The sequence below is a fragment of the Corvus cornix genome, chromosome 1, assembly GCF_000738735.6.
Source record: "Corvus cornix cornix isolate S_Up_H32 chromosome 1, ASM73873v5, whole genome shotgun sequence".
In the NCBI taxonomy this organism is placed as follows: Eukaryota; Metazoa; Chordata; class Aves; order Passeriformes; family Corvidae; genus Corvus; species Corvus cornix.
In genome coordinates this window covers 100862588-100934369 of record NC_046332.1, presented here as the reverse complement: position 1 = coordinate 100934369, position 71782 = coordinate 100862588, and the positions used below count along the sequence as shown (strand labels likewise).

The window sequence follows — 71782 nt, the reverse complement described above, 5'->3', positions numbered from 1 at the left end:
ATGAAAGGACTTTTAGGACACAATTCATCTGCCCTACTAGAAACAGCTGCTTTAGCACAGGATGAATCATATTCTAGGGAAGCCTGTTTCTCCCCACTGAAGGAGTGGCCAGCTCCAGCCGAGCTGCAGATACCTGTGCCAGAAGCATCCTCATCCAGGAAGGTTAATACCTCCAGCTGTAGCTCCTGGTGCAGGACTTAGTAGGGAAGGGAATGCCACCCTTATAAGTTAAAGAAATGTGATGTCTTTCCTGCAATTGACTAAAGAACTAGAAACGGAAGGCATAGTTTGTAGCTGCTCCCTCTTTAACCCCATCACCAGTTATGGTTTGTGGGGGCAAGAACTGAATCACTGACAGCACCAATCCAACCTGAGTACTTTCCCTAGACATGCACCCACTGCATGGGCACCTGCACCAGCCTGGCAGAGCTGTGGTTTGGGCAGCTCTCCCCTCACACCCCTGGTCCCACGTTGTAGGGTTTCAACGTGAACCTGGTGACAACAGACCGTGTGTCAGCTCTCCACGAGGCCTGCCTGGGTGGCCACGTCGCCTGCGCCAAGGTGCTGCTGGAAAATGGTGCCCAGGTAAGTCCTGGGGATGCCACTGGGGACATGGGCACCTGGAGAATGGATGCTCCCTGCATCAATGGGGATGTTGGACAGGCTGTCCGTGTGGCAGGGCCAAGATGCAGGTGGACATCTCTGACAGAAATGTGGAAAAATATAAGTGTGCTGTTTCCCTGGGTGATAGATTTGTATCCCCCTTGTATCATCCCATTATTCTCTTCTGTTTTCCCTTTGTGTGTGAAACATAGTCACAGTTGACGGAAAAAGAATGAAAGATGCTAAGTGAACTAACCTTGAAGAAAGTAGCTTACGCCTTTATCCTCCCCCTACCCCCTCAGCAATGATCACTGGAATTACATCTGGTTTTCTATGGGATGGTTTGGGAGTCTCATGTAAGTAAAAATGGATGTGCTTGAAGCAATGAATCATTTTATCTGCTAATAAAATAACAATTCCCACAGCTGAACCTAAGGCAGAATACCTGTTCACAGTGGAGATTAAGGAATGGATGAAATATATAAGAATATTTTTATGTCAGCTGGGTTTTCAAGTAAAATTTATATGGCAAGAAACCAAGCTGCACCAAAACAGTCAACAGACCTCCAGTGCCTCCAGCAGCTCCAGCCACACCTGCCTGATGAGACTGGGAGGAGGTGAGGGCAGTGGAAATTGTACAAATTGGCACTTGCTTGCATAATCCATTGCTCTTCTCCAGTGTACCACAGAGTTAGAGACATGCAGATTTGCTTCATAAAGTGCCCCTGAGGGCTTGCTATGTAGTTAAACATAGCATAAACAGGGATATGGTGTGATTCTCAGGGTGTCCTGCTCAGGGCCAGGAGCTGGACTCCATGATCTCGATGGGTCCCTTCCAACTCAGGATATTTCTGATTCTGTGGTTCTGTGATCTACAGCTCTGCTGTCCCAATGGAGAATGGCAATAGTGGTTCTTGCCAGATCTTTACATCAGAAGTCAGGGAAGAAAATTTTCTGTCTTGCACAGACACGCCTGCATATCAACTTCTTCAAGCTCCTTTTCTGTTTGGGATTATAATTCTATGAAAATTTCTTTTGCTGGAAATGCGTTTTCAGGTGAAAGTATTAAACATAAAGTAAATGTTTCCATTTAAAAAGCAAAGCCATTTTCATTTGAGGGTGTTCCACCTTGAGGCTTATGCAAACTAAACAATCTTGAAGATACTCAACTTCTTCACATTAAAAAAAAAGAAAGAATAAAATATTGCATTTTTTAGCAGCTCCAGGAGGAGCATTCATAGCAGGCGGTGTCTCTGCCTTATGGCACTAACTATCTGGGAAAGAGGGCAGACATCAGAGGAGAACGTTATATATGTTATGTCACAACATATAACTCAGAAAGTTGTGAATAAAATAATTCCTGAGATTACACAAGACAGGAGTCTTGCTCTGGTGCGCTTCTGGTGGAGGCATGTTGCAGGGGCGTTCCTCTTATATCGGGTTATCCTGAGTGTGTCTTGCTGTTGCAGGTCAATGCAGTCACTATTGATGGGATCACTCCTCTGTTCAATGCCTGCTGCAGTGGCAGTGCAGCCTGTGTCAACATGCTGCTGGAATTCGGAGCCAAGGCGCAGCTGGGGAACCACCTGCCTTCGCCCATCCACGAAGCGGTCAAGAGAGGTAACGTTCAGGGTGTGAGCGGAGCCAGAATAGCTACGTGACAAATGTGCCTTTTGTTGTTGACAAAGCATTAACAAAAAAATCCGTATCAGTACAGATAAATGGGCTTGGCTTTCTCACAGCTCTTGTGCCCTCACAGGTATATCTGGGTGTGTTCTGCTCTGCAGCAATTCAGTGACAGCTCTGCCTCCACAGGTCACAGGGAGTGCATGGAAACCCTTCTGGCCCACGAGGTGGACATTGACCAAGAAGACCAGCAGCATGGGACCCCTCTCTACGTGGCCTGCACGTACCAGAGGACAGACTGCGTCAGGAAGCTTTTGGAGCTAGGTACACCTGGAAGAGGGGCCAGGGGAGAGCTATGGTGGTGTGAGTCAATGCCACTGCTCTCTCTGAGCTGCCTCTCCACTTAAAACACTGTGGGTTATTTCCATAAGAGTCGTTTGGGCAGTGAGTCTGTGAGACTCATTTGAGGCCATTAAAAATTTCCCCTGTGTTGATGAAGACATTATGATTTCCTAAGTAAAAAGCCCTCTATTACAGACAGCTCCCTGAGGGTATCTGAATGTGAAAACAGAATTATTTTTGTTTTCTAGCATAGTAACATGAAGCACAGAAAATGCTGGCTAATATTACTGATCAAAATCAACTCTTGCTTAACATAGCAGTTTATACGAACCATTAACTCCACCTACTCCTCAGTGGATGATGAGGGCAGCAGTAAAACTGCTTGGAAAAATAATCGCTGCAGGTCCAGGCACAGGTTATGAACTAGCGTAAATTTTTGCTGTCAGTGTGCATTAGCTGACTTACACCTGCTCAAAGTGTGGCCCTGCTGTGCCCAGCCAGCCTGGGGCAAGCATTTTGCTTGCTGTGCTTCCAGAGTTATTATGATGAGATATCTAAAGGTTTGGGGTTTTTTTCCCCTGGGAATTAAATTAACATAATCCATGTTAGATTTTATGCTATTAACAATTTTAAAGAACATATGGTAGGTAGGCTTTGAACATGTATTGGGGCTGAAGGTTGAGCTGCTTAGTTCTGAGCATTGCAGACAGGGTTTGGTGGCCCAGAGGACTCTTACAGAGCAGGTATTTGACCTGATGAGCTTTGCACAGCTTCTACTGAGATATGGGGGGAGTCCTGTGTGCCATCCATCCCCTTCATTTATTGTGGCTATGGTGGAAGCCTGTGTGATGCAGGTTTGGACAGTCCCAGCTGCCTTTCAGATCTAACCATGTGCTCTTGTTCACCCAAGGAGCCAATGTGAACATGGGGAAGCGATTAGACACCCCCTTGCACGTGGCAGTGAGGAAATCCAGTGTGGAGATAGTTGTCTTGCTGACAGACTATGGTGCTAACCCAAAATGCAGAAATGCTGACCTCAAATGTGCCCTGGATCTTGCCACGCCCAACAGTAAAGTGGAGCAGGCACTTCTGCTTCGGGAAGGTAATGGTTTCCTTTTTTCTTCTCATTTTTAAAGTAAAGCTGTATTTATATCCTTTACCTAAGTAGATTTTCTTAAATGCTTTTACAAGTAATGCTCTATATAAGTTCTCTTACCTTCTCTGCTGCCTTCAAACCTGCAACACGACACAGAAATCTGTTTTGTTGCTAGATTTGCCACCTGGTGCTACCGTTTTAGTGGTAAATCAGTCAGTTATTCTGTGCTATCTTTTCCTGTCTACTGAAGGAAAATCATACATATTTACCTGGTGGGACTCCTAGGGTTAAAAACTGCCAGGAAAGATTCTTAATAGATAATATTTTAATACCACCATCCAGTGTTCAGCCTTGCACCATGGCTCAACAAGTCAGTGTGTCTTTGGTTGCCAGGAGAAAGCAGAGCTCTTTGCCAGGTGACTCTTCAGCTTCACAGCTCTTCCATGTGGTTTATGGAGCTGCAATCCCAGCACAGACCAGCACTTTGCTGTTTACCTCCAGGCTTCCTGCAATTAATTATCTTTCCTGTTTACTGGAAGAAACCTCTGAGCAGAAATGAATCAGGATCCTCTTGTGCCATTTTCACCTGCACAACATTTGGCCAGAACTTGATGCATCCAATAGCAATATCCCTGTGCTCTGGGCTTGCTGAATTAGTTCTCCCCTCCTCTACTCTCCGTGCTTCCCAGCTCACTCACTGGTACCCTGTTAGCCACTCTGTGCCTCCCTGAGGCTTTGAGAAGGTGGAGGATGAATGTTGCTCCACCCTTGCAATACAGCCTCCCACCTTCCTGAGCCTGCTCACAACCCACCAAGGACCAAATGTGCAGCAGGAGCCCACTACCAAACAGCTCTGGCATGGCAAATTAATAAACATCCGTGTTGCACATAGGCTTTGTGCCGACCCTCTGAACACAGGTGTGCTTTATGGAGAAAATGAAACATTGGCTTAATATCCTTCTGTCCTGTTCCCTTTCTCCATGACTTTTCATGCAGAGCTCTAATTTGTCATGTCTAAAACCTTCTGGGAGGACTTTGTTTGAATGCTTCTCACCTTGTGTGACTGCTGTCCCCATACCTAAGTTGCTCAGGGCTCAGTGGCAGACTGTGTGAGTAAAGGCAGGGCTGCCAAGTGTCCAGCTACCGTAGCCCTGTGTAAATCAGAGTTTGTGTAGATAAAGAAATATACTAGTATTAATAATTTTCTCTTCCTGAACTTTTCTTTTGATTTCCACTCTCATCTTGTCACTCTCTTCTCCCTTGCAGTCAGAGAGGCTCTAGAGGCATTTCAATTCCTGCTGACTCTCTGTTTTTCGGGCATGAAGTTTCCTCAGTTTCCTCACCTTCAGTTCCACTTTTAGATATTTTGCTGTGCTTAGCTACCCTTTCCCCCTACTTCTGTGTTTTCTGAGGTCCTTCTGTTTGAAATAAGTACCCCAGGCTAAAGAGTTTTTCTGCCCCCAACTTCTCCACTGTGGTAACTTAGGTGGGTCCCTTTAATTGCTCCTCTCACTAGCTATTAAATGGTGTGAAATATACAATTTGTCTGTTTTACTAAGTGCTTTAGGAGATGCTGGTTTCTGTCTTCACTTCCAGTGACAGTTGTACAAATGCTCTTTTTTATATATCCCATATTTTTCCATTAATTTCTTCTCAGATGGGATAGTATCAGCCTGTTTAAGCTCCTAAATTTTCCTGTAGTAAAAGCACAGGTTATGAAGCTTACCCAAAAGATCTAAGGACAGGCCTTTAGGCCCACATCTCTGCCCATTACTTGTCAAACTCTGCCATGATTGCTACTGTTTGGACAGAAACTGGAGTGGAAGGGCAAGAGAGGGTTAAAAACCTGAGCAGCTCTGGGCAGGTGTAAAGGTTCCACCTGGAGCAGCTCTGGCAAGAGGAAAGCAAAGGGGAGGCAGGGACACATTCCCTAGCAAGGTGCATTTGCACGTGCAGTTGCAGAACCAATGGAGCCTCATATCCAGTGGGTTTGTGCCTGGCATGCTCCTCACCTAACCCGTGGTGTGGTGGGGACAGCTCCGGGGAAAACACTGGGGCAGCACCACTGTGGGCAGTACTGTGCCAACCACGGCCCAGGATGAGTCCTCTGACACCTTTTCTACCACTTGACTCCCTGATGTTTAACAAGGGTTTTCACATGCAGCAAGGGAAGAGCAAAAAGACTTGGAATTTTGTCCTTGTGTCTTCCTTTTTTTTTTTTTTTTACCCTCAATGTCTTTTTGAACAAAACTTTTGAAGACTTTCTATCTTTGAGACCTTTCTTCAAAAGTTTTCCCTTCAGTCAGACTTAGTTAAAATTAGATGACACAGTAAGAAAATGTTTTCAGGAGCACTGATGGACTGCCTGACAAACACAAATATTCTGAGACTGGTCATGTAAAAAGCCTAAGTTACTACTTGTGCAGATACCTGCTGAGACACCAGTGGTTGGAAAAAGCACATTCTATATATATGAAGAATTAACTGTACTTATCCTTTATCCTCACAGAACTGCTGGGGGTTGTCTTATATCCTGAGCAAGGGCTATGCATCCTGGAGCTCTCTCTCCAGTGCAGACAATTTATGGTATTTTAAGTATTTGCTCAAGAAAAGATGCCAAACAGCCTAGCTGTGCATACAGAAAAAGGGGTTTAGTACTCACAGTTTTGAAATTGCTGAAGCAACTTTGACAACACAAATTAAATATGAACAATAATGCATCTAACTCTCCCTGACTTCAGCAAGTCATTATGTAGTGCTTGATCTGACTTGCAAATCCTGCTGGTGTTTGTTGCTTTGACTCATACCAGTGGTGGGGCTGAGGGTGCTTATTCTTGCCTTTTATCCTTCCCCCCCAGGTCCTGCCAGCCTTGCCCAGCTGTGCCGGTTGTGTATCAGAAAGCGTCTGGGCCGGTCCTGCCTATACACCGTCCACAAGCTGCACCTGCCTGAGCCACTTGAGAACTTCCTCCTTTATCGATAAGTCTGTGACTGTCCTTAGACTGGAAAAGAAAGAGGAACAAATGCTGTTTGCTCCAAGATTATTATCTCAAAGAAAAAAAATCAAAGGCATCATTTACTGTCTTCTGTGATTACCAAACATAAGCTGCCATGTGACAGTGAAATTTGAAAACACCTTTTCAGGGGCAGTGAATGGTATTGATGCCTTTTCCTGGTCTTAAAATCAAGAGTCAAACACGGTTAGAAGGGAAAAAGGGATTTTACCTTGGTATTTATTTTAAGGATCCTTAGGTGCACTATGTCCAGGTCGAATGCACCTCAATGCACACTGCAATGCACACCTCCAAAAGATCTGGTATAGCATTATAGGTTTTATTAATTAGCATATCTATCAAAAATTCCCCAATGAGAGGCTCGAATTAGCCCCCCTCCCCAGGGAACCTTCCCCTGGATGGTTCTATCTTAGTTTAAAGAATGTGTTCTGGAGAGGACCTTGGTGTCTGGGGCACACTATCCTCTACCTACGAAACTTCTAAAATGTTTAGTCTCTTAGCTTTACAAACAAGTCCAAGAATGTAGGCAAAAAGCACTAAGAATACAGAAGTTGTAAAAAGGTATAATAGGGGTATAAAAGAAAAGGCAAAAAATCATCATAGCATCAGTATTACAGATACAGTTCCCTCACAATCTATTGCCACATCGACTCACACCAGCCTGAGAAGTTCTAGTACATAAACAGCTCACTTGACACATTTGTAGATGCATACGCACACGTCCACCCACCCACATACACACAGAGATTTCCCCTGCATTTAGGACTGTATTTTTTTGTGCAGTATCTGTGCAGCTTCTTCCCTTTGTCTATCCAATCTCAATGTCAAAATCCAGGTAGTGGATGTTATTCTTCCATTAGTACGTGAAAATGAAAGCTTTCAGTGATGAACATCAGATGTATACAATATACTGCACATCTTTTGTCAGCTTTGATTTTGCATCCTTTCAACTCCTTCCTATTGTCTACTGGAGTCCTATCAATTTCCTGCAGGCTCTGGCTGTCCAGCCACTGTACATCCCTGAGCCCTGAGCACAGCTATCCCTAATGCTGACACATCTTGTCCTTGGAAGTACAAGTGACATTGTGAAAGCAAGTGCAGGGGTTTGGAGTAAACCCACAAAAATGTATGAACATCTTAAAAAACCCTTTCATCTCTTCTAAAACAAAATCCCTCCAAAGCAGTATCACCTGAGAACTGGCTGTGTTTATTACATGAAGAATTTTTTTTTTAGCTTAGTTCCAGGACAGAACTGCAAATTTTTTCATAGGGGGCACAGTAGGTGATATTTTGATGTCCATCCTTTGCAAGGTTTAAAGAAAAGCAAAGGGAAGAGTGCTGCTTTTTTTTGGCTTTGCATGCTTTGACATTTCTCAAGGTAAGTCCTTGGACTGTGGAGCTGGAGAGAAGCAGGGCCACTAAAGATGATTGTGCATCACCTAAATGTTCTCCTCTCTGGATTTTCCTCACCAGGAGAGGTTTGCAGGCTTGTCTGCTCCCTCACCCCTTATTCTAGAGGCTTTAATTACCCTCCTAGGAGAAAGGATTTTTAGAGTGTTCTAACCTTGTCCATTGTGGCATTATTTTAAATAATGCAAGGATTAGTAGCTTGGAAACAGCAGGGCTGAAAGCATGCACCTCTTTTGAGTTGAGAAATGTGGGATCCAGTGACAGTTGCAGTGCCTGTTTGACTTCGTAAAGGTTTGTTTATTTTTCCTGGGGACGTTATTCCAGGGGATGCAACGTTTCTTCAGAGCCAAATTTTGGTAAACTTCTGACATGAGACAGGCAATGGTGTTTCACTAGCTGTAGTAAAATTGGAAGCGGAATTAAAAGGAGCCTGTCTCCATTTTTCTCAACTTCTCAGGTCCAAGAGGTTGCTGACACATTTTCAGGCTGTGAAATGTAGTGGTTTCTTTATGAGTTTGGCATACTGGTACCAATTTTCACTGCCCATATATCGTAAGTCAGAGGGAATTGGCCTGCTGGAGCCTGGATATGGGACTGGCTTCCAGCAGCATTTAAGCTCCTGTCCCTGCTCCAGCAGCAACAGTCTCTGGTTCAATGCTAGTCCCTTAATGTCACTGTGACAGTTTCTCTGAGACAAAGGTCTAATGTTTCCCATACTTCTTTATGATTAATTCAGCACAAGTAAGATAAATTGAGCTGTCAGCAGCTCATGAGACTGGACCTTTGACATTACAGTCAAAAATGGATGCAGTTTTCAGCCTGTGTTTGCACATACTGAATATTATCTGATGGCAAGAGCTATTGCCCATAAAGTTGTCAGTGACATCAATGACCTTGTATGGTATAATACATCATGAATCGCAGAGATTTGAACACTAAATTCTCAAGTGCCTTTGAAAATCAAATATTATCAAGAAAGAAATGTCTATATTAATCTGATGTCAGCAGATCTCTCTGAATTCTATCTTTACTGCAAACTCACCTGCTCTGCTTATAAGGTGGCAATGAGAATACCATCTGCTCTCTAGACAGAGTCTCAGTTGTGTGAGTTGTCAGACTTGCACTGCAATCAAGGGACTAAGGCAATTTATGGGATCTATTTCAGAATGTGTGATGCTGAATTGATTTCCTGCTGCGATCATCAATGAAAGCAGTATTTCACTCTCACAGGATTTTAAATTGAAAAAATGTATCTCCATCAAGAAAATGCAAAGTCTATTCAGCCTCTCAGAAAGGTTTATCTCAAGAAGCAGGAGAAGGTGCCCTATATTTATCCCCAATATTAGCTTCCCATCAAAAAATCACCTTACCTTTCATTCTTCCTGGAGACATCCTTCTCCCTGAAATTCTGTATATCAGAGAGTCTGACAGGAACATAGCCTTAATAAATCAGAAGAGAAGCTCAGAAGTCCTGAGATTAAGAAATTTCATTAGAAACTTTACCTAGACTTTCTTGCTCTTATCTCAAAATATTAAGTTACCCATTTAATTCTCATTGACTGTACTTTGTGTTATGACAATGCATGGAAATACTGAGGAAACAGCTGGCGGAGGTATTTAACTTTTTTTGCAAACATGCCATCTCATATGAGGATAGGGAAAGACTGGGACAATTTTCTATGAGACTATTGAGTCTTGGTGATTTTTCAGAATGAGTTTGGAAAACATCTGTCAGTTGCTTATCTGCAAGTAGGAGAAGGGAAGCTAATCTCACAAGGTCTCTTTTCTTTAAAACAAGTGGTGTCTTCTCTGTCATTCTATGATCATTGACAAAAACCAGTTATTTGGGTAAGGTATGGTTTTCCTGGGGACGCAGACATTTTTATGTGCTGCAATCTCCACTGCTATACAGTGCTTTCTCAGTCTCTTGCCCAAAACCTGGCTCCACAGATTTCCCTGTAGCTTGAGATTAATTTTCCCCAGAGTTTTCTCTGCAAGCATTCTGGCCAATGAGCCACATCCTTGGGGACATACAACAGTGAATATAAATAGGCCAACATACTTTGGGAGGATTTAATAAACAATATTAAGGTAGCTAGGAAGAGAAGTTTCATTCTGATTTGGCCCCAGAAAGATCTCTGTTTTGATCTCCTGACCAGCCTCTTGGGTTCAAGGTGACCTCTGTCTCCTACAGTGCAACTCTGCTGTTGACATTTAACAATCCTCCATCCCCTCTAGAACTCAACTTTTCACAGCAGATCTGCCAGTCCCTGAATTTCTGTCTATGCTAGACTGGTGAAACTTCTTGTTATACTGTAGGACCTGAAATTCCCCTCATCTGCCTTGAGGTGCCAACATCCCACCTTCCCAGGCAGATGCAGGCTGTGAGGGAGGCTGTCTGTCCATCCACCTGTGTGCTCTTTCCTCTCATGATGGGCCTCACCTGTGCTGCTTTGGATAGTGGGACAGGAGGATCATCTCCTCCTGACTCTGTCTTCCCCCAGGCAACTTGAGCCTGGCCAACATCCTCCTCAAGGCATTTAGATTTCTTCTCTCCGCACACTCTAGAGTTAAATGTGCTGCCCCTGTGCAAACCCCTGCAAACGGGGTCAGTGTCCCCTCAGTGCTGCTCTCTGCCCTCCACTTGCTGCCTGCTCTGCGGGACAGGAGGCACAGGGGCTGCCCAGCACCCTTCTGTCCCAAACCTGACCTTCTCCTGCAGCACAACTCTAGTGTTGGCATTTAACCCCCCCCAGTCTCTACTTCATTGAAAATACTGGTGCTGTGTCCCAGCAGGGCATTAGGGCAAGTCAGATAAGAATGAAAATTACATACATTCACTGGCTCTTAGTTGAAAAATCTGTCTGACCTGTATCCTGGGGTGATTGTTCCTGATGCCTTTGTGTAATTTTTTATTTCAGAAATTAGCATTTCCCACATGCCAATTGCTCCTCACTGTAATTTTTTTAAAGTTCTGCATAAGATGTATATTATTGTCAAATATAGATTATTCCACATAGACCTTCTACCTAATTTGATTTTTATTTCCTGAAAATTCCTTTATTCTTAAATTTCACACTATTTGTAGAAACTCACAATGCATGTTGCAAGGAAATGGAAAACTGTCAGGTTTAGAATTGAAAAATCTTCAATAAAGGGTATCAGGAGTTGCAGAATAAAGCCTAATCTACATATTCAGTTGAGAACAGCATCTGGAAGGGGGGAGGCAGATGAATCAGCAGAACATGTTATTCAAGCATTTTGTTCAACAAGCCAGTCAAAGCAACAGTCAGCAAGCCTGCATTGCAACTAATATATATATACTTTCTAGCAATGGGCAAAGTTTCTCACATGAAAGATTTTGAAGTTATTTTTCAGTGAATTAAACTTACATATTCAGAACTTTCATTCACAGCAATCGCAGAATAGAGTAAATAGTACAAAATAGCTGTAAATGCCAAAAGCCAGGACATAGTCAATATACTGATTTTTGTTGTACTTACTCTGTGGTATTATCTTTTACACGTTTGAGTTACCAGAATCACGACTGCTAACTTGGCTTGCTTTCATTCAAGTGCAAAACTGAGGTCTGAAAAATATTATTATGTTCCAGCTATCTGTAAAAATAATGACTTTGGTAATTACTATAATGACATATTTAATGTTTTTAACTACAAGATGGCACAAACTCTGTGTTGGCTAGGAACAGGGGAGAAGATGAGACTCCCAAACCACTCTTGGCAGGGAAGGGAGGATTTGTGTTGAAACCCATGGGCTTTCTAGTTTTGGCCTTTCTTCCAGATGTAAAGATTCAGTGGAAAAGATCTGAAGAGGATCAGAAGAAATACCTTTCCCTTAGCAGCCTTTCAGGCCTCGAGGCTATGGCTTTTTTTGTCTGATTTCCTACACAGCACAAGCCACAGGACCTCAACCAGGATCGGCACTAACCAGGATCAGGCACTGGACTACAGCATCTTTTAAAAAACATGGAAGTCATACAGGGTGCCCTGTCCAGACAGCCTACATGGGAGCTGCTCTGCAGGTGTTTTCACCCCAGCCCTTGAGCAGTGATAGGATGAGGGTTTGTTTTCTTCTTTATGTACTCCTGCTCTTGCCCAGAGCCAGGAGCCACTGCCACTGCCAGCGAGATGGTTCACTGTGCCAGTGGTGCTGCCTGGGCAAAGCCTGCTGGATTAGTGCCTGGAATTCTGGTATCCCAAACTTGTAGAAAATAAGATGAAAATTAAAGTAATTAAGGACTAAAATTGATATATTGACTATGTGCTGGGTTTTCTGGCATTTGGCAGGTGAATTGCTAGGCACTGGTTACAGAGCCAGGAGCAGCCTGAGGAGTATCAAGAAGGATAAATAGAGCCCTGGGAGTGGCAGGGTTTGAAAGGGCCAGATGAATATAGTGAAACGACACATGGTTACCGGGCTGGTGCCACAGCCAGGGGTTTGGCTGGTTAGGATGTGGAATTTGCTTTAAGAAACCTGATCTATTGGAAGGGATTCTCTCAGGGAAAGGGGAGGAACATCTTCAGTCACAAGGTTGCCAAGCTGTGGAACACTCTTTAAACTACAGCTGCAGGAGGAAAGGAATCTCAATCCATCCCACTCCTGGCAGTTTGATGTCAGGGCCAATAAGAGATGCACAGAGCCTGGAGAGGGATGACAGGTCAGCAGAGAGCATGAAGTGCAGCACAAAGGAATTCCCCCCTCTCCAGCCAGTAAGTCAGCTTTATCCAGCACCCAGTGCTGGGGGTGGGATTTAACACACTTAAATGCCTCTGTGCAAACACACACATCATTGGGAATAAACAAGGTGAGTTACAGATGTGTGCAGACCTGCAGGGCTCTGATCTCACTGGCGTCATGGAGATGTGGTGGAATGGCTCCTGTGGCTGCAATGTTGGAATGGAAGGATACAGGCTCTTTAGAAATGGCAGGCAGAGGAGATGTGGAGGAGGTGTCTCCCTCTCTGTCAATGACCAGCCGGAGTGCATGGATCTCTGCCTGGGTATGGATGAGGAGCTGACTGAGATCTTTGGGGTCAGGATTAAAGGTAGGGTAGGGACATTAGAGTGGGGGTCTGTTACAGGCCACTTGACCAGGAAGACTGAATGGGTGAGGCCCCTACAGACAAACAGTGGGAGCCTCACATTCACAAGCTCTGGTCCTCGTGGGGAATTTCTACTAAGCCGGTATCTGTTGGATGGACATGACAGTAGGGCATAGGCAAACCAGGCAGTTCCTGGAATGCATTGATAAGAACTTCCTTCTCCAGGTGATAAAGGTGCCAATGAGGAGAGGTGCTGTGCTGTACTTTGTTCTCACCAACAAGGAGATGCTGGTGGGGAATGTGAAACTCAAAGTGAAGCCTTGGCTGCAGTGACCATGGAATGGTAGAGTTCCTTAGGGCACCTGGAAATGTTCAAGGCCAGGCTAGATGGAGCTCTGAGCAACCTGGTCTGGTGGAAGATGCCCCTGCCTATGGCAGGGAATTTGGACCTAGATGATTTTTAAGGTGTCTTGCAACCCAAACCATTCTGTGATTCTGTGAATTTTGCAGCATCCTGCCATTTTTTTAGCTGTTTGTTACTTGCTAGCAGTATACTTTTGTGGTGAAAGGTTCATTTTTTGCCAGGTCTACCTGCTGGCTATAGAGGTTAGCATGCCCTAATGGTATAGAAATTAGACAGCATGGGAAGGGAGGGAGATGTAGAGATTTCCAGAAAAAACTTGTTCCAACTTTTATTTTTTGTCCTAGGAATGTGAGGGAAATGTGGGAGTTTTTGTTTTAGGAAGAGAACAATTAAAGACTCCACAGGCTTTATGACTTACTCACTTTTTGTTGCCCATATAATTCCCCAGCAGCTTCACAAACATGATTCCAAATTATCTTTTTTTTGGTGGGAGGAGGGGGTATTGTTCTCTGCACTTTTCTTGCACTAGATGCTGACTTAATACCTATTTTACTCTGGTCACAATGAACAAATTGTTATAGGCAGTGACAGTGACCCTGAATTTCTTTGAAGCCTGCTTTACCAATCCCCATGAGGGTGATAGGGTTTACTAACAGTGGAAACAAGGCATATTTTTTTCATGTTTTATGCATTAAAACCAAAAAATATATACTCCTCAAACTATGTAAAAACTAGTGCTCCCTTTTCATTCTATCTCCATCACAATGTAAGTAAGCTGAAATACTTTTAAGGACATTGACCCAGAGGTTCATCCTTTGCATATTATTAGTATTTCATTATCCTACAGGGAGATGTTTGCTCTTAACTGCTTCAGAGCGTGAGTACCTGCTGCCTGGAGCCTGATGTGTATAAAAATACTTTTTGTCCCAGCAGCTTTGTGCCTTTCATTACTGAGTACCTGTTGAAGACCACTTATCCCCAAACATCCCAGAGCAGCTCCTAATTAATGAATGTCATAATTTTTCTTTGCTACTTGTGCTTTCAGGGTCACGACAGATTTACAGTGCGGCATAGATATGAAACACAGTATCCTGAATAACTACACTGACTGAGGAACACATTTTTTGGGTTGGGAATTTCCAAGACTTCAATGAGAACTTTCCTCTAAAACAATGCCAACAAGTAAAAATAATGCCAGCTTGTTTCCACAGGCAGGTTTCCACAGGCTGTTGGTGTAGAGAAGGCAAGACATTTCCCCCTGAGCTGACACAGCTCTTTTTCTCAAAGTGCTTTCCAGCTTTACCCCCAAAATGCTCCCCTCCCACTCACTGTGGACAGCCATTGTTGCAGGACACCACAGCTACTCTGCTGGGTGTCTGGCAGGATGGCACCTCATTTGATATTTATGAAAGCCTTTGAGCTGAAATTATTTACTGTGCAGAAAATGTCCCCGTCCACTATTCATCCATTGTAAGGGGCTGAGAAATACCTGGGTTTTTCATGCTTGCAGCAGCTTGGGAAAATATATGGTTTTGCCATTGACCATTAAATTACTCATTAGGGATGTTTTTTTCTTTCTTTCCTTTTTTTTTCTTTCTTTTTTCTTTTATATTTTGGATATGTCTCAAGCATGTGACCAAAAAGATTCATCCTTGGTACACTTTAACAGATAATTCTCTTTGCTGGTACAAATATCTAGCAAACTTTGTCATCAGAAGAAATGGTAATTTGAGTGAGGGGCATGTTTCAGATCTTCAGCTGCCTGCCCCAATGCTGTCACAAGAAGAGGTGATGAGAAAATAATAACCACCTTTTCAAGCTGGAGATGAGTTAGAAAACTCTTGTTTTGTGGTCTGCATGTGCAGACAGCTCCCAGATCTGCTCTGAAGAGGGCAGGTGTGTGGAGAACTGGCCCCTCTAAGCAGTCTGAGAGGTATGAGGGGTGTGAGGGGTGTGTGGGCTCTGAGGGTGCAGGAGCATACGTGTCTGGCCCTCACTGCCTCCCTGCAGCCCTGCCAGGGCAAGAGCTGGCTGCAGACCTTTCCCTGCCTACCACCCACTGAAGGGCTGTTGGGGTCCTAGGGAGGTTCTTGGGACATGGAGATGATCCTGGGATGTGATGTGGAGTGGCCCACACCAGGTTAGGTGCAGCCTTGGGAAAGGTCGTTTGGAGTCTGCTGTGCACCACGGATGTCCCACAGCTGGAGGGTCAGGCAGCCCTGCCACACATTTCCATCTTTATGCCTCAGGTAAGCCCTGCACTCTGTACATCAGTCCCCAGAGGTGGCTTCCCTTCTGCAGCACCATCAGATATCCAGATGAGTGGCCAAGCTGGATATTGTACTGAGAAAAAACATGTATACTTGTCACTGTGCTCAGCTCATAATCCTTTAGGAAGGGGAACTCTTATTTTTACAATATTAGCATAGTGCATCAGCATCCGTTGGCTGTTTCAGAGGATTTCCAGCCTCATGCAAAACAAAAGCTGAGCTGTGCTCAGGGACAGCAAAGGAAACTTCTACCAAAGCACACTAGTGCTGCAGATGGCTGCTTACTGCAGTCCCAACTTTGCATTTTCAACACAAAAAATATGGATAGCTTCTGATCCAAGCAGCTTATCTGTCCAACAACAGGTGAGTGGATTTCTTAGAACTGAAGATAATGTTGGGAACAGTTCAGATCCTATGGGCTTGACTATTCTACACACCCTCTTCTCCACTGCACCAAATGCCATCTTCCAGAAGCAGGACAGGGAGATAAGTATGTTGTTCACGGGAGTTTAGTAAGTTCACACACCTTAGTAATATGCTAACAATCTTTACCAAAAGAAAATGGGAGCACCTGCTATGCCTGGGATGCTGGAGGGAACAGACCCAGATGCAGGGTCTTGGGACATTTTCTTTGGCTGCCATTATTGCTCAAGCAGTTGAGCTGTCAGTGTTGCTTTCTGAAGCCCCTTTTTGGAAGCCAACAGAAGTTCCAGTTCTGGACAAGGGTTTAGGAGACCATGGGCTAACTTTAGTGTAAGTCCACAAATTACATTTTGTAGAAGTGATAAGGTGTTGGCAGGTTTCCCTGTGGGGAGTTCCTTTGAGGTGATGGTTGTGAGAACAGCTGGAATGTGCTGGCTGTTCCCATCATACCCAGAAGTGTGAAAAGATGTGCCACATGAGGGACATTTCTAGATGTGAGTTCCAAGGTCTGGAAAGCAGGCTATGAGCGTGGGTGGAAGAGCTTATTGAAATGTAATGTGCTTGATAAGCAGTGAACATCTAACCCCAGTGAAACTGGGGAAGAGAGGCACCAGGGCAGAGGAAACACCTAATTAGATACCTCCATCCCATAAGCCTTTTTCACCTTTCCATCCATCTTTCCAATACTCCTTAGCTGTTAGTGCTGTTGCCTTCTGGTACTGATAAGCAGTGGGAAGAGACAGAAACTAGGGGAAGGCATGGAAAGTTGCTTTTTTGGGAAGACCCACCACACAGTGACCTGCCACATAGGTGCTGCTTAGCAGGGCCAACACAGCTGACCTCTGTGGCTCTGAGCTTGCTTGTGCTACATTTGGGTTTTCTCCACATTGGTCTAACCAGTGGGATTAGTGGAAAATTCTATTTTTTTTTTTTTTAATGCGAAGTTTCTGACAGAATTAATGTCTTTGAGTGAGTCATTTTGCTTTCATCAGAAATGGCTATTTTACGCTGGAAAATTTGGGAACCAAAAAGATTTGCAAGCAAACCAAAGAATTCACACTGTTTTTCAAAATTAATAATGAAAAGTTACAGAAGAGGAAGAAAGACAAATTGAAATCTGCTCTATGCCTATGTCCTGGGTTGCAGTGTATTCTATTACCATCCTCAGGAGCTGTTGAAATCAGGTGGGGCAGTGTTTCCCTGCCTCCTCCCCCCAGACTATCTTTCTGTTAATTGCCCATCATTGTCCTGCTGCCTGACTCAGAGATAACTCCCTCCGGACTATCTTCTGTTAATGAGCCTAATCAACACTTTGCCTCATGACTCATTACCCCATTGTGAGGTGCTCCACCCAGAGGGAGGAACCAAGCATCCCATCGTGGATATAAGCTGAGGCTGAACACCAGAGACAAGGCCTTTCCACTGGATTTCCAGAGGACAGGAGCTACACAGCCACCACTGGACCTTCTGAGGAACAGCAGACCCTTTTTTCTACAGGATCACCACTTCAGAGGACTGCAGCCACCATTCTACCAGACTGCTACCACCACCCTGCCTAACAGGGACTCAGGTTGTATCTTGACTCTGTCAGTTTGAAACAGTGTTTTCTTTTAGTTTTTTTTTCTTTCCTTTTCTTTAACTTCCCCATTAAATTGTTATTCTGACTTGGTGCCTCCCACTGGTTTGTTTTCAAACTGGTACAGCCTAGATTTGGGTTTCACTGAAAGTTAGTATTGGACAAGACTACCTTACAGTTTGCCAGATACTGGCGCACTGTGCTGAAAAACCACCACAGCTCTCAAATACTGAGTTGACACTTTTGCTGTTGTTGCACCTACTGTCTGCTTGCTGGTGAGCACTTGTCACATGAGATGTTTCACTACATTATTCACCTGGCAGTGTAGGCAAACCATGATTGCAGCCCACGAGACAGGACAAAAAACATCCCAAGAATGATAGAAATCACAATTATTTGGAAAAAAACCCCAAAATCCAAACCAAAATTAAACCCACCATCTTCCAGGGTTTGGATTATTTTTGCCTGAGCAGGAGTGTATACGTTCTAAATCCAGTTCAGAAAGCAATGTCAAGATATATTTTGTAACATATGAATATGATTACACAGATGTTCACTGAGAGACAACTGGCACCAGAGGTGAAAAATGGATTGTTGTTGATTTTCTCTCTGTGGGGAGAATGCCCCTAACCCCCTCTTTGCCACAATGAAAATACAATAACCTTGTTTGCAAGCTCTCATGCAAAGTCTTTCCTGCTCCTTGGAAATCTTAGTGCTTCTGCACATCTGCAATGAATTAAAGCACAGATCCAGGTGCTACTGATGTAACCAAGATGCAACCAAGATGTGTTTGATGCTTTCTTCAGGGCTGGCTTGTTTGTTTTGATTTAGAGTCCCTTTTGCTAAGTAAATTTGCCATCCTGCAGAAGGGAACAGTTCCTTGCAGAGGTCTGTCTGGTCCCCAGCCAGGCTGATGGGATGTTTGCAAAGGCAAGTTTCTGTGAGGATGAGAGGAAGGAAAAAGAAAACATTTCATGTCAGAAAAGCTATAAAAGAAGGAAAGTCACCGGAGGAGAGACTTGATTTGAGGAAAGGAAAATAGAGAAGCAAGAACTGGACAGTATTATTAATTTCTCCAAGGGAGAACTTCTCCACTTCGTGTCAGCTCAAGGATTTCACAGCAGCTTTCCAAAGAACCCAGGTACCTCTGGAAACAACGTCAGTGGTTTAGAACTCCTGTGGGCAAGCTCTGATAGATTTAACTGCTGTGATTTAAAACATGGCTGCCCCAGATGTTTGCTTTGCTCACTGGCTGGAAATTATTCTCTTAGATGAGGATGTGGCGTGTTCTAGTGTCTCAAGCCTCAAGTTTACAGGCTGAAGAAGAAAACTGCTTTTACAGGTTTTTGAGCTGACACAATGGACCATGTGCTGAGACAGCTGTGGCACCAGTTTGTGGCCAGTGCTGCCATCCCTTGTATTGGTAACCTCTGCTGAGAGTCGGCAGCCAGGCAGGGAGAAACAGCTTGGATCAATGCAGATAAATCTGTCTGAACTGTCTGTCAAAACCCTGCCCTCTGAGGTATAGGTACTCCAGAGTTGAGGTTCTGTGGTTCAGGCATTGGGCAATGCTGGCCTTTGTCTGGACGGAAGATGTTTCACCCTGAGCTGCAGCACCCAGAGGCTGTGCAGGACAAGGCACATGACAGAGCTCAGGGGTGGCAGAGCTGGGACACTTGGCTGTGAATTCAGCCCTATTTTAAAGTAGGTTTCAGCTGTTTGCATGTACACACCTAATTCTGTGCTCATGATTTAGGGATCCCTTTTACAGTCAGAGAAGACTGACTCTAGTTCCAATATGTGTTCCCCCAGAGCAGACATCTAAAATAGCTGAGACAAATCATGGTTTGAAAATGCCTATATTTCTTCATTAGCACTAAAGAAAATCTAGAATTTCTGTCCCTGATTCTGAAGGTAAATTGAACAAATCCTGTATTTTGTGTCCAATTTTCCAAACATTTTCTGTAATTCTGTGGTTTGCATCCTCAGAAATCAATGTTTAAATTTCATGCCAAGACAGATTTATCAGCAGAGCATTTTCACTTTTGTAGCAATATTTCTACTACTACTACTACTAAAATTGTTATAAAATTTATCTGAACAACTTAAAAACCTGATTATCGAGTGGAAGGAAAAAAAGAACCAAGATAGTAGAAAATTCCATTGAATTACTTACAAAAAAATTACATTTTTGAAGGACGAAAAAAAAATGATTTCTTCCATAAAATATGCTGTCAACAGAAAAAAAGTAATATTAAGTGTTGTAGATTCCACTTTACTGTGCACTTTTGTCCACCAAGGATGGCTGCACTTGGATAATGGTAAAGTAATTTCTGTAGCTAGGCCTTCTCAGGTAGAAGTTAGAGATGTATTTGCTACTTAAATGGAAAATAGTACTGTATTGCTTAAAAGCTCTGGTGTGTCTCTGTTGTGTAAGCTGTGTAAGTTTCTGATCTGTATTTGAAGTTCTGTGTTGTTTAACTCGAGATCCAGGTCAATGTTAAAACATGTTCCCTTTTTACTGGAGAATTTTCTGCTTGCTTCTGAAAAAGAACAGCAACAAAGGAGATTAAATGAATCAAAGCCTTCTTGCATATTCCAGCTTTCAGCAAGGCTGAGAACACCCTATAGGAATCCCCTGGTTTTGGGATGAGTTATTTGGAGAGTTTAATTTAGCATGATGATGCCATTCACATCAAAATGACGCTTAAGAAGCAAGTGGCTCCAGATGGTAAAACAATATTTTGGTGAACACCAGGCCAAAGCCACACACTGCCTTTGCAGGTATGTCTGAATTGCTAGCTGAAGCAAGAGCTCAAGACATAATTTATGTCCATCAAACTCTTGACCCATGTGTTTTCTAGCTATTCTCTGCTGTAATCTGGCTGCATATCAGCATAAGGGCATCTCAAATGTAACTCAGAGGAGCAGAGCTGTCATCACAGACTGGATTGGGTAGGAAGAGACCTAAACTTCGTCTAGTTCCAAGCCCCTGCCATGGGCAGGGATGCCACTCTCTAGATCAGATTGTTCAGGGTACCATCTCACCTGGCCTTGAACACTTCCAGGGATGGGGAATCCACAGCCTCCCAGGGCAACATTTCCAGTGCCTTACCAGTCTCTGAGTAAAGAATTTCATCCTAACGTCTAATCTAAACCTGCCCTCTTTCAATTTAAAATCATTGTCCCTTGTCCTGTCACTATCTGCCCATATAAAAAGTCCCTCTCCCCCTTTTTTATAAGCACCTTAAGGCACTAGAAGGTCACAATAAGGCCTCCCCAGAGCCTCCTCTTCTCCAGGCTGACCAACTCCAGCTCTCTCAGCCCATCTTCATAGGAGAGGTGCTCCAGCTCTCTGACCATCTTTGTGGTCCTGCTTCGGACCTGCTCTAACAAGTCCATGTTTTTCTGGGGCTGAGGATCCCAGAGCTGGATGCAGCACTCCTGGTGGGGTCTCATGAGGGCAAAGTAGAAGGGCAGAATCCCCTCCCTTGACCTGCTGGCTACGCTGCTTTTGATGCAGCCCAGGGTGCCATGGGCCTTCTGGTGTGCAAGCACACTGTTGGCTCATGTCCAGCATCCATAAGAACCCCCAAGTCCTTCTCTTGAAGGCAGCTCTCCGTGATTTCTTCCCCCAGTCTGTGCTCATGTCTGGGATTGCCCTGACTCAGGTGCAGCACCTTGCACTTGGACTTGTTGAACTTCATGAGGTTCCTGCAGGCCCTCTCCTCAAGTTTTTCCAGGTCCCCAGTAATTGCATCCTGTCCTTCAGGAGCATCAGCTGCATCATTCAACTTCATGTAATCTGCACACTTCCTTTCTCTTCTTGGTCATCGAGAGGATGACAACACAGCTCTGAGCATGCACATTTGGATGCATATGCTGATTCCTTTTGGTGGTGGAATTGTTGACATGGTTGTTAATACTAGATCTGCTAGACATATGATCATACACAAGCTGTGGCAACCTAACCTCTAAACTCAAGCAACACTAAGAGAGAAAAATTGTTTTTCCATTCCTTTTACATGTTAATCCTCAAAAACAATACCTACACCACTTTTTATGTTTACACATTTTTCCCACAACAGTTTTAGTGTGGAAACAGCTAAGACACAAATGTAATTTCCAGGCAGATCAAAGTGTCAGCTTGCATCCAGCATGGGAGGCCAAACCCAGGAGCCAAGATGCATCCAGCAGGGAGAGCCATGGAAAGGGCTGGCCCTGTCCTCACCTGTGCCCAGGCTGCTGTCACAGATTCCATGCTGGGCAAGGTTTGTGGATGATGTTCAGCTGCTGTTTGCCTCTTCTAATAGAAATGATTCTTTTCAAAGATATGGACAAAGAAACCCTAAATATGATTCCATATCTCTTACATGTGTTACAGAGAGAAATAACATTGAAACCAAGTTTCTTAGGCTCAGCTGAATTAGGGTCAGAATCAGACTAGCATTACCAATTTTGAATCCCCAAATACACAAACACAAATTTTGCTCTAGTAGCCCTACAGGAAAAAAAAAAAAGAAAAAACCCCCACATGGTTTAGAATTTGCATGGAAGTTCTGCCTACTTGCACTTGTACACAAATGGGCAAATATTCAGTGACAGAAAAAGGATTTTGTGCTTGTAAATTATACTAAGTTGGGAAGAAAAATAGTGCAAATAGAGATGATCTGTGAGAATAAAACTTTTGCAAACAGACCCAGAGAAAGGAGGCAGAGGTCCTCCTGAAAAAATTGTGCTTTTTTTGCTTTTAGGTTTGTGATGGTTTGTTTAGGCTGAGAAATTGTTCAAAAATAAAAGAACACTGTTCTGGTACAAAACTTCTGGTGTGATTGTGACTCAGTGAAATCAGCTGAACAGGGTAAAGGGACACGAGTCCGCGCGGGCTGCAATTTCCACTCCAGGCAGAGAGCACGGGCCCCGGAGGGAAGCGCAGCTCCGCAGGGATGCGGGGCAGCGTGTGCGGGACAGGCAGCGCTCAGAGCCGAGCAGCAGCACATCAGCTCTGCCGTTCTGTCCCCGCCGGGCTCGGCACATCAGCGCGGTGCCTTCGCACGGGGCGCAGCCAAGCTGCCTGCAAAGCCCTGGCTGGGGAGCGGAGCAGGGCTGTGCTAGCGGCTCTGCGGGTTCTCTCTGAGCATCCCCTGCAGGCAGAGTTTGCTCAACTAGTTGAACTGGCTCTTTCTGTCTTGTTTTTTTGGCAAACGAAGAATTTCCTTCCTGATAAAAACGAACGGCGGGCGCCCCGATTGGGCGTCGTGATGGAGAGGATGTGACATCAGGCACATCTCTCGCTTCGCTGGATCGCTGGCTGCCGACCAGGGCAGCCCGGGAGCTGTTTTGTTAAATCCCAACCCAGGTACTCGAGTTTCTGCTCAGAGAGCCGCCGGCACCACGTCCCGGGCTGCTGCAAGGGCTGCTCGACTCATGCGTGCAGAGTCTGCTCCAGAGATCAGTCCGGCCGCTGGGGGCTCACCGGGGACGATGGAATTTGAACTCTGGAAACCAACCACAAAGTGAAAAAACAGCAGTTGGGCAGCCAGGGCTGAGATGGATGATGAGAGAACAAATCAAAATGCCAGGAAATCGCAAGGAGCTGGAGGCCAGGCATCTGCAGCGTCTCCATCGAGCCCGCTGATGAGGGGTAAGTGACACTCCTGCCCCGCCGCAAGGCTCAGCTCTGCCGGAGGCACCGAAGGCTAAGGGCAGGCTCGGTGGCTGCTGCTCCCTATGTCCTGCTTCCAGGACAGGTCCACAGTCAGTCCCACAAAATACCCCCATGCCTTTGTACTTCTGGGGGGATTTTAAAAACCTATTTCTGTTTGATACTGAAATTTTGGTTGTTTTTCTTGTGTATCATAGAAGATTGTTTGATTTTGTACTGCAGTATGTGCAAGCAGAAACAAATGCAGCACTTGGACTGCAGCACACTGCAAAATCAGTTGCAATGTGGCATGTTTGACTTAAATTAGTGCCAGCAGGAATCTCAGCACTGGCTTAACTCCTCTTTTTTTTTTCTTTTTTCTTTTTCTTTTTCTTTTTCTTTTTCTTTTTCTTTTTCTTTTCTTTTTCTTTTTCTTTTCTTTTTCTTTCTTTTTCTTTTTCCTTTTTCTTTTTCTTTCTCCTTTTTCTTTTTCTTCTTTTTCTCTTTTTCTTTTTCTTTTTCTTTTTATTTTTTCTTTTTCTTTTTTCTTTTTCTCTTTTGCTTTTGCTTTCTTTTCATTCCCTTCCTCCTTATTTTCCTTCTGCTTTTTCTCCTTTCTGTTGATTATTTTAATTGTTGCTTTTATTTTTTGTCTTCTCTTTCTTCTTCTTTTTCTTTTTTCCTTTTTTCCTTTATCTTTTATCATTTCCCCTTGTCTTGAGGATGAGCAGACCTAAGTAGTGTTGTTTGGGCTGAGCCACCAACCCTACTGGATTCTTCTGCAATGGCATTGTTGTGACCAATGCTGTTGTGGGCACATAACAGTGAAAAGCTACTCAGACAAATGGCCTCACTCTGGTCGTTTATCTCTGTCTGGCCCAGAGCCACTGAAAATATGACATAGCAAAAAAAAAAAGTAATTTAACTTCACATCCTTAGCTGGATGTGCTCCATGTAGCTCTGTTTCTATGAAGTTACTCCTTCATCTAATGGTGAGTGCAGAGGGAACGAGGTAAATTCAGAAAATGCGACTTTATGCTGTCCTCACTCCTTTTCTGGGCTGTTCAGAATGTTTCCATCAATACCAAATAGAAAATTAAGGCCACAAAACCACCATGCAAGGCTGATCAGTCTATATGCAGTGTAGCCTGCCTGTCCTCATGTGTGTCACATATGTACAGCCTGAGGCTGGGGTGAGAGGGAAGGCACAGAGATATTACTAACAGTAGGAATAGAACCAGTGCACACTGGAGATGAGGTCCAGCAAAATGGAGGGTGGAAGGAGAGAATCCCACATGGCACACTACTGGACACAGATCATTTGGTCCTTTTAAAATCAGAGTTCAGTCCATTCCTTTTGTGTCTGCCTGTTCCTTAGTGGAGTCAATAAACTCTGCTGGTAATTTCCAGCAGGAATGTATTTGGCTCAGGCTATGTATATCACAAACTTTAAGGGAGGCCTTTTCCTATGAAAAACACCATTTATAATACTGTTCTGTATAGAGCCTTAGGCATTTGTGTCTGCAAATATGAATGCAAGAGCATACCTTCACTGGAGGGACTTCAGAGCCCCTTTCAAGCTGCACTGTGCGTGAGAGGCATGGAAGGAAACCAGCCTAGGGACAGGCATGGAGGGTGCAATGCCCTCACGTGGTCAGAGGTTGGAAAAAGTTGCTTCAGCCATCACCACAAAAACCAGTGCTCTAGAAAGGTCCTGTGAAAGCTCTGTTGTGCACAGGGAGCAGCCAGAATTTGCGTGCATGGTTATTACTATAAGGCTCCCTCTGCATACACCACCCTGCCAGTCATGTGCCCAAGTGATGGCAAAGCAATCAAATATAACCAGAGGTTTAATGTAACCCCTGGGCTGGCTGGAGTTTTCTGCAGTGGAAGGGGAGCTAGGTGACCCAATGCCACTGAAAGCCAGTGGGATTTGGATGTCTAGATGCTGAACAGCTGGGGTCTGACTCAGCCTCCTTGTGGACTAAGGTGTGGGTAAATTTCAAATTTGGACAAATGATCTTGTTTCTCTGTGAAAGAGCAGTTGTAGATATTTTTGACAATCAGGAATCCTTGTTGCAGCGGTGGTACATACAATGAACACAGCTGTGTCCCCCACATACACCAGCCGTGCTACTTCACACGCAGCTCTGGTGGGCAGTATTTTGAGCACGTTCGTGAAAGTCACTAGTTCAGGATTTTGAAAGCCCATGGTCAGCTGGAACTGGCATTTGCTTAGGCCCTAATAAAATATAAATACAGATCTTTTATATTCTGACAGTGTGCCTCCTGTGAAGTGTAAAAGAGGGCAGTGAGACATGGAAATCCACTGCACCTCCCTCTTCTTCCAGGCAAGAAACATGAGTTCCAGCCTGCAGCGGGCAGAAAATAGAAATATTGTCATTTGCCAGGAGGTGATGCCCTGGGTCAAGAAACTGGGGAAATCTGCCTTCTATTCCAGGGGGCTTGCCTCCCTGGCATTGCTTCAGGGTAGAGGTGTTTGCTGCAGATGGAGGTAGGGCAGGAGAGACATCAGCCTGGGGCTGTGCAGTTCATGGCAGCAGATCTGGAATTATGCCATTGCAGTTAGTCATCAGTCAGGCTTTTAATACCCCTCTTCCCAAGTCATCCAAGACTGGTGTGATGGACTCCACAGGACTCCACTTCCACCTAGGATGAAACACTCAGTTTCTCTCTGTTACAGAACTCCCAGCTAGATTACATGTTAGCACATACCTCTTTTATTTTTCACTGACATTTATCTTTGATGCTTATATGGCCAATCTTTTAATTCATTGTTAAGACTTGAAAAATAGCAAGCTAATGGCCAGTCCACAGAGGGCTGGTCTGTCTCTTTTTAGAGTTTCAGTAGAAACCTGTCTTTTCTCAAGCAAGGACTGAATGGATCAAATCCACACATGGATATGTCCCTCTTAGTAACCAGAATTCTGACATGATGATATCACAAGTTGGTAGATTGCACAAATGCCTGCCTATATTTGTGTAGTCAAAAAAAGTTCAAGTTGCAGCTCAAAAAACTTGTTCTTCAATCTAGATTTTTAAAATTTCTATAAATATACTTCCCTTATAACTCATGCAATTTAGGCAGTGGCATTAGTTTCTAAATGAGGAAAAGCTTTTTACATACCCTGGAAACACAACCACCAGTAACAGGCAGGATCAGCAAGAACAACAGCACAGTCAGAAAAGCATCAATTTGACACACATCACTTAGAGCAAAGCTATTTTAATCAGTTAATAGTACTGTGCTTTGATAATTGTAGCCCTAGTTTGACTGTCCTTATGAACCAGAATCACAGCTTCCAGAACTGGCTGTCCATTTGCTAAAGCCAAAGGATGTTTGTGAACTTAATGATTAACTGTGTAACTGTTGTGGGATGCAGCCATGGAACATAGAAGGAGGCATGCAGAGCTCAAATAATGCTAATAACAAAGAATACAAATTTCTTTAAAAGCTAATTCATAGACTCATAGCCTAGTTTGGATTGGAAGGGACCTCTAAAGGCTGTCTAGTCCAACACCCCTGCAATGAATAGGAAGACCTTCCACTAGACTAGCTTGCTCAGAGCCCCATCCAACTTGACCTTGAATCTTTCCAGGAATGGGACATCTACCACCTCTCTAGGCAACCTGTTCCATTATTTCACCATCTCATTTTTATATCTAGTTTAAATACACATTCTTCATATTTAAAACCTCTATGATCATCAGCTTATATGTAAACATTATTTTAAAGAATTATAGTGGCTTATTAAGGTTTTTGCTGAAGGCAGACTTCTCGCTGTTAAGGATTCCATTCCAGGCACATGCTCTGTGATAGTCCCTGAGAACCTCAGCAACTCAGCCAGCAACTTGGTCACTGGAGTTTTCTCAGTAGTTAGTGGAAGGAGAGTGGGACATCTCCAGAGAGCAGCAAAATGTCTTTCCACAGGAAGCTGTGTGAAGTGCCCCCTGTAAAGGCTTCCCTTCCGTCCCAGGGGGAACCTGGGACATTGACATAGAGCAGACACTATGTTTTGAATGCTGGGATGTAAATATCTCCCAGAGGGATTATTGCTGTCAGCTGGCTCTGAACCATAAAATCTGTAATACTGGAGATCTCCCTCTATTAATATTGCACGGTATATATGTGCTGTACCTCACTTTGTGGTTTCAGCAATGCAGAGAACACACCTATTACTTAAAACGCACCACTCATGCCAGACACTGAAAACTGAAAGACAAAATCAACAGGTAGCACAATTTGTCTCCTTGTACTTTGGTCCCTTCTCTTGCCAAGTGTTGTTGACTCTAGTCCAGCTCTGAGCAGGGGTAAATGACTGATTAGCCAAACGCTCTTCAAAACATATTCCTTTTGAGATAATTGCTAAAATGTAATAAGCTTTGTGAAAACAAAGGCACTGGAAATAATTCAAGGAGAGGGACAAGCTCAGCCAGAGCCAGGTGATGTTCTGCAAATCCCTTTCCTGTCTTCTGAAGGGGAGTGCAGCTGCACAGTGCAAACATGGGATGAGTTAAAAACACACCCACAGAGAAACCATCTTCTTGTCTGTCTCCCTCACAGCATCTGCTCCAAAGAAATCTTGGCAGCTCAAATAAAGTAGAAGAGAGGTCACACAGCTGAAGTAAAGTATGCTAGTGAAATAGAGTTTTTAGCCTTTTTCCTGTCTTTGTTTTCATACAGACTTTGTTTCAGACTGGTCTCCTTTACATGAAGCCTCTATCCATGGGCGTCTGCTTTCTCTGAAGAAACTCATTGAACAGGTACCTCTCCGCTGGGTTCATGTGGTCTCTTCAGGGTTTGTTCAGTGGATGAATGTGGCCCTTGCTTTACTGTGAAACTTCCAGCATGAGAAAATCGTGTTAACCAGGCCACAGTGAAATCTGCATGCAACAGGCTTTTTGTTTCTACAATCAGTTCCTTGCCCAGCACAAGCTTTGTACACTAATTTGATGATGTACTGAACTATCCTGGGTGATACTTCAACTCTGGTACAGGCAATGGGACCCTGATCACTGGGATCTCTGCATGGCTGCGGGCAGCTCCTCTGCAGCTCCTGTGCGTGCCTGTGAGCAGTTTTTGGTGACCAAGCTGAGGGCCAGCTCTGGACCCAGGCATGGGTCTGGCTGAGGCTTCAATTCAGTCACCCAGACATTTGTTTCTGAAGTGCCTGAGCGTATCCAAAGGCTGTGGTCCCACTCCAGAAGGTCAGGGATAGGTAGAAGTGATTTCTGAACCTCACTGCTCTGTTTCTTCAAAATCTTTGGGTTAGTTGTGAAGCTGGTGGAAAGGGAAGGGGCATTGGAGACTCTTCCAGCTTAGTCTTCTGGAGCACCAAGATTGCTAGAAAAAAAAGATCTTGTAGAATCAAACCAATGTTTCCAATGCATTTCTTTCCATCAGTGGGTGCCTTGAGGCAAAGAGCAGAAAACACTTCAAGAGCATTTCAGGATTCAGCCCAGTCAAACAACCACAGACTCAGTGGGCAGGAAGTCAGAAGACTTGAGCGGTGATAGAAAAAGGCAGCAGTCACTACCCTGACAAGAACTCCAGTAGCAACTTTTCATCATTTTCTTTTATTACAGACTTTGCTATCCACCGTGTAGTAAAATCATGCTGAGGTCCTAACAGGATGTATTGTCCCACTGGACAATCCACTAAGTTTTCTGTGCTGTTATCAGTGTGTAGAAGGCATGACCTCGGGTGCCAGTATCCACTCTGGCCAAAACATCACAGCCCCTTCATCCCCTTCATCTGCTTACTTTTTGAGCTGAATAGCTCTAGGCAGTTGAGGAAGGTCTGATTACATAAAGCTTTAAAGACAGAAGGGATTTTTTTTATTGTTGGTTTTTGTATGGTGGTTTTAGTAGTTGGTTGTAATGATGTTTTCCATTATCTTATCAGGGGAGTGATGTCAATCTTGTTACAGCAGACCAGGTGTCTCCTCTCCATGAAGCCTGCCTAGGGGGTCATGCTGCCTGTGCCAGTGTCCTGTTAAAACATGGTGCTCAGGTGAGTATGTGATGGACAGACCACTGTCTCTAGTGTTAGTATGGTGTATTACCACACTTTAATGCTAAGTGATGTCATGGCAGAATGTCTCTGTGATTTACACTCTGTACTTAGCTCTGCTTAAGGTACTTATGAAATGCACTTCCTAATAAAGCAATCCAAAAAGCACAGATAGGGGCAGCAGTTATTACTGTTCTTTAGATGAGGATGAGGTTTTACAAGAACATGGGGAAGTTCATCTTGCAAAGGATTTATAATCCTGCAGCAGTTAAGGGTGTGTTTTATTTTATGCATGCATGAATCTTATCAGTATTAATATGCAGAGTCTTAAGTAGAGGCATAGGAATGTTAGGATCAACTGACAATAAAATGGGAAGAAAATGGAAACAAGCTGCAAGTAAGATGGTGAAATGGTATCTCATGGCCACTGCTTTTCAAGCTAACATCAAAATTATAACAAATAAGAAAATTAATTCATACATATGTTACCTTACCATACATTACCTTTCAGTTTAAAATTAAAAAAAAAAAAATTAAAATAAGGAAGGGCTGCACACTTTCAGCCAAAAATGGACTGTTTCACGAGCGGGCTAGGGGCAGGTGTGTTTCAGCTAAGATAACTGAAAAATGGGCATACATTTAGCTTGGTAACTCCTGAGAGACCCTGGAGTGGCACTGATCAATTTTTTTTTTTTTTTTTTTTCAGTAAGAGAGACTTGCGGGCAATTTACAAAAAATGCTTTTTTAATGATCACTTTAATGAAAATTTGTAGTCTTCAGAAGCAGTGGGGAGTTCTGGCATGGAATTAAATTAAAAATTATTGAGAACCCTATTTTCTGCTGAGAAACTGGTTAATTGTCATTAATTCTGAAATAATGAGAAGACTAAAACAATTGCCTGATTATTTTCCACCAGGTGAATGGAGTGACTGTTGACTGGCACACACCATTGTTCAACACTTGTGTCAGTGGCAGTGTGGCTTGCTTGAATTTACTGGTGGAGCATGGAGCCAGCCTACAACCACCCTGTGACCTGGCATCCCCCATCCATGAAGCTGCTAAGAGAGGTAACCCCACAGGCATCAGCCCTCCTCCTTTCCATGTTGCTAGCAGCATGTTGAAGTGGAAGAGAGAGATAAAGAAGATAATTTTCTTGTCTTGGGTAGTGTAAGATGCCTTGCTAATTGGTCTCATCGTGAGGGGCGCAGTTCTTCCCACCTCTATTGCTCATCAAGGGCAGGTCAGCTCAGCTATCAGATCCTCTGAGTTCACACGGTGACACCTGGAAGGGGAGGCATTGTCCAAGTCAGCTGCCTACAATGTGGACATTTGAGGGAGAAATCTGGCTGATCTTCAAAAGGAGTGGAGAGAAGCACTGAGTGATTCATCTCACCTTCAATAGACATCTGAAATGAGTCAGATAAAATGTGAGGGCTTTAGCCCGTGAGGCTTTAGCCTGTTTTGCTGAACGCGGCTTTGCAGCTCCTCTTTTGCTGGCTGGATCCACTGGAGTGGATGAAAGTTATTACACTACCATCTCTTGACAAAACATTGAATCTTTGCCAGACTACACTGCTGCAACAGAGAATTTGCTGGAAAAAAAAGCCTGATTTCTGTGAGTTGACTCTTCCTTTATCCCTTTTAAGGTCATGTGCAATGTGTCGAACTCCTCGCATCCCATGGGGTAAATATAGATCACAACATCAAGCACCTGGGTACTCCTCTTTATGTAGCGTGTGAGAACCAGCAACTGAACTGTGCCAAGAAGCTGCTTGAGTCAGGTAAAAACAAAAATAAAGAATGGGGTACTTTCATTTCCTGCAACATCTATCTTTGGATTATCTTTGCATCAAAGATTTAGAGGAGCTCCTGCTTTGGGACCTGGAGATGTTTCACTCATAATAGCAGCCCTGGGTTAAATGTGGTAGCAGGGTGATCATGGTCTTCCTGACCCAGGAATTCAGCTTTATAGCTCCCAACAAAATGATGTGTGATCCTGGATTTCACATGGCTGATTGTGCCTGGAACAGACTATTCTTTCCAGTGTACATGCATATGATGCTGCAGTTATTTGAAGTGGACAGGAAGAAATTGAATTTTTTTATTTTACTCCCTCTTTACCCAAAACAATTGGCTCAGCCACTTATACATAGTATTTCTGCAAACACGTTTTACATTCCAATGAGTTCATAAAAAGTTCAAGACACTTCCAACACAGAAGAAGGTTCAGTACTATATGCTTTGCATCACACAAACCTAGCTGTAAGTCTAAACACTTGGATAATTACACAAAACTGTTTCTTCTTATCTACAACAGTACAGTTCTTCTAGCCAAATGGGCCATGTAGCCTAAAGTAGCCACATAACTGGTACAAAAATGATGGATCAACAAAGCTACTTTAGAAAAAACAAGCAAAACCCATATATATCACCTTTTAGGTAGGTCACTGTTTAGTACGATGACCTTTTTTGAGAAGTCAAATACAAATTAATCTAAACATTAAATGTTTGGCAACTATTTTCTTTTTTCTCCTAATATTTTTTTGCTGCCTCCTATATATGGGAATGTGTACTATAAAAACATTATAAATAGTTTTGAATTAGTTCTGAAGCTCACCTTTCTTAGGGTGCTTTAGGAGCCATTATTCCAGGGTAATGAATGGGGGAACTCTGATCAGGGGTGTTTATGCCCTCTTCTACCAAGGGCCTCTAGAATTTTCCATCCTTGCATTTTTTCTCTAACAGATACTTTGTCATTTGGAAATCCCACCAGCTTAAGCCTCCAGTACAGAGCATGTTGAAATCCTGCATGTATTTTATGGGATGGGAGGCAAAGGTGGGGTATAGGTGGAACTATATCTTTGTCCTGCTTCAAAATATCCATGGACTGGGCTGTGGGTGAAGGACTTCCTCATGCACTGCTCCTCTGGGATCATTTTCTTAGTCACAACCCCACTGCTTCTCAACCAGTGAGAGCTGTACTTGTGCAAATTGTAGCACCAAGCCCCCGTGTAAAGGAGTCCACCTCTGGGTGCAGACTACAGCATTTGTGTGTTATTCAGAGAAATAGCAGCTAGTGCAGTGAATGAAAGTAAGCTACTGTATAGTGATTGTTCTTTGTCATTATTCTTTGTCTTCTCTTATTGTTCAGGAGCAAATGTGAACAGCGGCAAGGGCCTGGACTCCCCTCTGCACATGGCTGCCAGGAATTGCAGTGTGGAGCTGGTGAAGCTGCTGATTGACTTTGGAGCGGACATTTGGGTGAAGAATGCTGAAAACAAGAGGCCAGTGGAGCTGGTCCTACCTGGCAGCCCAGCTGGCCAGCTGTTCCTGCAGAGAGAAGGTGCCCCTTAGAGCTTGTGTTAGGGAAACCCCACACAGACTATTGCACAAGGCTATGCTATTTCAGGTCGCTAGCACTAGAAAACTGGGAATAGCTCAGCTTGCCTCCACTTGCTGACATAGGGACATTGTTCAAGTGCCAGAATACAGTGGTGCACTAACTTTCTAATGGTAATAAAAATAACCCACCTTGAACCTCCAGATTTTGAATCTACTGCATTAGGAAGCAATCGTATGGAGCTTGCCATATGATGCAAAATAGAGTTTAGGGTGAATAAACAAGTGAAAGATTCCTTAGACATTAATGGTAGGTTTTTTCATTACCTAAAACACTGAATTTAGTGAGAATCTGTCAGTTCCCTTGTGTCAGACAGCAGTAGGCCCAGGAGGGTTCTACAGAATGTGCTGACAAATGCAGGCAGCAAATCACCTCTGATGGGAATTGAGGCTAGGTGGTGAGGGTGAGGTTTGGGATCTCTGGTTATACAGTATGCCAATGGTCAGGTTTGTCTCAGCACAAATGCATAAATGCAGATTTGCAACCCTAAAAATTTGAATGCATGTAATACTAAAAAAAAGTATATTGAAGAACTTGTTTTTTTAATTCTTTGCCCTTTACTCTTATTCTTGGGCCAAGCTTTTACATAGATGCAAAAGTATCTTTAAAATGAAACACTAGATGATTTTTTTTTTTTGACATTAAGGAAAATTGTGCTGGAATAATATAAGGAATTATATATTTATATTCATTTATGCACTAGACTTTCTTTAAAGACCAACCTTACGTGCTGAATATTACAGCAGTGTCAAACCATAAGCTTAAACTCTAGGAAGTGCCTATTTTGTACTTGTAAATTAAATAGTTCAAGGTAATTTTATTTTATTTTATTTTATTTTATTTTATTGATTATGAAATCTTTAATGAAGTATGGAGAGAAATGCTGCTTACTATTATTGAGGGAAGTTAGAATAAGATCTCTAGTGTCTACTCATCATGTTCTTTAGATTTTCTCATTCAGTCAGCAAGCTATACACATTACTAAATAATCTGGATTTTCATTGTTCTAAACAAATTGGTGATGGTGTCGTCCATGTCAGTTACATGTTGATGAGATTGTTGTCATAGAAAGGTAAAATTGGAATAACAAAGTGATGAATCAAGCCATGCTTGAAATAATAGCATGAAAGTAGCGTGGAAACAACTGTGCTGTGCATGTTATGCATGAGCAACATATATTTAGTTTCCCAGCCTAATCTGTGGCACACAGAGCAGTGATCTTTTTGAGTTCCAGCCCCTGCTGCATTCGATTTGTGACTCCCATGGCACTGCATGTGTCCTGTTTATTTGAGATAGAAAAACATTTCAGACACACCCTGTGGAACTGGCCTGAGAAACACTGCTCGGGCTGAGCTGACAGCATGGGCAGTGAGGAACTCCTCTAAGTGAAATTCAGCAATCAAAATCAGAAACAATAAATGCCTGAAGGGTATTTTCCTGTGGAATAGTGTTTTTCTGATGTTCTCCAACGCGCCCTTCTCTGAGTGGGGTCATGCCTGCGGACGCTGATGTCTGGCTTCTTTGGCTGGCTGAACAATTGCAGTCCAGGAGAGTGGTGGAAGAGCTGCTCTGCCGCCCTGCTCCCATGCAAGGCTCCTCTCCCCCCACACCCCAGCTGCTGGAGCCCTGCAGCCCATGGCCAGGCAGGCTGCAGGAAGTGTGTTTGGAGAAGAGCTGGTGAGCGTGCTGACCCAGTTGCCCTTCCAGGACCAGTGCAGAGCAGGTGTAGTACATGTGGTGGTTCCCTTCCTAGCAGCTCACCATGCTGCTGGACCACGCCATACCCCGCTTACATCTCAGGGACAGTCCTACATGTGGGTGGGAGAGTTAGTGAATGCTCCAAAAATGTACTGTGTTTTTGAACAGCGTTCTTGCATTTGCTAAATATTTTCCAGTGTAGTGTCACTGCTTGTGTTTTGATAAGCCTTCATGTTTTGGGTTTGGTTGTTTTTTCTTTTAATGGAAGCTTTTTTTAAATGAGGTATTTGGAGGCAGAGCATTTATCTGTGGGATCAGAGTCAAGCACAAGCGCAGTGTGATACTGCAATAGTTTAACTAGCCCCATATGCCCTGTTTTGTACCCAAGAACAGGGTAACAACTCATAAACTGGCTCCTAGCAGAAGGGTGCAGCCCGCGATAACAGAGCAGTTTTCAGCCTTGCAGAGCTGCTGGAGATGTGGTGTCCTTCCCCTGAGGGAAGTCTCAAAAGCTGATCAAAGCTGCCACCTCACCTCATTTTTGTTGTGGCCTCCCTTCCTTCCCTCTGCTCTGCAGGAGAGGGGGCACTTAAACTGTTCCCTACCATCTCACTCACCTCCCTGTCTCTTTCTGCAGAGTCTCTTCTTATGTCCTCCCCACTGCCTCCATCCAAACACCTCATCAGTGCCCATCCTCTTACCTGCCCTCCCACAGCCCCAGCCACCTTACACACTCATCACCTCTGTGCAATCAATGCTCTGGAGGGTTGAACACTGACAGGTGCCACAGGTAAAACTTCACATAGGATCTTCCTCTTCCTGAAAAGGATAAGTGACCCAAACCAGTGTATAATGCTATTATACTTAGATTTTTTATAAAGTGACAAAGATTCTTCAACAGGGCTCCCATCTATCAACATGGGACTGGTTAACGTGGAAGGTTTAAATAAAGAACTGTATAGTGTTTCTTTTGCTTTGTGCTCATCACTGTTATGAAACATGCCTCAAGGAAGCAATGAACTGAAAATTTTGATCTCACTGGGGGACTGAGAGGAGGGAAGGGCTTTTAAAGTAGCATCAATCATCTCTTCTCAGACAGTGCAAACATTTGTGCAGCTTAGAAAGGAAAGACTGCTGCTGCTGATGCCAGCTGAGTAATGACAGAGTGACTAGGCATGGACTGGACTGCAGGTGGGCAGGTGTCCTTTGGGGGATGCAGGTTTGCCTTTTCACTGCTGAGAGTGAAAAGCTGGTGAGAGGTGGGTTGCAGGAGGTGGAGGGAGCAGTGATGCACAGCTGCTATTTCAGGTTTATAGTTTTGGCATTATAAAGCCATGTGTGTAACCTCTTCCCTGGATCTTTCTCCAGGGCCACTGTCCTTGATGCAGTTGTGCCGCCTGTGCATCAGGAGGTGCTTTGGATACAAGCAGCATCAAAAAATAACTGGACTTCTCCTCCCAGACGAGCTGAAACATTTCCTACTCCACATTTGATCCTTTTCATGTTCAAAATGGTGCCTTTAATAACAGCAAGGTTTGTTGACTCTTTTTTCATCACTAGTGTTGCCAATGTTTGCAATGATAATTTATGGTGATTTTTGGTCTCTAGTAAAGTTCGGGTCTAGGAATTACAGAACTGACCAACTTACTCAGTCCTCACTGCCATCATCCCCACCAAATCCATTTGGAAAGAAACAATCCTGCATGGTTGCATGGTGAAGCTTGGAAATGTGATGTGAGAGCCCCCTTGAAAGCAGAGAAAATTAGCATAACATTTTAAAATAGATCTCTTGATTCTCTGGCATAGTTTCAGAGGTCTTGTGGTTGACAACCCCTTCCAAAGAAAACACATATCCCAGCCCAGCATTAACAGCATTTCATGTAAACATTAGGCACACCAGGGTGAGCTACAGAGAGCTTTCTCTGTAAGCAGTGCTCACGCGCCTGTCATCTGTGAGGGGTGAGGGCTGTGCCCACACCACCACGGGTCAGGGGAGGGAACTCAACTGAACCCACTTGGCAAGTAAGGCAGAAGTTATTTATTTTCTAAGGGTATCACACTGCAGATAGATAAGCACCAACCAACAATCATCTGCATTTAAGCCAGCATCTGAAACAAGCGTTTCTGCCATGACAGCAAGTAGGTCACTGCTGATGTCAGCTCCCTACAGTGCAATAATAGTGGGGCAAAAGTTTTTAATTATCCATTAAAATCAACTACTCCTGATACTTTGAGACATAGAGGAGCTACACTTCAGAACTACACATCTTCTCCTTGTAGCATGTTATTTTTTAAGGACACAGGCTAACAGGATATCAGTAGCAGGCATTGAGTGCTCCCCATTTCTGCACTAAAATTAGGTGATATTTCCTAAGCATTTTTCAATGTGCATCAGAAAAACAAGTTTCTACACCCTTTCTCCACCCAAGAAAAAATTAAGAGTGAGATAATATTTTTTTCTTAGGGAGTTGCTACCTCATTCATAGCATTTTCCATGGAAGTGGAAATAATAACACCTCTAATGTGTGATCATGAAACTAACAATGAAATCAAAGTCCATTCCAAATTTGAAAATTAGTGGACAATTTCTGCCCCCTGCTCCATTGCTGAGCAGTTAGTGTATGACGTATGTGGTTCTTATTCCACTGAGCTCATAAGAACAAATATTTCCTCCAGCTAAACTTTAACACTGGGCATTTTTCTTTCCCTTTCAGAAACGGGTCCTGCTGCCCCAAGCCAAAGTGCAGTTGTGACCACTTGGGTGTTCTCTATGGAACATCAGATGCTTGATCTGTGTAGGAGCAAGGGTGCTGAGACTCCAGCTCTTCTTCCCATCACCCTGTTTCTTCTTGAGTTCTAAACCAAAGTGCATCTGCATCACCTGGGAGCAGCAGCATGCCCAGCTCACTGAGGGGCTGCCATGTCACCCCTGAGCTGAAGGGGCAGCCATGCACATCCGTGCTTCTGAAGATCCTTTTTCACTTTGCTGTGGAGACTCCGTAAGAGTGGGCTGGGAGGGCAAATACTGATGTCATCACTAACACCCGCAGTGAGAGATCCAGTCCTCATCTCAGAAGTGGAGAGACTGGCAGCCTTTGAATATATGAAAGCTTATTTTGGTGTTCACCACTGTGCCAGTGTGTGCAGTGCCAGCCTTCCTTGTGCATGTGGGAAGTTAAAGAGGAGAGATAAAATGCTACCTGTATGCTATTTGATGTAATTCACAATTAAAATCCTTGTCTGCACAACATATGGCTGGCTGTAAGTATCCAGTGTAGTGGCTGGATTCCTTTGTGCTGACCAAATACAGGACAGTTCTGTTTGGGTTGTGGGACACTAAATTATACCCTAATGGAACAAAATGACAAATGTGGTTAGGTCTGTAACTCCTCTGGTGATAGAGACACATGGGAATGTGTCACTTTTCTGACCCAATCCACCACACATGTTTGAGCCATGTAAAAATTAACTGGCTGGTTTAAGGTGGCCTTCTATAATGTTTCCCTCCTGCCCAGGAAGAAAAGTAGACATCTGTTTTCACAGAGGTTGAATAAAAGCAGGTATCTGGGATGGGAAAGGTATATCCTCTAAAATCAGTGTCTTGGTTAAGCTGAATCTGCACTGAACAGGCAAGTAATGGACAATGAACCTAGTGGTTAACTTCTGGAGATTAAAGTGTGAAGAATCCCTGCTTTGGTGACACAGTGGAAAGCTGGAAATCCATCTTATTATATTCTAGATGATGAAGAAACATTTTTGTACATACTAATTTTACTTTTGCCTTTAGGCATCTTATTTTGTAACTTCAGGCAATGGATTTAGAGGAGTAATGCTAAAACCAGGAGGAAGTTGCTCTGAGAACCAGGTGAGGGTGTTGCTTCCAGCTTGCTTTTCTTATGAAAATTTCATGGTATGACTCTGTTTACTTGAATTCCTCTGCCCAACTGTAATTAGGATGAATTCTGTAAGCTCAGCTTGTATCATCTCACTGTGTTTACTTATTTATTTTCATAAAAATTGTGATCAACACTAGTGAATTACAGCTTTATGCATCAACACTTATTCAGTTATAAACTGTAAAAGTTGTACAAGGTGCAAACTGAATAAGTTCATTATAGGTGAGGTTTGGATTTTTTTCTATATTTGAAACCATTCAAAATGTAATACAGGACTTAAATGATTGTCAGGAATATATTTTATCAGATTCTTTCCTATTTTTATGTTAACAGTTTAATGGTAGTTAAGCCATGGTTTTGTAGGATATTTTCTCAGAAATAAATAGTTTATACTCTTTTGCTTGTTAGTTTTTAATTTATTTTTTTAAATGATAGCCCTAATTTTGTGGATTGAGTGATACTATGGAGTTTTGAATTCTAGTTGCTTGCAATCCCACCTGCAGGCAGGCAGTGAACAAAATAGTTTCTTCAAATATAACTATAGTAAAGATGAGACTAAAATGCCAATGCTGCGCAAATATTGCCTTTTGTTGATGTTTTAATGTAGAGCTGGACTCTTGAAATTCCTTCTTTCCTCACTTGAGGGTTAGTGAAAAGGAGATCGAGATTCCACAGAGTAGGAAAAGATGTAAATTAAGATGATCACTGTCTTCCGCTTGGTTTTGATTTTCTTTAAACCGATTTGCATAAGTTTGTTTCTCCTCCCAACTCAGCAAAAGGCACATGCAATGCTCTGGTGCAATTGTGTGTTCCTACACAGCAGGAACCCTTTACTGGAGGTGAGAGAGTGGTGGTCCCTGTGTGGTCAGAAGTCCAGCAGGTGTCTGTCAGTGCCCTTGGGTACGCTGTCGGGCTGGGGAGGTGTGGAAGGACAGTCATTCCCTCTCCATTGGATGCAGCTCTGAGAGTCCCTGCCCACAAAGACCAGCTTAAAGGGCGAGGGCAGTGCCAGAAAATTGCTTTACAAGATGTTTCTGCTGGATACAGAACTGCTTATGGAAACTGTGGAACTAAGCCAACACCTCAACAAAACAAAACAATGGATTTAAGGGAGAAAATGATCTTTAGTGTTACTGGAATATGTCTGATGCAATAAATCTTTTCAGTTTCTAGGTGGGATCAGCCACATCCCAGGACACAGTTCTTCTTTTTGCAGTAGTGTGCAAAGGTCCATAGCTGTCCTGTCCCTTTCTTGTTGTTTTATATTTTCTCTTAACTGGAAACCACAGACATGCAAATCTAGTAAATGTAACGTACATCTTAGGGGCGTATGCACAGAATGTCCTCTTGCCTGTCTGCTGACATGAATTCTTTTCAAGATGACTAAGAAGGAAATAAATTTTACTTTAGTAATTTAACAAAATGGGACAGACTGGCTGCAAAACAGCAGGTTAGTGGTGAAAAAGAGAGTACTTCTATGCCTAATATGGGATATGCTCAATTCCCATCAGACGCATGTTCTTGAGTATCATGGGTCTGAGACTTGATGCTCCTGAATCCACTTTTTCTTGCTTAACACATGCACTATATTTGCCAAAATGGAGACTGCCTTGCTCAGCAGTTCCAGCCTGAATCCTGCAGGCTTTGGGTAAAAATTCCCAGGAGTTATTTCTATGCACATTGAGCAATTATTTGTCATTCCTTGACACATTGCTCTGCTCACTGCTCCAAGGGATACTCACTTTCATGCACCAGGCAACATTTGATGCAAAACTGCTCTCTAGGATGCCTAGGGGAGTCCACTTCTCTTTAAAATGACAGCAGTGAACTATTTCTGGGAAGAGAAATATTTCAAATTCTTATATCTTCATTCAACACAGTAACCCTTACTCAAGCCCTACCTCAGTGCTGGAGAATACCTGACTCATGTCACCATGCAACAAGGTCTTGTCTCTTTTCTATGCCAGGTGAAGCCTTGACTTTCTAAACTACTTCCCTTTGCACTTTTAAAGGTCTTGAAACTCATTAATCATCACTGATTCAAGTGACACAGCACTAGATTCATGGCTTTAGTGACTGTGAAGTAAAATTGAGTTTGTAATCTGTCAGCTGTCTCACTTCACAAATTAAACAGTGGAGTCTCTGCCGAGTCTACGGCTTTTGAAATCCCTGGAGCTTTTCTTTCTGTGGTTTGAAAAATGCAGCAGTAGCAGCTAAAGCAGCTCTTTGTCTCATGAAAGCACTGACTCTGAATCACAGAAGTTCATACAGACCTTGGAAAGATGTTATGAATAGGACAAGTATAGGCTTGTCTCTTTGTCATTGAGACCGCATTTTTATTACCTTATTTTGAGGAAAGGGAATTGCAGGATTTTTCTCTGATTATATAATTGTGCCAAAACAGGAACAGTTGGTTTTGGGAATTTCTGCATGGGGCAAAGCTCCCAGCAGCTGCTTTGCTCTCCCCAGGCCTCTCTTGAAGGAGCATCACCCCTGTGCTTGATTCAGCTTTTTCACCCTCCAGCCAAGCATAGTGACTGAGACTGACAGACTCTCTGTCCCTTACAACTGTATATACATTATTTTTCCTACAAGTTGGTAGGCAGAACCTCTGCTTTTCCAAGGCTCTTCAATGAGGACTATGGACATCCCTTTCTGAAATAACTCCGTCCACACCCATCGGTTCAGAATAGTTGACCAGTGTATTTCTGCTCCTCAGATAATCAGAGTGGTGAGCACAAGGTGCGAGCATTTCCTGACTTCCCTGGGATTATTTCTATTCACTTGTCTCATAGAAAAGATGGAGCACTGCTCAGGTTCTGAAAGTACCAGCTCAGTCCCTTTGTTTGCTGACCACTAGAAGGGGGCAATTTTGTCTGCAGCTCCCAGTCATTTTTTCAGTCAGCGAAACAACTGTAAACAAAACCTTTCCCTCATAGAGCAAAAGTTGAGAAGTAGCTTTTTCTCTCTTTCAAGCTATAATTGCTTTTATTATTTCTCAGACTAGAAAACAAACAAACACAACCCCAAACAGTTCAATCCATGGCAAGGAAATTGCTTATTTTTCGTGCAGGAACAGAAGGAAACACATGAAAAATATTGTCTACCAGTTGGGCTACTGGGATATATTTGTTAGAGGTGATGGAAGCAAGTACAGATTCCCTCCTAGAATGAAATAAATTCATTCTCTACCTTTGCTATCCCTGGTGCTTTGGGATAGATCCTTCTTGTTTTTGGTGAATCTAAGCCTTCCTCTCACCCAATTTATCTAGCAAGACTGTATGACTTCAGTTCACTAATATTTTCTCACTGATTGTGCCTCAGTACCTAAGGACATAAGACCAGATGTTTGGATTAGGGCATCCCTGGGGCAGGGACTGGAGCCATTGGTGACTGAAATGGGGTCATGGGACAGGGGCAGGGGGAGCCCCAGGGGGCTGCCTTGGGGCAGTAAGTGCTGGTGGTGCCAAGCAAATTCTCAGCATCCATGCCATCCATGAGCATGGCAAGAAATCCATTAATCCATTTTAATCCACCACATAATTTTTTGTATGCCTGATCCCCTCCCTCTTTGTCCTACAAGAGTTTCCAATTTTACCTAAGAAAACAAATAACTGTTTCTTAATCTCTCCACATTACTCCCTAGATAGTCCTCTCACCTCTGCCTCTGAGCCTCTCTTTCTCCCAGACCAGGCTCCCAGCCTCTTTAGCAACTCCATGGACAGAGATGTGGGTGACCAAAATACTGTGATTCTGTCTGTCTGTACAACATGCATCCCCCATCAAAAAAAAAAAAAAAAAAAAAAAAAAAAAAAAAAAAAAAAATCCAGACCCCAGAGCTACCTAATGTTTCCTGGCTTCTTTCCCTGAATGCCCTTCACTGTTTTTGAGATACTTGTCTGTTCTTGGCTCATGTATACAGACATCTGAGTCCAAAAGAAATACCTGATGCAAACACCCTCAGCTCAGTTCCTGGAGGGGTTTTGCATATGCTCTCCACTTTCAGTTACCTCATTCCATAACAATTACTGTAGTTGTTTTGAATGCTTATCCTGGATAAAAGGGGGACTGCTACGTGCAAAGCTCCAACAAAGGACACAGCACAGAGAGCTCCTCTTTTCCTGAGATATGAAAAGGGGGTTGTGCCTGATACCTGTGCACAGTCTGGACTTTTTGTCTGTTATTCCGTGTGCCTGGACAGCTGAGCAGAGCAGTGGACAGGCATGGCATTTCTTTCCCGTTAAGCATGACAACGAAAAAGCCCCCAAACCCTATGAACCAGGACTGAAAGACAGAACATTGAGAGACGTGGGACAGGAGTAACTGGACACATTTCTGGCTCGAAGACTGAGATCGGGATCTGCTGCCTCACCCCTGCCACAGCAGCTCCCTCCCCAGCGCCGGCTGCTGCTGCCCCAGGCACAGGAGCCCTCCCGGGGGAGAAGGCAAGGGGCAGAAAAGGGTCTGCCATGGGGACTGCCGGCCCCGCCGCCTCTGCTCACTCCTGCGGACAGTGCAGGTTTAGCCAGCAGATGGCATCGCTGGCACACGGCTCTGCAGGAAAGTTGTGCGAGAGGAATAATCAGTGGAAACCTCGAGCTAGAAAAGACATGGTGCTGGGAGTGAATGCAGCCTCATGCTCACAAGGACCAGGGAATCTCCCATCATCGCCATTTCCATCTGAGAGTGATGGAAACTTCTCTTTTTTGCTGTCCTACTTACTGCCCAACCTTTCTACATCGGCTGTCTGAAAGTGGCAGGATGCATACAGTGCTCAGGGTTTGTCTTAACTGATAGATTAACTGTACTTAATGCTTGTCTTCCTCTTTTTTTGTGAAATCTAAAGTTTTTAGCATTCATACATACTGTGAAGAAACCACTGGAGAAGTCTGAAAAGAATGAACATAAGCGCTCTCAGTCCCTGGTTGTCAGTGATCTGTAATTAGAGGTATCCTGCAGCACTCCCGGTCTTTGAAGGGTCTGCTTAGGTTTTTACACAGCAGCTTGCTTAATATATTTTTCTTCTAACCTCCATTAGCACTCCACAGAAAAAAGATCAGTTCCAGAAAATGGAACATCCGTACCTACTGAAATTACATATAATTAACCAATTAGACACAGAAATCTGTCTCGGTTTTCAGAAGGAGTGCTTACTGGCATATAATGCCTTTCAAAACCCCTTCTCTCTTCTAGGAAAATAATTACTGTTGCTGGCTTCCTAATTTCACAGGCTGGCTGTTATAACTTTCTAGACAGCAGTTCTAAGCAAGAGTCCTTCCCATAATTTATTTTGGGTGAGAGTGATCCTTGGAGTCTTCTCCTAAAAATCATGTAGCACAGAACTTTACAAAGCCATTTGGTGTCACAGCCAGGGCTTGTCACGTCTGTGCCCCATGCTGTGCAGTGACTCTGATTTCAGGGAAGTGTCTTATTTCCATGTCCTCTCTAAAATATTTTGTTTATTCTGCTTCCCACAGTCTACAGCCCAGGAGATGTATGCATTGCATATGATGATCTAATTCAGCTCCATGTCGTAGAAATGAGTGCCTTCACACACTGACTGCATATAGGCTAGGCCTCTTAAGTGTAATATATGCTGTGAGTTATCAATGCAGACTTTCACACATCCTTCCAGATAAGGTAATTTAGTAAGATATCCAAATGACTGCGTGGAGATGTGCATTTGCCTTTGCACAAATGGAGGCAGCTACTTTGGCAGTCCTCTCATTTCTTTGAATCTTCTACAGGAGCTGCCTAGAAAATTGCAAGTATCAGCGAGTAAAACATTAGGGGGTAGGGATAGCATCACAAACTTGATGTGTTTGTGCTACCTCTGTTCAGCAAATTGCAACTAGTGGGTGTAAATATAGAGGGTGCACAGCTCCTTCACCCACCTCTTCTGTCTCCACAAAAGCCATGAAGAAAGGAGACTGGCGCTCTGCTTTGCTCTCTACCACCTGTATACCTCTGGAGCGTCTCTGTGAGAGGGGAATGATGCAAGCACTGGAGAGCTACTGGTTCATTTAATGCAGGTCCCATCTCAAACTGATGCATATTTTAATGCAAAACTCCAGCTATGGTCATCTTGAGACTGATGTTTCTTCAGGAGAGCTGTATTTTGTGTGCTGGTTGGTAACACAGTGCATGAGGTGTGGAAAGCTCACTTCATTTCACACATCAGCCTTTGAAGATACTTTGACTGACAGTAAAAACATAGTGACTTAACTACCATTTTTGTCTTTACAGACTTCTGTTAAAGTGCAGATATTCAAATATAACCAGAGGGAAAAAAAGAAGATTTCTTGGTGGAGTTTAGTACAAATTGCTTCTGTTCTCATCTCTGATAATTTTAAGCAATTTTGTCTCCAAGATCCCACTGTTCCTTCCACTAATGCACTTATAGACTCATATCTGTGGAAGCACCTTGCCTCCTGGCTTCTTTTGCTGGCTCATTACTTGTATTTATTGCTGCATTTCTCTGAAGCAATTTCATTAAATTCTGCTTTATGGTTATCACAAAAATCTGCTGTTAGTATACAGTGCCCTTTCATGTTCACAGGAAGTGCAAGTTCATTCTGTGTCCTGGATTTTATTAATCTCTTTCAATCATTTAAAAATAAAAATAAAATAAACAACAACCAAAATCCAAACCAGTTAAGTTACTGCAGGATTTTGCCTCTTTCCATTAACAGCAAAATAAAGCTGATTTCCTGCAGCCTTGTGCTTTGAGCTATAAAGCTTTGGTGTGGGTTACTTTTTTGAGAGCTATTATGATTGTCCACAGGCAGAACAAGTTCAGTAAAAATACCAGCTTCTGAATCTCCAAAGAAACATTCATTGGGGAAAAACTTGGAGCTCTTTGTTTGCAGCATTTTGTAGTTACCTAAGAGGCATTTATGTAACCTTCATCTCATGAAGGGTGACAGTTATCATTAATATTTTTAAAGTGCCACAATTATGAGGCATGAATGTGAAAATTGTTGAGGGAATTTGAAAACTATTTTGAAAGCAAAAGGCAGAGTAAAAAAAACCAGCAACCTAAAAAAACCCAAAAAAAGTCCTACACAAAGCTGAGAATTATGCATTGGCTCAAAGGAACTTTTACATCCACATCCAGGGCAAAAAAAAAACCAAAATAGACACCTGTAATTTTTGATAGCTATTCTTGATGCTTCAAAGGACACTGTCACAAAACTTCCCTTTACAACCAGATCCTCAAAGCTTCAGATGCCAGAGTACAGAAATTTTGTTTGGGCCAGAGTGTGAGGGAGAGGCCCTATGGTCTCATGGGTGGCCATCCCTTAGTCTAGTGGCATGTACACTACCTTATCTTGTTGCATTTTCAAACATATCTCTTTAATTAGTTTCAGAGAAGTCCCCACATTCCTCCTACTCCATGGTGCCAGGTGTACAAGGGTACCCTCCGTGTCTGTGGTAATTCCTGGGTGTCACACAGCCAGCTTCCATGGCTACAGGGCGCCTCCTTCCTCCAATGTGTGGATGAGCTGGGGGTTTAGAGTCACATACCTGCACTTGCATGGTAGCATCTCATCCATATGCAAACACAGTGCGCGATGAAACTGGAATTATGGATTCCCTGCAGGTGTTTCGTAACTGGTAAGAAGAAACCCACAGTTGATTTGGCATCACTAAGGCTGAACAACATCTGGGTGTCACAGCACAGCCTGGTTTCTGCTCCACACATTGCCAACATCAGGTACCAGACTAGAGAATATTTTTTCTTCCTTCACACCACTGGGACTGGATTGTTCTTTTTCATAACAAGGAAGGGGGTTACAAAGTACCTGAAAGTCACCCGCCGAAGAGGCAAAATGGTGATTTGTGTACACCTGGAACAGCAGGATGGTCAGATGGTCAGACTGTAGATGTTATTCCAGCAACACTGAGAATCATAGGATGCTGTTCACAGCCCTTACCTATCTAAAGAGTCCAAAGTTTTTGTAGGCTTATTTATCCACTTGGTGGATGTGCAAGGAAAGGGTGTCAGAGTGCTGTTAAAGGGATCAGAACAATTTGGCAGTTTTGTTTCATCGATATTGGATAACATGCTTCTCCCAGAGAAGAGAAGTGAAAACATGTAGGCTGTCCTGGAAAAGGGGGTCTTGCACTGCCTTTACCAACTGCTCTGTGCATACTGCCAGGAAAGATACATAAACATGGCATTTAAAAAGAAGCAGCCATACTGGATGTATTTTCTCTACATCCAGCCTGATTATCAACAACTTTCTTACAGTTACAGCTGAAATGAAAGCCAGCTGCGTATTAAGTATCTACAGTGTTATGCAACTTTAAACAGTTGCGGAAGAAAATTATAACATAAACCTCAAATGGGTATCCAAAATTAGGAATCTTGCTGTGACTCTGCTCCCTGATTGTACAGCAGAGACTCCTTGATGAGGAGCTACAGCAGTGCATTGACTAATGTTTGTGTCACAGCAGTGATCAGCCCTAAAGAAAAGCACTGGATGAAATGAATAACCTTATCACCAGGGCATGGCTTGAGTAGCCCATGATGAATGAGGCAGAGTGCCAACACACTGAGCAATGAGAGGCAGCCACGTTACTCCACACATATCTGCAGTGACAATGCAGGATCTAGGGGAAGAACAGCTATCCTATAGTTAAAGGCCACAGCTGGATTCATAGGTCTAAGGAGACTGAACTGAAGCTAAAGTGACAGCCTTACTCCTAGCACTGCTCAGCTTTATAGGGATTCATCATGAAGTTTTAGTTGTTGTGTTTATAATTAGTTGATATGGGTTAGTAAGAAATGCACTAAAATGGAGAAAAAAAGAAGAAATTATTTCAAATTATTCCACTTGCTTCATGTGTGTTTAAAAAAAATAGACTTTAAGGAAAGAATAGGAGTCATGAAATATTGGTGCTGCCTTTCACGGTAGTATTCAGGTTAAGTCCAGTAAACTTCCCACCCCTAACATCCAAAGCTCTCATCCAGTTATGTCTCCTAGAACTTGGTTCTTTCCTGAGGAAGACCAGCCCTGAGTGTGACTGGCTCCCAGTGTCTGCCTGGCTGGGTGGGTTGATCTGAGTTCTTGCCACAGCTCCTTACAGAGAAGGGCAGGAGAACCTCAACACATCTGTTTAATGGCCCACAGTCCCTCCTTTTCTTTATCCTTGGCTCATCTATCATCTTTGTTGTTTTGGCACCTGAGAAATCTCAAGGATGTGCACGTTCCATGCAGTCCATGACATCTGAAATAGATGAAAACATATGGCATCTTTCAGATGCTATTTAATTTAACAGTTAACAATTAAGTAATTCACAATTACGTGATGACTTGCAAAGATTAACTCATTTTCTAAATCTTTACAAGCTTTACTTTGGTTTCTGCATTCTGTCACATTGCTGAGCTGTCAGGAAGGAGTGACAGATGGTCTGTAAACCCAGTAAGTCTGTTGTACATTACAACTTCCCATGCAGGTAAGCTTTGAAAGAGTTTAGTGCAAAAGCCTGCAAACCTTTTCATAGCTTTCCTTTTATTGTTCGCCTTGGATGACATGAAAAAATTGGGCTAAGGTGATTTCAGTACTCAGAGATATTAATGTCCTCATGTTAGGGGTCAGATCACCTCTACCTTAACAGACTGGCATACTCACCATTAGAAGCTTTAAGACTTCTATCAAGGATAGATAGAATTCATTTAACTGGAGAATTGCTGACACTGCATCTATCTTCAAAAAGCAGGACAGTGTGATCTGGGCAACAAAAGAATTGACATGTCCTTCTGCCTCCAAACAGCAATCCTTGCTATTACCTGAAATTGCAGAGGGGGATGCTTTAGTGGTTGAGTGTTGGGGTCCCTCCCCCACCGTGTAGCCCTGGGAGAGGGGCCCTGAGGGCACAGACACGGGGTTTCCCTGTCCCTGCTCAGCCTCGTTCCCATTGGTGGGTTTGTGTTCCCTGCGCGGGCAGAAGGACCCTTGGTCCCGTGACTGGAACAGTTCCTGGGCAGAGCTCCGGCCATGCGGCTGGAGAAATAAACATCTCTGAAACAGCTAGCAAGAATCTGTCTGTCCATATATATTTCCTTTCCACGGGACTCCTGGTTTGATATATGCGTGTTGCAGGATCCCCACTGCAACAAATGGTGGAGAATTGAGAGCAGAACGATCCCCGATCCCTAAGCGACTGATTTGTGTGAGTAAACCCTGGAAACTTTGGATTCCTCTTCTTGGTTTTGCTTTGCTATTCCGTATCTAAACTATGGAGGAACCGTGGGAAGACTCTTGGCTCTCAGAGCCGCATATGGACATTTATCTTAAACTTAAAATGATTCTTGAACAACGATTTGTAAATTTTAGCTTGATTCAAGCTCAAAAAGAACTGAAACACTTCCTGGCATGGTTGTTTAAGAACTTTTTCTATGTTTCTTGGGATTTAATTCTTACCAAGGGCTTTTGGAAAACCGTTTGGACACAGTTAATATTGGAGTCAAAATATATGCCGATGGAAGAATATTTTCGTGAATATTATTTCGTTACCGAGACTGTTGAGCAATGTCAGCTGTGTCCTGGCGAAGGGAAGCCTGGCGCAGGGACTGTGCGGCCCAGGCCACGTGCGCCGAGCGCTCTGCGAGCAGCAGCGAGGCAGTTCCCGTGTGCGGGCGGAGCCACGCGAGCCGCAGTGTCGGTGGCGGAGCGAGGCGCGGCGGGACCCGACGGTGCCCACCCGGCCCCGCGCAGCGCGTGGTGGAGCGAGCCCCGTGAACGCCCGACCGAGAGGGGCGGCGCGCGGGCGGCGGCGGCGGTGGAGCGGAGCCGCGCCCAGTTGAGATGCGCGCTGGAGCAGGGCACGGGGGGGTCGTCGCTCGGGGGCCCGGCCGAGACGTGGGTGCAGCACCCGGCAGCGGCAGCGAAGCTGCGACCAGAGGAGGTGACGCACGGAGAACTGAGCGGCGCGGCCCGGCCCGGCCCGCGCAGCCCCGAACGCGACCCCGGGAAGAGCGCGCAGGCACCAGCAGCCCCGACAATTCCAACATGGGAGCGACCAAAGGAGAGAGCAAAGACGCAGCGAGACAGAAAACAGCAGCCACTCGGAAAAAGGAAAAGATCATAGTAACTAAGATCTTGGGGATAGTAAAATGGTATAATGTTAAGCAAAATTATGGTTTTATAACAAGGTGTGACAACCAGCAAGACATATTCGTGCATAGAACTGCTATTAAAAACAATAACCCTGAAAAATGCATCCCAAGCTTGGGAGATGGAGAAGTCGTGGAATTCAAAATTATACGAGGTAGAAAAGGGTTACAAGCATCGCAGGTCACTGGGCCTGATGGTGTTTCTGTAAAAGGCAGTATATATGCAAAAAATCATAGTCATGTTAGACAATATCTCCATTGTAAGCCCCCCCTACAGTTTCCCTTTCCTAATCCCACCTTTCCCTTTTACCCTATGTCCTATTACCCCCAGTGTATTCCCAATCCGTTTTTTCACCCATGGTTTCCCTCACAAAACCATGCTTTTGCCAATTGTTTCCCCAAAAATCCCTTTCCAATGCCGAGTGGGGGATGAAAAGGGGGAGGGAAGAAGTTAAACCCTCTCCTGCCTCAGTTTCCCCACAAAGCATGCTCAGAGAATTCTGTCTCCCTTCTGTCAGCCCTAAGATGTTCCACAGAATCTGTTTGGACATTTAAAGACTCAGGAGGGTGGCTTGTTTTGTTTTGAAACTGTTCTTGTTATGTTTATCCAGTTGTTTTCATTCTCCTTTTATTAAAATAAAACGGGTGAGGTGTTGGGGTCCCTCCCCTGCCGTGTAGCCCTGGGAGAGGGGCCCTGAGGGCACAGACACGGGGCTTCCCTGTCCCTGCTCAGCCTCGTTCCCATTGGTTGGTTTGTGTTCCCTGCGCGGGCAGAAGGACCCTTGGTCCCATGACTGGAACAGTTCCTGAGCAGAGCTCCGGCCATGCGGCTGGAGAAATAAACATCTCTGAAACATCTAGCAAGAATCTGTCTGTCCATATATATTTCCTTTCCACGGGACTCCTGGTTTGATATATGCGTGTTGCAGGATTCCCACTGCAACAGTTGAGGAGGTAGAACGTAAAAACATATTGATTTCTCAGTAGCTCTCTATCCATGTTTTTCTTCTACCATGGCTTCTTGACCCTGGCAACAAGGTGATATCATCACTGTTGGGAAGTTTGGGCTCCCTAAGTAGTTTGAGATCTGAGTCATCCTGTGGGATGAAAAGCTCTCTGAGTAACACCTTCTCTGAAGGGCATCCTTTGTAGGAAAAGGACTATGATTGTGTAAGGTGTCCAGTCATGCAAGCGACTCTTGAAGGCAGCATCCCCAAAGACAAATTGTGAGTCACACTGGTTCCTCTGCTGATACCACTATCATAACCATATCACTTTGGAAATATGATCTGTTGTTTAGGTAAGTGTGATGCATAGGGTTGTTCAAAAAGGTGGGATGACTTTTTTCTTTCTCTTCCTGTGGGACACACATTAGATAATGCCGACTAAGGCAAAGGCAGAAGGGAATTTCCAAAATTTGTGCGTGTTAGTAGCAGTCCTCAAAGGTTTCCCTTGCAATTTATCAGGAAACATAAAATACTTGTGGTATAGAACACCCTGCAGTGCCTGCACACACTACTCTTTTTGAATTCTCAGCTTTTGGGAAAACAGACAATTATATGCTGGTCCATAATTGACTGTGCAACCATGGCAATAAGGAAGCATAATACTAAAATAACCCCAAGAATTGTACATTGAGACTTCAAGTTTCTCATTGCAAGCTAGGAAATAGAAGGTTACATGTTAAATACATACAGTCAGAATTGTTTCTTAAGGGTGTATTTCTCTTGGTGCTCATTTTCTCTCATACACTCAGGATGCTTCCTGGCCAAAAGAGTTTTAGTACCAATGACAAGAGCTTCTCTTGTGAATGATGCCCTCAGTTCTCATTATAGGGTTTCCTGCAGGACAGGCACCTCAGCATTTTTTTCTCCATTTTATTATTCAGATTTGGAATGTAAATGTATTTGGTGGCTCTGCTTAGAGGCTTGGATTTTGGGTTCTTCACTCAAAGATTTTAGGTTCATCCCCAAAAGAGCACTGTGTATATGGACCACGAAAATAATGTGAAGGCTCTTTCTGAAGCTGACGGCGGGATGTGATCCTGATGAACTCACACCAAATGTTGTACAGGCTGCTGGTTATAAATGTCTTCAAGTAATCTTACAGTTTCTGTAATGTTATTAGATTTCTACACAGAATGCAACCAGGCATTAATGACAGATTATTAATTACTCTGACTGAGCCCCTCTATAGTAGGACAAGAATACTCTGCTTTCAACAACTGTTCGATGGGATCCTATGTCTCGCCAGCATATTTGCTTTAGTATTAAGCCTCCATAATCCAGTTTCTCATCTGAGAATAAGACAAAGGACCCAAAATCCAGAGTATCTGAGGCTAAAGAATTATGGGAGAACAGGGAATATGTTGCAGAGTTGCTCATTCAAGCAATGCTTGCTCTTTTTGATCCCTTGGTCTGTCTATTCATTCCCAGGCTCTTCATATGCATGGCCAGGTTGATATTCTTGAAAGAAGCGCCTGTATCCCACTGCTGTGGAGATAATTGTCCTTGAAGTGCTGAAAACATGAGGACTAAATTACTTTTCTGTACCTTCCAAGTACTTTTCTCAACATGAAGCTAGATGGATACTATCTTTACAAGAAACCTTTCTACTGGAACATAAGAAAAACAGTGGCAAGCTGGAAAAGCAATGTCAGAAATACGAATTTTATTCCTTTTCCTGTGTGGATGTCCCAGCCCTGATACAGGCTTCTCAGAGAGGTTTTGGAGTTTTCACCCTTAGAGATATTTGAAAGCTGTCTGTACACAGTGGTGGGAGCCAGGTCTAGATGGTTCTGCTTGAGCAGACAGGTTGGGCCAGATGACCTCCAGACCTCCTTCATTCTGCCATTCTGTTCAAGGCTTGGCTATGCTTGAAACAGACCAAGACTTCCTGTCAGACACTCACACTGATCTCCTGAGCCTCAGGTCCAAGTTTTCCAGTGTGTCCTCTTGTCCTGGCCTTGTTTAACTCTGTACCAATATCTAGTATTTGTGGAAAGTGGTTGCAGATGAGCAATCCCAAAACTGTTGCCCATGAGGAGATCAATAGTACAACTTCTCCAGCAGTGTCTGAGCGGAAACTCCAAACTACCAAACGCAGCTGATGCACTTTTGTGAGGAATCCTGCCTTCAGAGGGCTCACATTTTGCCTTTCATAAGAAAAACTCTCAGTAAACTCTACTCCTAAATAGTTTAAAGGTGTCATTTATCATGGTTTTTATCCTTGTCTTTGAAGACTATTCTGTGAGTCAATGGACCTCAGTATTCAGAAAACTTCCTCGTATCAGGCCTGTTTTCCTTTCCTGCATTTCAGCTCATTAGCCCAGGATCTATTTTTCTACCTTCTCACCCTGCACATGAATATTCAGCTATGAAAGTAGGGGAAAATATAACCTGCATCAAAGGGAACTCCAGCAAAGCTCTGAGACCATGTCCGTTCCCAAAAAGAAAAGAGGGAAAAAGAAAAAGGGGTCTATTGTGTGGCAAAACCAATTCCTAGAAAACAAAAAATGTCTGAAGCATGCCAGTGTTTTGAATGGGAAGTCTACTAGTGACTTCAGCTGTTGGATGACAAATAAAGCAGTATTTGCCTGGAAGGGAATACTCTGAGAAGCCAAAAGAGGAGTCGAATATCAGCACTGAATATTGATGGTACAGAAGGCTGTAATTCTTAAAAACAACTGTATGCTCAAGAATTTGAGTGTCTCACTGGCAGTAAAGCTGACAAGGTAGGATGAATTTTACAAGGAAAAACAGAGCTGTATAAGCATGACTTATTAACCAATATCCTCAAAAGAGACTGGAACAACCACAAAAAGAACTTTCAAATATCCATGAAGGTTTGGGGTTTTTTTCCAGTATAAACACAATAAGCTGTACATTAGTGGTTATGGACTGACAAAATACTAAAGCATTGTTATGGCAAAGGTGTTGGCAAATGTGGTATCAGGGAACTATGCTAGAACTATCAACATGGCTTCTTTTCTGAAACATTAAGGCTAGCTTTTAGGGTGAGTTTTAAGCTATATTGAAGAGAAACATGACTGATAAGGGATAGTTAACAAGCCATTAAGCAAACAATTTTACAGTCTGCCTCACCTGTCTATTACAGCAAGTAGCATGTGCTGTGAGAGGTGGTGTCAGGTAACCACATTTTTTAGGAATGTACACAGTTGTTCCTACCTTGAAATACAAGTAATTGGCAAGGATAGCTGGTCTTCACTGCTGAAAATAGGTAGCACTCTGCATCTGTTGAGATTCAGTCCATCCTCACTGAATTTTTTTTTAACCTCTACATTACATGCAGAATTCAAAGAGAAATGGTCACTAAGAAGGAGCATAAAAGTTATTGCTCTGCAGGGGACAACTACTGGGCATACTCTCCTCTAATTGATCCTTTTGCTGTTAGGAAGGTTTTTACATATAGGATATGATGAAGCAGGGATAAAGATATTTATTTCTCAAAATATCATCCAAGGGTTGTCATTCAGCTCTATCTGGACCAGAGAGCAACACACATTTGAAAAAACAGAGGATCCCAGAGACTCCAGCTAGGTTTTGAAGTTGGTCACCACTATTTTGGTCACTGTTCAGAAGGGAGAACATGATTTGCAGCAGGCAAATACAAGGGATCTGGCTTCGTAAGATACACAAAAGTATTTTGAATTATGGACCATATGCAATATCCTGCTAAGCATTTTCATGAAAGGACAATAAATTTCTACTTAGAGAAGTGCTCCAATACAGCTCACAAGGGAAAGAACAATTCATGGAGAAACTAAAGAGCTGGCCTCCCAGCCACACCAAAGAGGTCAAAGTCTTCTGAAGTGGCAGCAAAATACTGCATTTGCAGGCAGTCCCACTGTGTTGAAAGGTTTTATTCAAAGAGCTGCAAGTTAATTAGAGGAAAGTTGAAGGGCTGTCAGATAATGCTAAGCTTCATTAAATATTGGCTTCCTGGCAAAAAAAAAAAAAAAAAAAGTCTAAGAGAGAGACAGGATACATTTGTTCTAATTGCTTTATGCATTTACAACATCTTTGCCATCTTAAATATCAACTTCCTACACAGATATAACCGACCAGGCAAAAGGGAGAGGACAGCAAGGGTGCATCACTGTCTTGGCAGGCATTACACTTAGCCAAAAAAAGAAGTAATTAGTGAATGTATTTTTGTTTATATCAGTCTGGCAGACAACGTAACAACAAAGTACCCTCAGTACACACTGGAGCTTTTATAGAGCTAGGAAATGAGACATATAAATGTGACAAGCAGAGTTAAGCAGAATGAATTTTTCCTCCAATTTGAATAAAATCACCTAATTTTGCTTTCTGCAGGCTTATTGGGATATTTTTGCTCTCTTTACAAGATGTTCTCTGTTATATGAATAAAACTTTAGGACTTCAGAGAATCCAACAGGATTTGGATGAATTCTGTTGTATATGGGCAAATATAGATGCCTTCTGAAGACTAAAGAGAGCAGCAGAACAGAAACAGGGCATGAAAAATCGTGGGATGAGAAAAAAGTCAGTGGTTTTGAGGACTCTCAGATCCATAAACCCATTCACGTGGCTATTTCTACAGCATACAGATACAGTAATTAGAAGAGCACACCATTTCTAAGCAAGCTGCAGTACACAGCAGAGAGGCTTAAAGAAAAGTATGTAGGGGTCTGCAGGTGAAAAAAGGTTGCAAACCACATGTCTAGTCCAGGCTAGCAAACAAAGCAAGAGTTCATGAGTGCCTGGGGTCCTTTACACATTTGTGGCTGTCATTCTGAGCTGTCTGACCATACACATGCATTGTTCTCAGCCCTGATGCTCCTCTGATTTGCAGAGTAAATCTTTGTGGGAGTTCATGCATTGATTTTAGAAAAATAATAATTTCTAAATCTACAAAATCTATGGTCATTTAACAGTATGAACCATATCTAGTGTTTACTCATCAACTCCTGCATGAAAAGTCTTGACTTGAATTCATTAAGTTGTCTCTTCCAGAGAGATTTAAAATACAGTGAGAAAAATTTCAAATTACAGACATCTCTCTCTGAGTTGTTGCAATGCTTCACTGATGATTAATTACACTTCAATTTCAAGTTGAATTTGCCTAGCTTCTGCTTTCAGAAGAATGTGTTTTTCCAAGGCCTCCTTCTCCCACACTTTCCAGACACCATTACTTATTTTAGGAAACAATGCAAAAGACTCATTCAAAATGATGGGATTTGGAGGGGATGAGGAGCAATCAATACTGTGTGCTTTGGGAGGAAAACGATCTCCAGGAAAGGTGCAGTAAATTGCAGCCTCTACTGTGAAATCTTCCCAGGAAAACTATCCAGTAGCAAAGTTGCAATAGTAGCTTTGACTTCTTTTTCCTGTTTACAGGTCTGCACAGCCTTGCCCTTATCAATGATCATTAAGGACTGTGTTCAAATCCTGTAATTCAGTCAGATTGAGAGAACCTTCGTTGACAGATATTTAGATATGGGAGAACAAGGAAAACACCTCCTCCCTCCCCCTTCTGGTGTTTTCTGTGGAGTTTGTCTTCAGCGTATAACATTTGCTAACAAGACTTTGGTCCTTGCCATCTGATTTTCCTGCCAGGCATTGCTCTGTTACTCTTTCTGATGTTACATGCAGGAAACAAAGCCTAATGCATTGAATCAGGTGTCTCAGAGGGACTTCATCCCTCATAAGCAGCACCTGAAGCAGCCTCCTGCATCCCTGTCCCTGCAGGGACATGGAGAGGGGCGACAAAGCCCGGAGTAGCCTAAGTGGGGCTCGCTGTGCCCACCAGTGTGACCCAGCATTGCAGGGCCAGCCCGAGGCACTTCTGGTCTCCCCAGGCTGTGTGAGAGTTCTGCAGCTGGGTCCCCTCCAGAGCACTGCTGAAAATGCAGACAAAGCTCCTGAGTTTTATACATAAAATGGTGTCTGCTGGCAAAAACCACTGCCTGCATGACCTTAGGGTTACAGGGACACTCAAACTTCTCTTCCTCTCCCAGGGAAACAGCAAGAGGAAAGGGAGGACATGGTCTTTTGAACATCTGACTCATTCTTCCTTCAGGCTAAACAGCAGGAAAGTAGGGAAGCTTCCAGGGAGAGATTATCCCAAGGAAGATGGAATCATACTGCATACGTACAATGTGAGGTTGACAATAGGACACCAGTACTTTTTATGTGAATGAAACATTTTTTAATTCACTGCTAATTCAGTGGCTAGTGTCCATCCACAAGTCAGTGTTTTATTCGTATTACATTACCCTGAGGAACTGGCAGTCAGGTAAAAATGAGAATTTATTTTCCAAAGAAAACCAAAGATGTCTTCACCTCCCTGGTGAAAGCACAAAAGGATCCTTGCATGCAGAGTAGCAGGGCTATGGCAGCACACACATTTCTGTGGATGCAGGGACATGTACTCTTGCCTCTCCCTGTTTGTGCTGATAGTGGTGTGGGAACACTGTGTATAGGGAAAGCTTGAGATTGGTCTCAGAGCAGGAAGCTCTTCGTGTGAGCCTTAAAACACAAAAGTGTATTCTGGAGGACAGGTCTAACCAGCTCTGCCATGCAGCTCCCAGCACTGTCTTTTGAGTTAAACCAAGAACTTACCTGCAGTCCGACTAGAAAAGTTACCCCTACTTCTTGATTTGGGGATGGCATTTTTCACTCTGACTGAACACCTCACTTGCCTTGCTACCTTGGCATCATTATCAATGACAACCTGACCTTCTATAATCCCCAATGAAAGTGCACTTTTCCTTTAGCTGATTTTCTTTTTAAGAGGATGAATCCATGTGTGAATTAATTCAGCTGCATATTTCTTTGGGATTTTTTTGGCCTGCTTTGTGATATCCTTCTCTTCCCTTCTTCTGTCCTTAATCCTTTTTTTTCCTGGGTGTTATGTTATTTATTCAGTCTATGGTTTCCCTCTGGCTTATTATCTGGTGAAGATCTCGAAGATAATTTTCTTGTAGACCTCTGTGAGTGCACAGGGAAGAGGTTTGTTTAAGGGTATTATATTGCAAAAAAGGACAGTGTAGATTATTTGTTATCAAGATGAGTCTAACAAGCCAAGAATATTCTAGTTATATAGTGAGAAAGAGGAAAAATAGACAATATCTTGTAAAGGACCTTGTCACTATCTCTTGCATGTCCCTTTGCACACTTAACCTGAGTTTTCTGGTTCTGCCAGGTTGAGGATAGCCACTGAAATCTCCACTGAGGGTTGCTCTGCAGGCACATAGACATCCTTTTTCTTTTGTTGATGTCCTGTTTCAGCACATGCTGGTGTCCGACTTGGATGGAAATTAAGCTCAGAAAGAGGTTGCCAAGGGTTTTCTCCAGGATAAGAGCCACCTTGTGTTCAGTATGCAACTCGTGGGATTTTTTGTTTAAAAGGATAACTTCGTTTGTTAGAAAATTCATTTTCTGTCTTTTCCTCATCTATTTAATCAATCATAGTGGGCTAATGCTTTGTGAGCCTGTGCTCATTAGAGATGATGTTTTATTAGATAACCTTCAATAAAGTTGCATCCAAGGTCATGGGTGAATGCAGCTCATCTCTACACTTCAGTTTCCATATTGTGAAAATGCCACCTGTGAAAAAATGAGAAAGTGTGGGTGTCTCAGGGCTGTGTGCTCTTCTACCTGACTTTTTGCAAGCCCGACCACCAGAATGGGGTGTACTTTTCCATAAAGCAGAAGAGAGAAAAAAATGAGAGGTCTCAGAGTCAGATAATCAGGATTAGTATGTTGAACATTGAGACATTTAATATCACCACTCAGAAATACAGGGAAGAGAATGAATCCCAACCTACTTTGGGATATGGGCACTTACCTCTTAGCCACAAATCCCCACCTGGCAGTTTTGCACGCATCCCATCCCTCCACTCTTCCCTTCTCCCCAGGTAAATGCTTAGCCAAGATTTGCCATAAGAACTCAGCTGGATCATTAAGGTTTAATCTTTTTCTCCAAGGCAATAAGACCAAGGCTATTCAGGTTGTTAGTTAAAGGGTATTCAAAGTAATTCAAGGTATTTGGGTTGGTTTTTTGTTTTGGTCTCTTGGGCCCTCCAACCAGAGTGTTCTAATCATAAAGCTAAAGGCTAAATGCAATCTGAGATGTGCTTTGAACATGAGAGGACATATGCCTGTTGAAACTCCTCTGTGCTGGGGAAGCCTTAGCAGATGTTGGATCTAGTAGCTGGACAGCTGGTTTTGGAGAGGGAGGCCATAGGATGACTGAAGAGAACACAGCTTCTACATGCTGGCCCTGCCACTTGACTGTCACTATGCTGGGACAGTCTTGGGCTGATGTGGTGTAAAAAGACATGGCAGATTGGGCTCCTCTACCAGCACACAGAGAGGCATCTAACTTGTGGGTACCAGCAGGATGCAAGGATGGGCCAAGAAAGGGGCACACTGGCTTGCAAGGCTTGGAAACATAATTTCTACTTGGAATATTTAAATCTAGCTAGAGTTCAAATGAATGCTGCACTAGATATCCATACACATGCCCAGGCTCTCAGCACTAGATAAGACAGGTTTTAAAGGATCACAACTTCAGCCTTAGGAAAGACTTAAGTACTAAAAGCCTTTTGTGGGTCTATTCCCAAGTCATTTGGAGTAATTAGCTGCCTATTTTCCTGGGAAAAAGAAGAGCATAAGAGGATATGTGTAGAAGGTCAGCAGTTTCCCATTAATCACTCTCAGTAAGGATTGTAGATGTAAGAAAAGCTAAGCATCCTCTTGTCTTCATTTCTCTGAATGCTAATCTCATCCGCAGACTGACTTGGTCTGCATGCCCCAGGTTTTGCTGGGAACACATCCCAGAGGAAGTCTTCTGCATTAAACATAGATCTCTTCTTGCCATGTGCTTCCAGCACACTGATTGTCCACACAGACATTTGGGACATCATCTAACATAGACCTGTGGAGCTTCGTACATGAGCCATCTGGGGAAGAACACCAGCACTAGGAAAAAAATGCCTGCAGCCACAGGAAAAGTATGGTCCCCTCTAAAAGGGCCTGTACACAGAACAGAATGCCTTTGGTGCAGCTGGATTGGCTTCAGCTGTGTTGCTCAATTCACACTTATGCAAAAGGAAAACAAGGAGAGGTGAAGCCAAACATTTATTCAAATTAATCTTTTGCTCTTTTCTATTGGAAATATACATTTAGTCTGAGAAAAAAAACCCCAATGCAGAATCCTTATGAGAATTTTTAATTGTTTATTTCTAATGCGTATATCTCTTGGCCTTTCTCGTCCAGTATATCCCAAGGCCTCAACTTTAATCCAAATATGCTGTACTGTTGCAGAAGTGAATCAGCCAAGGCACTTCCAGTTTGAGTTTTAACCAGTGGGTAAGTCAAGTTGTCCTTTCAAAATTATTATCATCAAGGTACCTTGGACTGAACATTAATATAAATACGCTTGTGCAAGTATGACCATTATTTTAGAAGAGTCTCAAGTAAATCTAATGAAGTGCCTTTTCAGCTCCCTCAGGCCTTAAATAAGTAAACTTTTCTACATTGGGAATGCTTCTGAGTGAGGAATGGGGAGAGCAAAAAACAGAAATAAACTTCCTAAATAAAACATAAGTAGGAAGTATGCAATATTTCAGGTTATTTTAGAGGACTACTCTGTATTAAAGCACTGAAAAGCATAAAAAGTAGATAAATCATCCAGCCTGAGTTGATTAGAAAGTGTTTTGATGCAGTAAAAATTCATTACACACTAAAGAACATGCAGCTTTTATAGGTTTCTAGATTAAGATGGAAGAAAATACCAGTTATTGAACCTGTTATTTAAATGACTTTAATATAATACTAGTCTCATCCTAATTTTTAGTGTGATATTCATTCGGATGTGATAATAACTTCCAGATGTTTTAACACCATCAGTTTCAGATGACTGCATCAAACTGCCATTAATTACAAGATGCTACTTTTGTTACAAGGACTGTTTGGAAGGTCTTGATAAGTTTAATGAAAGCTAAAATAAGTCAAGAATTACTAAGAGCTCTCTTGGCAACAGCTGAATTCACAGCTGGAAAAAAAGGCTTTAAATGAGTCTATTTTTACCTCTATGACCAACATCAGTGCTGGAGTAGAGCACATTTGCTCTGTCACTGCTGAGGTCCAGGCATCGATGAGCACTAAGGAATGGCAACTGAAGTTGTTCTACATGAGAAATCACAAGATCTACCTGTGAGATCCACTGAAGCCTTGAACTCAGCTCTCACAAAAATAAACCAAACTGTCTGCCCTTTTCCATCTGGAAACTTGAATGTGGCAGAACTCTGCTGCTGTCATTCCTTGATACTGTCAGAGAAGGCTCTGTTCCATCCAAAACTGGAATAATAACTTTAAAAAAAAATCAGCCTAATCAGCAAAATTTGATTTACATTAGATAAACAAATACTTTGTGGTAGTGTCAAATTAGTTTAAGTTTAAAGATAATTTTTTTTCTATAATTAATCTGCAGCAACTTTGAAAGGAAAAAATGTTTAAAACCCTTCAGGATGCTTATTTTGGTAGCTTCAATTCTCCTTTTCATTGTTTTGCTATGAAACTAAACTTTGGCAGAAAGTGACACCTTCTGAAGAAACTTTCATGTCCACAAGTCACAGTGGATGAGTCAAGCAAGTGCAACCCGAATTATAGACTGTCTCCTCAAAATCCACTTCCAGTGAAGAGCAGAGGGAAATTTGTCTCCCCTGATCTGACACCTGATATCCCTTGTACTTGAATTTATCACTGCAGTTTGATGTGGGAAAGGACATAAGGAGAACTCCCGCTGAATAATTTTTAAACCCAATTCTTTATCTCAATAAGACTTTTATTACTGAGCCTACTTACTCCAGCAAAGTAGGTAGGTAAGCACTTGTTTACAATCACACACTGATTGCTCCTTTGCAAGTTCTACCTTCTTGGTACTTATGTCCCGTATATGGTGTGCTGAAAATCAGACCAACAAATTGATGTCATGGGCAGATAAGACTGTCAGGACAGGACCTACTTTCTCCAGAGTTCTTCACTCTTAATTAAAAGATGCTGTTATTAATATTAATATTAATAACATTAATTTGCTATTGATACCTGCAAAAGTGTTCAGTGTGTACCTGTGTGCATGAGTACCTGTGCATGTGTGCATCAGTCATATTTGCTTCTCATCTTACCTAAAGCTTGTTTTGTCTCTGTCATGGATGTTGATTTAAAACCACGTGAGAAGAAAATGGGAAAGATGTGAGCTATTTTCCAGTGAAGGGGTGTGATAATTTATTGATCTGGGATTCATGTGAAACATTATATTCTTAATAAGAAAACTCACTGAAAAAAGAAACATGTTTATATTTTATAATTGCTGCACACTCTTGTTGGAGAATAAATGAGTTTCCTACCCCTCAAGCTGCCTCTCTGGCTTCTGCTGTATAATGTCTCACTCTCAACATACTCAATTTCTCTTATCACTGTCAAATAACATGAGGCCCCTCTGGCTTTTTCTGGGCTGTTTTCCTAATGGAGTTTAAAAAATTAGTTTATAGGTTTCTGTTCTAATTTTTCTTCTCTCCTCTGGTTGTACTTGTTTTAAATCAGCTCTGAGCATTTCTGGAGTTTGTGAGTTAAAATAGAAAGCATAACCTTAGATAGGAATTTTTAAAACTACTTGTTTGTATTCCCACGTAAGATACAAAATAAAATAAAAAATAGAGTAATAACACATAGTAATTGTTCCAAATAGAGGTTAAGGATCATTGGAAGATATAAAAAGAGGTCAATAAATATATTCAATACCAGATAAACTCTGGTAAACTCTGACAACCCCACTTGAAGAAGGCACATTGCAGAACTACAAAATTGTTTTTCAGGTTAATGGTATCTTTCTTGGATGTCAAAGACTTTTATGTGGAGGGAAAAAATGGAGATTAAATGATCAGTGCTTAGAATGGAAATTATTTTGCTAGCCAATATACTTCAAGGTTTTTTGAGCATATTTGTTCAGTGCTGACTCCCAAATACTAGTGAGGAATAAGTTCATCCCACAGAGGTTTCTCCACCCTGCTAGGATTTTCTGTCCAGAGAAAAAACAATTTTGCTTGTATGATTTAACAAATTCTGGTTCTGCAACAACACGCAGAAAATGTTTGAAAATAATGATGTGCATAATGAATGAAAATGAAAACAATCCTAAAAGGAGAAAAGTAGATATATAAATCAGGGATACCTGATAAAGAAATTAAAAAGAAGAAAAAATATATATAGGCAGAAATCTTATGCCTCTTATTTAACTTCAGCAATTAATATGGGTGATGATATCTGCAGATGAAAAACTCTGAATGAAGACAGGTTCAAGGACAGAGGAATGAAAATGGGTTCTGATCCTCACTTTCATTATCTCAATCAGCATTTTCATAAGGTAATTGGATGTGATCAAGCCATTTCATCTTAGTTTAAAAATGTAAAAAATATTGACTACTTGGTATTCAGGACATTTATTTTAATCTATTGCCCATAAACAACCATGGCTCACCATTTTCTCACTCCTCTATAATATATTCATCCTGTAATCACCACTTAATGAAAGTATAGATAACCTGATGGATTCTTCCTCTAGAAGGTAAAGAGAAACTTTTAAACCACTCATGCTCTTATTTATTGACTAATGGTTCTCATAGCAATTTCCTGCATTTTGTCATGTTAAATCTTACCTCTTGTTTGACTGAAGGAGAAAGGCTACCTTTGCTTCCCCTGTGCACCAGGAGAATGAATCAACAGTTGTAATTTAGCGGATTCACAATGAAGACTTCAGTGTAATCTCTGCATCTCAGAAATATACCCTTCATGGGGCTCTAGGCTCCAGCCAAGGGAGCAGAGAGATACAAACAAAGATTACAAAGATAGATATGAAACCTATCTACAGATAGAGATGAAACCCATGGAGGGAAATCTCATATACATATATATATAACATCATATGTCTGTATTTGAGATTGTTTATAAGGAGAGCGAGTCTGGGAAGGTAGTAGGAGAACAGAGAAGGGAATAATCATTGTTAAGTCTCTTGGCATCCCCTCACTGGAGGTCTTTTATGTTGGGTGCACTTTTTTGGCCAGCAGAAGTTGGCAAACAGAAACTTTGCCTGTACCTGAGGATTCAGACATTTTTCTAGAGCCAGATACAGAAATCAGCAACAAATTTGTACCCTTGGACAAGAGAGACCTGTTTGCCAAAGGATGTGTTCAGTACCCAATGATCATTCCAGCTTCCATGTCTGTGCTGCACCACTAACAGTGTTTCCTCTGGTGTAGGAAGCATGAGGAGTGCTCCAGGCTCCTGATCTAATACTTGGTTTGTCCAGTCAGTGCTAATGCCAAGGCTGGCAACACATTGTTATGGCCAGAGCACACTGTCAAAGCAAACCCAGCACGCTTTTATTGGGGTGTGAAAATGTTGGTTGACAGTGGGAGAGACGTTTACAGAGTGCAGCACAACACAATCCACACAGGCAGAGCTTTCCATGGGTGAAGGAGCTCATTTATGTTATGACCCTTGCCTGAATGATTCAGAAGATGGAATTTAATGATAAGTGAATCAGACATGCTTGTGCAGGAAGGGACTGCCATGTCCTGCAAATATCTCTTGATAGTGCTATTCAATACAGTTATAGATGGTGGTCAGGTTTTAGAAGGAAAAAGGAAAGGAATAGTGATAGCCTGGAACTAGCAAAGGGCTATCCTTGCTGCAGTTAAAAGAGAGGAGAAAATCCTGAGCTAAGATTTGAGAAAAGGAATAAAAACCTTGAATCTATATGCAATAGGTATCTGCTTCTTCAATTAATAGGGTCCAAGATAGGGGCAAGAGTTTTAATTATCTTGTAACCTGTGTTAAGGAACTGCAGATAAAAACTTCTGCTTGTGATTCAAAAAGGCCTGTGAAATTTTGTACATTTCAGACAAAGTTCAGAAGTTGAGATCAGACAAAAGAAACAGACGGTTTCCTCACCAGAAAGAAGTAGAGGTAAGGGCTCTTGCACACAGAGTTTCCATGTATCCGCAGGTAGGTCTTCTCTCTGATCATGAAACTACTGACTGGGACTCTCCCTTGCTCCTGTAAACTTGATACAAACGAGATTCTCAATGAAAGATTACTTTCATTTCCTAGGTTTTTTTTCTTTTTATGAAAAGGTTAACTTATTTGCCAAACCAAAATATTTTCTGATAAGAAACCATTCCAGCAAAATGCTACACCAAGTTTGCATACCACACATTTTTAGTTTTAAACATAAACTTTTCTGGAGGCACACACTTTAACAAAAGCAATACTGCTTCTTTTTTGTTGGCCTATATCAAACACCTTACTGGAAAAGATTCAGTCATGCATATTTCCATCTCCTAACTTCACCTTTCAGTATATTAAGCCTTTAATCTCCCTTCCTCATTCAATGTCCAAAACAATTATGTCACCTGACTCTGCATTTAATGCATTTATTGCATTTTACATCACTCACCCATAAATCATTGGTTATTGTTGCACTTTTTGGATTTCTGCCCAGGTCCTTCTCAGACCATGGGTATAGTTTAGGCTGAAGATATAAATGCACTTAGACAAACTCTCCCTAGATATCCACCAGTGTATCCTAAAGACAGACTGTGAGAGAAAGAAGATGTGATGCAAAAGGAAAGAGCCTGTTTGCATTTTGCAGCAAATCTGTAAATTGCATTATAAACTTTCATGAAGAACTCAATCTAGTCTGAAGGTTTTTATCACCACAATTCCAAACAATTTGTCCCACTGAGTACATTAAAAGAGTGAAAAGGATTACAACTGGCTTCAGTTCAGGTGTTACTGGAGCACTGCATTTCTGTTACGTGCCCCTTGCAGGATAAGTGCTAGTTTGTGGTGGCTGGAGGGGTAATGTTTTCCCCACAGGTCAGTACTCAGCAGCACCCCCCCTCCACCCCAGTTCTTTGTAGATGGGCAGCAAATGGCCTCCAGCTCCTTCCAGGAGGATATCTTTGTTTTTATTCTCTGCCACCGGGAGACAGTGCATTCACTTTCATTAGTTTCACAATGATTCCCCTTACCTCTCCTCTCACTCTTCTCTGAACAACACAGGAATGCTTAATGGTAAAGAAAAAGTCGATATTTATTTACCAAATCAGAAGGACAACTATTTTGGGGGAAAAATAAAGATTGCAGATGAAGCTGCTTTTGTGCAAGCTTGAGAATCTTGCCTCATTCACTATCTCTTACCTGGGGTTTGTTCACTACTTGCTAAATTAAAATGTTGTGAGTGAGGGTTTATAAAATGTCTCTCTTCCCCTTACTCTTTTCACCTCTGAGACCTCTCAGTTTGGTTTCAATCTCTGAAGTTCAGAGCCTAGGATCATTGCTAAATGGAATAGGATTGGAAGGAACACCTCCAGCAATCTGGAGGGATCAAAACTTGTTTTCTTGGACATGCCTATAAATCCCTGCCTTCTTCCTTCCTCACCCATCAACACTTACTGAGTCCTTTGTCTCAAAGGAAACAGAAAACAATACAAAGAGAGTATAAGATGAACAACAGAAGGCATGTTTTTGTCAAAGATGTGAACTGAAAAATCTGAAAATCCTGAGCATTTCACCCCTTTGTTTCACCAGACATTTTTCTTTCATCTTCTCTACAGGCAGGCAGGTAGAGAGAGCACATTTTAAATCAATTCCAATGTATTTTCCCATCTTTACCCACACCAAAAAAAAAAAGGATACTTGGTCTTGTTTGTCATTTTTTGATTGTTGAGATTTTTTATTGTGGCTGGGTGGTTGGTTGGTTTGTTTTGGTGTGGCCTTTTCATTTTACTGTTGTTTATTTTTTTTGTTAAGCACAGATCACCTAAGAAACTTTTTCTTTCAAAAGTTCATGCAAATTTAGTCCAATTTCAGTTAATCCCTATGAAAATATTCTTTCTTCAGGATGGAAGTCATCCCCAATGGACTTAGTTAAGTCACTTTCAAAATGTATTATACTAAACTAAATTAATTCTACTTTAGGCCTGTCAGTACCATAGGCAATACAGTGGTATGTTAGGGTATCCAGGCTTGCTTGGGTGCTGGAATATATCTAATGATATCAGCATGGAGCTCTGTCCCAGATGATTAGCTTCACTGGGAAACAGCATCCATTAGCACTGGGGAACTGCTGTAGGAGGGCAGCAGTACTGCTGCTGGCTCGTGAGCCTGGCTGAGGAATTCTCTGTGCCAACACTTTGGCCAGAGGGACATGTACACATGTACCCCCTTAGTTCTGAGCAAGAGTCTCAACCAGTGTTTAATGAAGTTTAGTGCTGCAGTCCTCAAGCTCTGAAGATTTGCTTCTTTGCAGTAATTGCTTCATCTCCGTAGTGGGGAATGAGGGCATCACCCCTCTATGAGAATGTCTGATTGCACTCAGCCAGCTTAAATTCCAATTTAATTTTACCCTCACTACTAATTTGTATCGGCTTTCCCAAGTGTTCCTCAAGTCCACTATGAAAGAAATGAGGTTTGTGTTCAAAGGGAGCAACTCCACTTTAGACGAAGTAGCTGCTATCTCCATCATATTGATCTTCATACAGAGTGTGAATGAATCACAGGAAGGAATGAATAGAACAACTCTGTGTGGACAGAGTACAAGACTGACCTATAGTCTACCCACCTGATGAAAAATTAATGAGAACTAACTCTGTGTTCCCCCTTAATTTGAATAAGTTTGGAACATGGCAATAACAAAGCCTTTCAAAGCACTGCAAGCACGTGGACATGGTTAGCCTGCCAGGGCTACCCATCTCTCTTCAGAGTAGTTAAAAGGCAGGTTGCCTCTTCATTCTGAACTGGAACAAACATTAATTTGTTTCAAGAAATATTGTGTTAGAAAGACACAGAAGTTAAGTCTGAGAACATGCTTTCTTTTGAAACAGACTTGATCCTAGAACAGCAAAGCCAAAACCCACAGGTGACCAGTTACATGGAAAGGAAGGCTGATAGCACTGGGAACCTCAGTGCTCTCAAACCGTGTGTTGGCCCTGGGCACATACATCCTATCTGCTACCAGATAGCTCCCCTGGTGCCACCTTAATAGCAGAGAGCCTGGCTGAGCTGGGATTAACCACACAGAATCCCAGACACTTCAGAAGCCCCGCAGGGGAGCTGGCAGGAAGGCAGGACTCAGCTCTCTCCCAGTATCATGGGTGTTTTCATAGGTGATGTATCTTCACACTGTGAACTTCTGGAAGGCCCCAGCACAACTCCTCCAGAGTGGGAAGATGCTGATTCCATGTGCCATAGGGCCCCTTCTCAGCTTCGTGGTAGCATGTATGGGAGTAAAAACTGTTCTTTGATGCCTCTACTTGCTTTGCTTTCTGCAAAGCAGTCCCTGTGCAGTGAAATGAAGCAGAATGGAATTGATGCTGCATTGAGGGGAATTCTTCTTGTCAGTGCCTATCTACCTGTAGCTTGAAATTAGCTGAGGGACGGCTGAGGGACCTCCTCCCTACCCTGGCTATTTGCCTTGTTTAGAGGGAGGATTAATCTTGCTTTGGTTCACTGCATCAACTGAGGGAAAAACATAAATTTGTAAACCCATATCCCCCAGAGATCAAGATTCTCCTCCTCCCTCACTGAATTGTCATGTGACTGAGAGAGAAAATCAGTCAGACATTTTATTTTTCTCCTACTTTTCTTCTTTCAAAAATTATCCACTCAGCCTCATAATTCAACAGTAATAAATGCATAAACCCTCAAATATCCTCCAAGGAGTCTATGACCTACACAGGGTGAGATGCTATTTTCTATTTCCCTTTGCCTAGTCTCCTGTGAAATGCACAGACTTCATAAACAGGCCACGAACTGCACATTTTATTATTAGACATATGCTACTTATGTTTCCACTCCTTACTTTCTCCTTATCAGTTGCTCTTTGTATCTGAGATTATGCTAGGTTATTTTTCTCTTTCCTCTAATAATCTTTGTATTGTAATCTTCTTCATGTGATATATTTGCTTGTATCCTCAGATTCGCCACCTCCTTCACTTCTCTGTGCCCTTATTCTTTGTGTCCTCTATCACATATGGACAACTTTCTCTCTTCTCTTTTCCTCCATATTTCTTGGTGTTCACATTAACACCCCCCCTTGACTGGTTGTATCATCTTTGAGGTTCTATCATTGGATTCTCCACCCTGACAACCCCTGGGGACACAACACTCACTGCTGTGTCCCGCTGTGCTTTGACCCCAAATGATGCTGTGGAAGGCTCCTGTACCCTTTTGAGTCCATACAGGCACTCCTTCCCAAGCCATCAACACTCAAAAAGTGAAAAAATACACAGTTTTTGTGCAGGTGCTCTGATCAGGACCTTCAGTCAAGAACTTAATCTTCACAATGTGGTGTTCTTGGTAACCAGTAACATCAGTATGAAATAGGTAGAATTGGGGGAAAAACTTCAGTGTGAGGTGGTACGGAAGGGAAGATGATATTTATTTGCAAACTCCTTAATCCGGTTTTTATGAATCTGCACTCCTTCTCTCTCAGAGTTCATTTGCTTGTGCTGCTACCCTCCTGTCAAGTGAGCAGCAAGGTGTGTGTGTGCCAGTGGCCTGCACTCAACGGGAAGGCCTGAGGCTATCAGCTCCTCTTGAGTCTGTCTCTGGTCTTTCTTTTGCCTGGTGACAGCAGATGACAGTCTGGACAGACCTCTTATACCCCTTAGGAACTGTGAGTTCTTATGGAGCAGTGCCTACCCCAGCATGGTTCTGGCTCCAGGACTATAAATCTTAGGAAGGGTTGCTTCTCACTCTCTGTTTTTCTTTGCTTGGAAAATATCTGTTTTCCTGCTAGGCTGATGGGAAAGGGTGCATGTGCTATACGCAATCTGTCACCATGTTGGTGTCATCCTCCTGTTGCTGGGATGCAGTTTGCTGGAGAGGCAGCTGGGATGGGGTCTTCTCATAGTGCAGACCTTCTGTGCTTGGTGTAACCATGTGTCCCCATTTTACTGCTGCAAACAAGGTCCTAGGCACAGTATGCTAAGCACAGTACCCTTTGTTGTCATTACAGACCTTCTTAAAAATCCTCATTCAGCTGCTTCTTTCCCTGCTTAAACACAAAACTTTTCACTCCTCCGCCTCCATGTCAATCTTAATATTTTTTGTTACAAAACTCTACAAAATCAGCAATAAAACTAATTGCTCAACAGAGCAATTCTAAAGATAAATTACAAGAGAGGTGGCATTGTATGACACACCATAGGACAACTCTTCATAAGTATTTAGAAACCTGACTCCAATGTAATTCATTGGTATTAGTGTACTTTCTGTATTATTTCACTCAGTCAAGCCATTTGTATCATTCTCAGAAGAATAAAGAGATGTAAGTACATGAGTGTAACATAGTACTGCAAGACTGGACAGAGTTTGACAGGTCTTAGACTGAGAAGCCCAAGTAGTTTTTCTAGGAAATGAACACTGACTGTAAAGCACTGGACTGAACAATAAATGCAATTGACTTTTCAGTGCAGCTCAGGAATGAATTGAAATTTCCTCCTGTTGAAATTGAGGATCCTGCCAGCTGGTTTGACAGGAAGAGGATGTACTTCTAACTATGCAGATTTTTGGAGGCTGCCTTCAATATTGAAAATGCAAAGACATTTTACATCTGTCCTGGCAAATTTCTATCAGATTGTTCTAGAAATGTATATCCAGTATATACTGATGAATAGATGTATGCTTATATTTTTATTATTAACCATTTCCACGTATCAGAAAAGACTATAATTTAATACTATTTTATTTGCACTGTTTTATATCTTCTAAGAATAAAATACTCCATGATTTGTTTTAGTAGTATTTTTGGGACCTGCAGGGTAGAGCACAGCTGTGAGAGTGCAGAATGAAAAAACATCCTTGGAAAGTTTTTCATTATGTCCTGAATGCTAAGTGCAGTGACAAATGGACTGTGATTGAATTTCTTAATGAAGAGACAGAATAATGTTAGAAACAGAATAGTCTTCCCTATCAAACCCATTGCACATGCATGTCTACTAGGTTTTTTTCTACTTCACAAAATCTTAACAGCTCAGGAAAAATCTGACAAAAAGAAGCAAATGGCAATAGGAAAAAAGGACCCAAAAAATTAATATCTTTCATCACTTGTAAAGGAAAAGTCTTGGAAATTCAAAGACACGGTGAAGACAGCAAAACTGCAATCCCCATCAATACTTTCTTTGATGCAAAGTTGGATATAAAATAAAAAGAAAGCTGGCTTTAGTCCAATATATTGATTTTGGCTGGGATACAGTTAATCTCCTTAATAGTATCTGATATGGAGTTATGTTGTGGATTTTTGACCAAATCACTATTGATAATGCAGGGATATTTCAGTTACTGCTGAGCAGCACTTGCACAGAGTCATGGCCTTTTCTGCTCCTCACCCCAACCCAGCAGTGAGAGTGCTGGGGGTGCACAAGGGGTTGGGAGAGGACACAACCAGGGCAGCTGACCCCAGCTGACCACAGGAATATCCCACACCACGTGGCATCATGCCCAGCCTAGAGAGCTGGGGGAGAGGAATGAAGGAGAGGATATTCAGAGACACAGTGTTTGTCTTCCCAAGGCACCCTTACATGTGATGGAGCTCAGCTTTCCGGAGGGTGGCTGAACACCGGCCTGCCTGTGGGATGTGGTGAATGAATTCCTTGTTCTGCCTTGCTGTGTGTAGCTTTTGCTTTCTGTATGAAACTATCTTTATCTCAACCCCTGAGTTTTCTCAGTTTTACCCTTTTGACTTCCTTCCCCATCCCCAGGGTGAGAGGGAGGGAGCAGCTGTGTGTGGTTGAGATACCCACCAGGGGTAAGCCACAACATCCAAGGAAATAAGCAAACAACTGTTCAGGTAACAGATGTCTTAGATAGGATGGGAAAGGATTTTGAAGCATTAAACATAGGTTATGCTGCTTACTGGCACCAGATACTTTTTATGCAGGTGATTATAGTTTCGAATAATGACGTGACTTATTGCAGTAAAGGGAAGTCCACCATCATATAGGAACAATGGGGACAGAAAAGTGCTTGCCCTCTCAAGCTTAAGTGGGCAAACTACAGGCAGTAAAAAGTATAGCTTAACTTCCCTGGAAACTAGGATACTCCTGAGTGCAACTGCGTCTCATTAAATAATATTCCCCTTTGGT

General features: G+C 42.7%; 2 protein-coding genes across 2 annotated transcripts in view; both read left to right on the top strand.

Annotated features, from left to right (window-relative positions):
- ASB11 (ankyrin repeat and SOCS box containing 11) overlaps positions 1-6880 on the top strand; it is a 12632-nt gene extending 5752 nt beyond the window's left edge. Inside the window, exons 3-7 of the mRNA XM_019282711.2 lie at positions 478-585; positions 2073-2223; positions 2419-2553; positions 3482-3673; positions 6526-6880. Of these exons, the coding sequence (XP_019138256.1) occupies positions 478-585; positions 2073-2223; positions 2419-2553; positions 3482-3673; positions 6526-6650 (711 nt within the window). The 3' untranslated portion in view covers positions 6651-6880. The remainder of the gene's footprint in view (positions 1-477; positions 586-2072; positions 2224-2418; positions 2554-3481; positions 3674-6525) is intronic.
- Positions 6881-23068: 16188 nt separating this feature from the next.
- On the top strand, positions 23069-38857 carry ASB9 (ankyrin repeat and SOCS box containing 9). The gene is made up of 8 exons (XM_010394428.4): positions 23069-23430; positions 28136-28215; positions 29357-29464; positions 30381-30531; positions 31111-31245; positions 32616-32807; positions 35931-36095; positions 37277-38857. Exons 1-7 carry the CDS (start codon positions 23337-23339, stop codon positions 36053-36055), a joined length of 885 nt encoding a protein of 294 aa, XP_010392730.3. The 5' UTR covers positions 23069-23336; the 3' UTR covers positions 36056-36095; positions 37277-38857.
- The last annotated feature ends 32925 nt before the right edge of the window (positions 38858-71782 follow it).

Bases quoted from the DNA above. Each gene is read 5' to 3' on its own strand.
- ASB9 (XM_010394428.4), top strand. From the start codon at position 23,337: ATGGATGATGAGAGAACAAATCAAAATGCCAGGAAATCGCAAGGAGCT. The intron at 28,216-29,356 runs GTACCTCTCCGC...TTATCTTATCAG, and splicing joins TGAAGAAACTCATTGAACAG to GGGAGTGATGTCAATCTTGT. The intron at 29,465-30,380 runs GTGAGTATGTGA...ATTTTCCACCAG, and splicing joins TGTTAAAACATGGTGCTCAG to GTGAATGGAGTGACTGTTGA.